The sequence below is a fragment of the Dromiciops gliroides genome, chromosome 1 (assembly GCF_019393635.1).
Source record: "Dromiciops gliroides isolate mDroGli1 chromosome 1, mDroGli1.pri, whole genome shotgun sequence".
NCBI classification, from domain to species: domain Eukaryota; kingdom Metazoa; phylum Chordata; class Mammalia; order Microbiotheria; family Microbiotheriidae; genus Dromiciops; species Dromiciops gliroides.
The window spans coordinates 313,333,523-313,405,611 of NC_057861.1; positions in this window are offsets into that span (position 1 = coordinate 313,333,523).

Here is a 72,089-nt window from a genome sequence, read left to right on the forward strand (position 1 = left end):
AAAGACTGGCTGTTTCAGAAAACTTAACTAGACCAAGTAACTAAGTGATGAGGGTTGAAAAAAAACATTACTTGAAGTGTACTTTAAATGTCTCTATTGTGCTAAGAGAATTGTGGTGACCTTGAGATTTTTTAAAATGGACAGATTAAGATGATGCTGGAAGAACAACTCTGAATAGAGGCTTTCTTGCTTGTGTTTTCTTTAGGAATTATTTCAAGTGTAAATGGAGCTACAAAGAGTAGAAGGAGGTAGACTAATGTCAGAGGGGCAATCAAAGGATGGAGAAAAAAGTATTTGACCACAGATATCACAGTTCAAGTAGTAAGCCACATGATCAGACTGTAAGAGAGGAGAAACCCTCAATCTAACAGCCTCCCTGCTGAGATCTTCAAAACTTCTGAGCACTAAGCAAACCTTTGGCTCCTGTTTTCAATGATGTGTAGGAGGAAGGTGAAATGAGTAGTTCAGAGAAATAAGGAATGTTAGAGAAACACTGGTGAATAGAAAAAAAGAGCATTAGATGGTGAGACAGAAAGCATAAGTTCCAGTCCTAGGTCCGCTATTCAATCCATTGTGACCTTAGATAAATTAGTTTATCCACTTTGGCCTCAGTGTCCTCAACTGTAAAATAATATAGTTTGACTAGGTGGTCTCTAAACTTCTTTTTTGTTCTTAAGATACTATTACAGTGGGGCAGCTAGGTGGCTCAGTGGATAGAGCACCGGCTCTGGAGTCAGGAGTACCTGAGTTCAAATCCGGCCTCAGACACTTGACGCTTACTAGCTGTGTGACCCTGGGCAAGTCACTTAACCCCAATTGCCTCACTAAAAAAAAAGGTACTATTACAGTGAAATTTTAAAAAAGAAATAGGAAAGATAGAAAGTTTAGGACAATAATAATATTGAACATTAATTGCTGCTGGGCTTTCTGGTGTTTTATAGCTCAACATAGCTCCAAAGCTTATGTTAAGAAAATAAGGAGAAACAGATAGAGAAATATAGAGACAGAGATTAACTACTTACTATGTGCCAGGCACTGTGCTAAGTGCTGGGATGCAAATATAAGCAAGTAAGATGGTCCCTGCCCCAAAGAAGCTTACACTCCAGCAGGGGAAGGGGGGGAGAAAACAACATATAAATAGATTCTGGAAAAAAATGGGGAGGAGTGGTTCCTGAGCAGGTGCATAGTTAAGGAGACCACTAAGAAGTGGTGTGTTGGACTGGATCCCAGCAAGATAAGGCAGAGGCTTACCTTGATAGGTATCAGGATCCAGAAGTGGAGTCCAAGTCTCTGTCGGGATGGAAATGGACAGAGAATAAGACCATGACAAGGAGATGACCAGTAGGTGAAAAGATTTTTGCAAAGAAATCTGGCTACAAAGGCCATCAAGAATGGTAGAGAATGCAATTGTGTTCCATAAAAGAGGACTACAATAATTGACTTGAACTTAAGGGAAATTATGGATCTTCCAGAGGATGGAGATGTGAAGGTTCTTTGCTATGCTTGGGTCACAGAGATCATTGGTCCAGCCTTAATTTTATTTTTTTAATTTTTTTTCTGTATTTTCTCTTTAAAACAACTCAATGACATGCCATACCAGGTAAGGACACCATAAATGAATGAGACAAGCACCTGCATATGCAGAGTGAAGTGAGCAGAACCAGGAGAGGAGTTTCTAAAAGAACAGCACTGTTTTTTAAAAAATCAACTTTGAAAGATTTAAATACTCCTCTCCTTACAATGATCAACCAACCATGTCTCCAGAAGACTTGTGATGAAGCATGTTCCCCACTTCCTGACAAAAAGGTAACAATCTCAAGGTGTAGAAAGAGACATGCTTTCAGAAATAGCCACTGTGTGAATGTGTTTTGCTTGACTATATTTATTTGTTATAAGAGGTTTTTTCTTTTCTTTTTTTTTTCTAAAATACTTCATAGGTATTAGAGTGTGGCAGGAAGAAGATAACAATAACGATGACTAAAAAGGACATTTAAAAAGAGGGCGATTAAAATATTTTTTAATACACAGAAAAGTTGAAAAGGCAACACAATCAGGACAGCTTTGAAATTTCAAATTTATTATATAGAATATGTAACAAGCATATATTTGTTATAGGGCCTAGCACCCCAGAAGTTCTCTGGGGGACATCAAAGAACCTTCTCCTTGAGAAACTAAACCAAAGGACAGACACACCTAAAGAGATAAGTGGCACCAGATATAGGGACTGAGCTAGCTCCAGGACCACCACCTTTCATTCCAGTCTCCCCAAACCCTGGGGAGATAAGATTAGGTATGACTGCTGCCTTTGTGCCAAGAGGAGGAAAGAGATGGCTTGAGAGATCTATAGTGACCCCTCACCCAATTCCCCCAGCCACCACCATTGGGGGATGGTCCTCCCTCAATAAGGGAACTTTCCACAGTAAGATGATCACCCCCATTAGTCCTCTATAAAAGTACCTGCCTGTCTCCTGCTTGAGGAGATTGGTATCTCAGAGCCATGCTCTGTGCCATGCCTTCTCCCCATGAGAAGTCCAAGGATTTCTCTCTTGGTTTCCCTTCCCCAGCCCCTAAATAAACTATTATCTTATTCTATTGGATTTGTGTGCAAGAAAGTGTAATTCTTTAAAGAGGAATTCCTAAGGACCCCAAACCCCTACCCCTATCCCAAACCCCAAACCCCCACTCTATTTTCCCCATAACATAAGTGGCACCCAATGTTGAAGGGTATGGGAAATTTCCTCTTTCCTCTTGGTACACAAAACCTGGAGGTAGGAACCTCCCTTCAGGGTTTCTTTTCTCCCTCTCCTACCTGACTCAACCTCCTGTTTGAGTCATGGAGAGGTAGAGATAGTCAGCTTTTGCACATGACAGCAACAGGCAGCCTGGGTCTCCCTCCCTCGCCAAAAGCTCGGCCAGATGTCCAAACCATGCTTGGACCCTTGGACTCCATGTTTCTGGGCAAGAACTTTTGTGCTTGTATTTCTATCCCTTGCTGGCACTCAGCTCTTCCATGAGAAAGGCACCAGCATCTTCCTCCCTTGAGAAAGCTCATCCTAACATCTAAACCATGTTGAGACCATTCTCCTTAGACAGAAAAATATCTGGGTACAACCATGGGACAGAAAGGCAGTGTTCCAAAAGACTCACTGCTGGGGGGCATCCTAAGAGATTGGTATCTCAGAGCCATGCTCTGTGTCATGCCTTCTCCCCACGAGAAGAAGTCCAAGGATTTCTCTCTTGGTTTCCCTTCCCCAACCCCTAAATAAACTATTATCTTATTCTACTGGATTTGTGTGCAAGAAGGTGTAATTCTTTGAAGAGGAATTCCTAAGGACCCCAACCACTACCCCTCCTACTACCACAAACCCCCTACCCTATATTTCCCCACAACATAACCTATAATATACGTAATATACTATATGTTATATTGCATAATATATATTCTATATTAAAGCAAGCTCTATGGAAGAGATTCATGATTTGATATTCAATCCTCGAGGGAAGGGATTATCCCTTTTCTCTTTTTGTATTCCCAGTGCTTGATTAGCACAGTGCTTGGCACACTGTAAGTGTTTAATAAATCTTTGTTGATTGATTCATGTTCATCTCTGTATACAGAAATGCTCATTTGTGTGTGCGTGTTAATTTCAGAATTGAAAAATTATTTAATTTTAAAAGAAAAAAGAAAAGGCAGGAAATTCTTGCTCTAGGACTAGCAAAGAAAAAAAAAAGAAAAAGGAAAAAAAACCTTTCCTGCTCTCCTTATTCTCTCAGAATCATGGTTACAGAGACTTCTCATCTCCCCAGGAGAAGATTATCAGCCCTGGAAACAAGTTCTTTAGGTAGTTCATTTGTTTGCATGTTTCCCCCCAGCAAACTGTGAGCTTCTTAATTGAGGAGCCTTTCTCTGTAGCCACAGTGCTTAGCATAGTGCCTGGTACATGCCTAATAAATGTTTACTGAATGACTTTTGGACAAAACTCAGGGTGTTTCCAGATAGCGAATGCCTTTATATTTAAGTTTTTTCCTTTGGCCTCCTCTTTCTGATTTAAGGATCTGACTCTCTCTGTCAGAGACCTCACCCTAACACAGGATGAGTATTCCAACAAATGTCCCAATTTGTGATCTCTGAAGGCTAAACTTTTTTTTTTAAGTTTTGATGACTTTTTGTTGTGAATTTAATCATTAACAAACACAAGTATTTCAAGATAAAAAGATGAAAAGGGGAAAGGGAAAGGATTATATAATACACTGTGAAATTCTGGCACATGCATTTTTTTAAAAAGTAAATTACCTTTTTTCCCCTTCTGTACTTCATTTTTATCTTCTGTATATTAAATTTTTTTATTGATGCCCTTGTTGTTCCTTTTTATTTATTATTTATTTTAGCATTTCCTTTTTAAATTTTGAGTTCCAAATTCTCAACATGATATAAATTATACACGTGAAATCATGTAAAAACACATTTTCATTTTAGTCATATCAAAAAAGAAAAAGAAAGTAAGAAAATTATACTTCAATTTGCACTGAGTTCATCAGTTCTCTCTCTGGATGTGGAGAGCATTTTTTCATCATGAGTCTTTTGGAATTGTCTTGGATCATTGTCTTGATCAGAGTAGCCAAGTCTTTCACAGTTGATCATCATATAATATTGCTGTTACTGTGCACAATGTCTCCTGGTTCTGCTTACTTTACTTTGTCCTTGGGATCTGTTTCCCTACCCATTAACACCCAAGTAAAAGCCCTCCCTTATAAGAAAGATATATAGTCAAACAAAACTAATGAATACATTGCCTATGTTTGATAATGTGGGTCTGATTCTTCACCTTTAGTCCATCATCTCTATGCCAAGAGGTGGGAAGCATGTTTCATCATCATTCTTTTGAAGTCACACATGGTCATTCCTTTGGTCAGAATTCTGTTTCTCTGTCATTTCAGACTCTTTGTGACCCCCTTTGGGGTTTCCTTGGCTAAGATACTGGAGGGGTTTGCCATTTCTTTCTCAAGCTCATTTGACAGATGAGGAAACTGAGGTAAACAGAAGTAAGTGACTTGCCCAGGGTCACACAGCTAGTAAGTGTCCGAAGCCAGATTTGATCTCAGAATTTGATCTCAGTTGTTTTCCTGACTTTTGACCTGGCACCCTATCTACTGGACCACCTAGCTAGTCAGAGTTCTAAAGTCTGTCAAAGTTGTTTCCACTCACAGTTTTATTGTGGTTATCACATAATAGGTTCTTCTCCTGGTTCTTCTCATTTAAATCTGTATCAGGTCATAGAAGTCTTTACATATCTATCTGTATCCATCATACTCATAATTTCTTATGGTACAGGAATATTTCATTACATCCATAAACTATGATTTGTTTAACCATTTTCCAACCAATGATTATGTATTTTGTTTCCAGTTCTTTGCTACAACAAAAAAATAGTTACTATTAATATTGTTGCACTCATTAGTCCTTTCGCTCTATCTATCCTTGACCTTCTTAGGACATATTCCTTATAATAATATCACTGTATCAAAATGAGACACACATATATATTTGTATAGGCATACATGTGTATGTATATTATATATATATGCATATATGTACACACATACTTATTTAATACCATATAGCAATTAGGGGATTTGTTTTGCTTAATTAGGCACATTTTTACAAAGAATTTTGTGGGGTGAGTTCTATCTTTTTCCAGTGATGGGGAATTGTGATGGAGAAAAAATAAATTTCTGTTAATTTTCATCAAAAAAAAATTCAAAATAGAGAGGTGGGAGTTGTATAGATGTAGGATGTTGCATGCACTTTCAGTTGAGCTTAATTTTACTTAGTTAATTATCTTACTTTGTTAAAAGAATAAAAACAATCCATCAATAAAACCTATTAAAAATGTCTATAAAAGTGTTCCAACTCACAATAAGAGAAATGCAAATTAATATAATTTGGATATTGGCCTTCATACTCATCCAAATGGCCAGGATGATAAAAGTGAAAAATTGTAATTATTAGAAGCATTATTTACTGTTGGATCTGTAAGCTGGTTCAACCATTTTGGAAAATAGTTTGGAACTATACCCCCAAAGTCACTAAAGTGTACATAACCAAGGCTCAACTTTAAACTAGGTCATTGTTAGAATGTATGCCCTAAGTATTTTAGTGTTCTCCTAAGTAAATGAGTGAACAAAGAATCAGGAGGAAAGACAAGCTATTTAGGGTGAATGAGGTCCTTGCCTAGGTTAGCAGCCAAACCACATTTCTCTGCTTTCATATGCATAGTCTGATAAAGTCTGAAATACTCATTACTCTGGTAACAAAGAGTTAAGTAAAAACAAGCAACATTCCATCCTTATGGTCCTCTTCCTCTCTTCCTCTCTACAGGGACTGGAGAAATGTTTCATTATCTATTCCCCAGGAACATAATTGGTCTTTCAATTATAGCATGGCTTCCCTTTCATATTATTTTCCTTTAAAGTCTTATAATCATGTATATTGTTCTTATGGTAATGCTTAGTTAATTTTTCATCAGTTCCTACATGTCTTCCAGTAGTTCTCTGAATTCCTCACACTCATTATTTCTTATTCTACAATAATATTCCATTATATTCATGTGCCACAGTTTATTCAGCAGCTCTCCATTCAATAGGCATTCATTTTGTTTCCAGTTAGTTCTCTGCTACCAAGGGGATGGGGGTGAAGATTTTGGTTGATACATTGAATATTTCTTTGTGTTTTTAACTTCATATGGAGAATTTCTAGAAAGACATTGATAAGAATAGTAGTATGAGAGAAATTATTGTTTCTCTTTTGTATTAATAACTACTTAATTAATCAGTACCAGGGTTTTTCTACTTTCTCATCTAGAAATCAACCAGTGTGGGAAATCTTTTTCAAAGACTTACCCAGGCTAAGATCTAAAAGAAATTCCAAGTTCAGGCTAATGGGTGGATTCCTGCTTGTCATGTTTACCCAGATAGGTCTGGGAAAATGTGGGTTCTCCCTTTTGTCAGACAAGTGATTTGGAAATTGATGTCTCTTTAACCAAGATTTGGGTGCTCTGTCACATAGCTGAAAATGCTCATTGCAGTACAACCCACCTCTCATTGTAATATTAATTCTTTCTTCTTCTTTTTTTAATATTTTGGTTGTTTTTTCTTGACTGTCTTTTTTCTTTTTCTTTTTTCTTTTTTTTTGGGGGGGTGGGGGCATTCTTTCATTAATTATTAACTGTGAGGGAAAAATCTATCCTCTTCTCAATAATTCTCAGGAACTCAGCAGCAAAGTGACAAAGGGTTTATTTTCTTTTCATGAGAAGGAGGCACCCTAGTGTGCAGCTAGTAGGTGCCCAGAAAGGGGCCTCACAGACCCTGTTTTATACCCTAGTCCCTAATGTGAATGGTCCCTCCCCTTTTTCATCACTGGTGGGGTTACAATCTACACGCAAAAACTAGCTAATCGGAATGCAGTATTCCCACTCCTCTTCCTTGCATGGGCATAACTCAGGAGTGGACCTTATACTCCCTTATATGGACACAACTCTGGAACGGACCTTATTGAGACCAGGGCTCCTTGAACCATGTGACCTTGCTAACCTGAGGGGGAGGAGGGGATCTGAGACCTTTGTCCTACAAACAGGTCAGGGGGAGTATGACTGACTGTTATATCCACGTTGAGAGGAGACAACTACCCATTTCTCACATTAACCAATCAGAGCTGATTGCCACCCTCAGGAACACCTACTCTTCCAAGGGCATATAGACTGTGAGCCTACCACCATGAGAGGTCTTTGGCATTTGATAGTGCCACTGACTTTTATTAATAACATGCTAGCCTTATTCATAAAATGATTGTTACCCACAAATTATGTCTCTCAAACTTTGTAAACATTAAAGATGAGCCTCCATTAAGGAATTGTGATCTGAACTGCCAGATCCATCAAAAGATAAGGAAGAACAATTAAATAGAAGAGCAGGGATTCTTTGATGTTTATCTCTGTGTCCCTAGAGCCTAGTCCAGGGCCTTGCACATAGTAGAAATCTAAATGTTTGTCAAATTAAACTGAATAGGACAAATTTCAAATGTCATGAGAAGGCACTTCTTCTGGATGCCACTGCAGGAAAGAAGACTGGCAATGAGCCATAGAGAATGGCATGTCAGTGTAATAATAACTTTGTGTTTCATCACAAAGAAGATGGAAGGTGGCAACTGCTGGAGGGCAAGTTTCAAATTACACCTGAACATGTTGAAAGCTTGATTAGAAGGAATGAAGAAGAGGTTTCCAAAACAATGAAGGGCAAAAAAAAGGATGGTGGTACAAGAAAGATAAAAAGGGAAATGTGATACAATAATACTTCATTATATTTGTATGACACTTGACAGCTTACAAATGACTCATGTTGTATTATGTCATTTGATCTTCACCACTGCCTAATGAGGTAGTTACCATCATTTACATTTTACAAATGAGGGACTAAAGTGGTCTAGCAACTTGCCAACAGTTGAACAATCAGTAGGTTGAGATTAGGGAGAGGGGGTAAGGACTGAACCCATGATTTCATTTATATATGGAACCATCAGATGAGGGAAATCCTTCTATCAATGCAGATGGGCACCCTCTCTGAAATGTGTAGTCATATAAAATTATCTAGAACACGAGTAAATTACTTGCCCAAGGTCATGCAGGCAGTCTGGGTGAGAGGCAAGACTAAAACCCAGATCTTCCTAGTTCCAAGGTGATTTCTCTATCTACTACATCACATTGCCTTTCAGCAAATAGTGAAGCCAGGGCTAAAACCCAAATCATGAGATTATGGATTTAGTCCTGGAAACAACTTTGGATATCTTCTTGTCCAACCAAGGCCCAATGTGACTAAGTAACTTATCCAAGTTAACACAGACTCTAGGATTCAAACCCAGGTCCTCTGACTCTAGATACAGCCAACTTTCTACTGCCCCACACTGCCTCTCCATAAAAGTTCAATTCAATTCAATATTTATTTAAGTTCCCATGTAAGATGCTATCCATTAGAAAAACAAATACAAAAAATCCCTCCCTTCTGGGAGCTGACATTCTACTGGGGGACGATTTATATATTGATAAATGAATATAAAATATATAGAAAGAAAATAACAAAGAAGTTCATATTCTCCTGTACTGCTCTAGTTACTTGTGCTTTTTGTTGTTGTTTCCACTCATCTGAGAATGAGAGTATTTCATCTTTGGTCTTATTCACTTTAGCTGGTCTTCCCAATCTTCAGATCACCTACAGCTGAGTGGAAGGCAGTGCTTATGAGAGGTTGTCAATGTATTAATTGAGACCTAACTCTTCTCAATGAGAAACAGATAGATTCAAAGTGGAGGGCATTCCAAGGTTCTTTAAGAGGCCACGGGAATAACCCATATCAGATTGCTTGCTGTGTCGGGGAGGGGAGAGGGAAGGGAGGGAGGAACAAAAATTTGGAATTAGAAATCTTATAAAAACAAATGTTGAAAATTATCTCTAAATGTAACTGGAAAGTAATAAAATATTTATATGGGGGAAAAAAGAAGACTCAAGTGAAAGAAAAGTTAATGAAAGAAAGTGAGGAAAAAACTCCAAAAAACTAATACCAAATTCCAGGGCAGAAGAGATAGTTTCAAATCCTGTGAAGGGTATGTAGTCAGGTAGGCCCAACAATACTTTATCTCTGAGCTGAAGTAAAGACTTTGGGAAGCTTTTGGTAAAGCTTCAGCAACAAAGAAAGAGATCCTGAAGTCTTAAGAGAAGAAGAAGAGGAAAGAGGAAGATTGAAAGTTCATCATCAAGGAATAGACTGGCATATCAGAAACATGGATACCTATCAATGACTAAATGAATCAGGAGAACTGGCCAGAAGGACAACATGTTATGGAGAAGAAGAGGGTCCCACTACTAGAGTAAAGGAAAAACAAGAACAATTTGAGGATCATGCACAATGTGGATGGAAGTGTTGTTGGCTACACCAGTGGAAGAATTTTTAGTAGGCATGAAACACCATGGTACAGTGGGAAGAACACTGACCACGAGCTACAGGACCTGAGTTCACCACTACCTTTGTGATATAGTACAAGTTGTTTAACTTCTCTGGGGCTCAATTTCCTCATCTGTAAAAATGAAGACTAAATGACCTCTAAGATACCTTTCAGCTTTATACCTATGATTCTAAAATTCTCTGACCCTATGTGCTAAGCATTGCATCATGTGCATGCCAGGCTCCTGAGTATAGAAAGACAAAAATTAAACAGTCTCTCCCTTCCAGGAGCCATTGCTTTATCAGAGAAACAACAACAAAAAATCTAAAAGAAAAATATATACAAAAACAAATATAAGACCACTTGGGGGTGAAGGGAAGGGCCCTATCACCTCAGGGAATCAGGAAAGACTTCTTGTAGGAGGCAGCACTTGAACCGAACCTCAAATGGAAGTTAGGAATCCTTTGAGGCCAAAGTAAGGAAGGGGTATTTTCTAGACATTGGACACAGCTTGTACAAAGGCAGGAGATTAAAAAATGCTCTTCATGTGTTAGTAGTGGGAAGTAGACCAATTCAACTGGAACACAAGGGAATAATATGGAGTAAGTTTCAAAAATTGAGCTGAAGCCAGATCACAAAGGTCTTTAAATATCAAACAGGTGTTTATATTTGATCCTAGAGGTAATAGGGAGCCAAGGGAGTCTCTTGAACAGGGGATTGATATGGATCAGGTCTATGCTTTAAGAATATCAATTTGGTATCAGTGTGGAGGAGGTACTAAAGTCTGGAGAGAATTGAGGTAAGGAAACCAATGAAGAGGCTATAAAAACTGTCCAGCCAAGAGCTACCGATATACTAATTAGAGTAGTAGCTTTGTGATCAGAGAATAAAAGGGGAATGGATTCAACAAGTGTGAGACAGAAACTACATGGCTTGGTGACTGATATGGAAGTAGCAGTAAGTGAATAGTAAAGGATGACTGAGTTTCAAGTGCGGTTAACTGGAAAAATGGTGGTACCTTTGATAGAAAGTAGGAAAAGGAGTAGATTGGAGGGCAAAGGGAGGGGTAATGAATTCTGTTTTGGACATGTTGAGTTGGAGATGCCTATAGACCATTGAGTTGGAACTGTCTAATAGGCTCAAGTGAGGTCGTGCTTATAAAAGCTCTTTGAACAACATAAAGAGCTGTCTATACAATACAAGCTGCATTGCAAACATGAGATGGCAGTCATAATTCCTGAATAACAGATTGCAAAATTTGCCACTCTATCTCTAAGTGGTAATCAATCACATGTCATGTAGAGCTTTAATATCTACAAGTTTATAAATTTTCCAAGCAAAGTGCAGAGAGCAAATATAGATCTATTATTGTACTTCTGCAGCTCTCTTTAAATCTGAAGTCCCATGTTGCTTTACTACCCTCATCTATCACCAGAGAGACTTCTGACTGATGGGAGAGGGCGGCATTCACACGAGAGTGGGAGGCAGGGTGAGATCTTGTGCCACAGCTGTGTCAAGTTGATTTAACTTCTTCAGCCATCTGTGACGGTGAAAACAAGCTTCCCCTGCACACAGGCATAGCCGACAGATGGAGGATTTGGGATGGCAACTGTCCTTCAGGGAGATGCAGTGCCCGATGTCTTCTTTCAGAGCAACCTTTCAGAGAGGATAGCAGACTGTTCAAACACATCCTCCAGAAATCCTGTTAACTACTGGGTGGCCACAGCCATATGCAGTATGCCTGGCTGCCTTCAAAGGGATTGTGCCTGCCTGAGAAACACAATTCTTGTCTGGCATCCAGTGGCCAAATTCAGCATCTTGCTCAACATGGACAGAGAGCAGGGAGGGATAGCTGCCCCTCTCCTTATCTTGCTTTCTATCCAGACACTTGCCTCCTGCCTGTGCTCCTGACTCTTAGTCTCTTCTACCTCCCTGCCAATATTCTTATCCTGAAGAGGTTTCCACCCCTGTTGCCCCTCCTCTGATTGGTGAGATTCTGTCCAGGACTACTCTTTCATGAAAAATCCAGACCATACATGCTCACATCTCTCCAGAACTGTTTTTGACTTCTCAGTCTTTCCCACCTTGCCCTTGAATGGGGTACTCCCCAATCCATACTTCCCCCTCCCAATCCACACCTCCCTTCCCTGCCCCCTTTTCTGTGTTGTTTTCCCCCATTAGAATGTAAGCTCCCTAAGGGTAAGAACTGGGTTGGGGTGGGGGGTCCCCCAGATTTATATTCCCAATGCTTAGCACTGTGCCTGGCCCATAAAACACACATAATAAATACTTTAATCTAGCTATCTAGCTCTTTATCAGACAGCAAGTACCTCATACCAAAAGACGATCTTCAAATGTTTATAATGTAGAAAAGCTTTTATGTTGTACATTAGTCTTTTCAGTGATGCCCATGCACAGGGCTGGTTATTTGTTAAAAGCATCATCTATTAGAAGGACAATAAAATATGTATGGGCGAAGCTGGCCCTAGGAAAAATCATAAAGTAGGCAAAATTTGTTCAGTACCTCTATCACTCCTTTGTGTCCCCTCTTTCAGGTCCTCCTTTAATCCATGTTTTTAATCCTCCTAATATCCCAGTCCTTTTAGATAAAAGCGTCTTATAAAACTAATTCATACTGAGCTGTTAGTGGCTAAACTGTCTCACCCCACTGAGAATATTTATCCAGGTGGAATGTAGTGTTTCACAAAAAGGAATGAATATCTTTTGTTGAAATTTCAAGCATAGCAGGCAAACCAGTAGGGGAGGTATTTGGAAATAGGATTGGGTTCTTGCTGGTGATCCACAAAATATCATTTGAGTAAATTTAGCAACAAATATATTTATACATAGCATACATACATACATACACTTATGTATGTCAATGAATTGGCCATCAATGAATGAGTAAATAAGAGAATGTACCTCACCTTACTCTCAACATGATGCTCTCAACATGATGTACTGATTTGTTTGTTTTGCTAATAACTACTGTCCCATTATTGGGTTTCTAGTATAGCAGAAGGGTATTTTAAGGGGGAAAATGTGTTGGAGATAAAAGAATAAATGTAAGCATAATGTATCTGTCCCTCTAAACTTCCTGCAGATTCCCCCACTATGGTCTCACTCTCCGACAATCTCCATACCCACCCTGTCCACTCCCCAAAGAAGAGCCTCTTGCCTTGTCTTACTGGGAGCCAGACCTCCCTAAGATTTCCTGCAGTCTGCAGTTTCCTCAACATGCTCACATAGGGTTATGATCCCCTTTGTCAATATCCCTTCCTCTTTTAAAATGTAAGGTCCTCAAAGTTAAGGACTGACTTATTTCCTTGGATTTGTATCCCCAGCATTTATTTCAGTGCCTAGCACTGTACTAGTACACAGTAAATCCTTTAAAATCATGTAATCACGACTGACATGGTAGTATTTTGCATGACTACCCACATATAGCCTATGTCAAATTGCTTGCCTTCTCAATGGAGATAAGGGGAGAGAGGGAGGAAAAGAATTTGGAACTCAAAATTTTGAAAAAATGAATGTTGGAAATTGTTTTATATGTAATTGGGGGAAAATAAAATATCAAAATTTTTTAAAGTGTGTTCTCTATCTATCTAAACGGAATCTGCTTTCCAAGTTCCATATTTCTGTCAGATTTCATTGTCTGTCATTATTTTTTAAGGCGTTCAGGTTGAAAACCTGGATGGAGTCATCTGTCCTGCCTCCTCTCCCTTTGCATCTGTGGTCTTTTTGTTGTTCAAGTATGTCTGACTTGTAACCCCATTCAGGGTTTTCTTGGCAGAGATACTGCAATGTTTTACCATTTCCTTCTCCAGCTCATTTTACAGATGAGAAAACTGAGGTAAGCAGGGTTAAGTGACTTGCTCAGGGTCACACAGCTAGTAAGTGTCTGAGTCCAAGTTTGAATTCAAAAAGATGTCTTCTTCCTCACTCCAGGCCCAGCCCTCTATCTACTGCTCCATCACAATCCTTTACCTAGTTTTACTGATACTACTCTGACTCTACCATCTCCCCACTCCCACTTTCCATTCCTAGTACAATCAGTCTAGTTTAGACCCTCTTCACCTGGCACCTGAATTCCCCCTCTCTCTCCAAGTCTCCAAACCATGCTCTGTACCAGAGGTGTATCCACAACTGCCAAGCCAAGTTAAAGTGTAATTGGGAACACAATAGAACATGATGTTAAATATGTGGTTTTCTAAAACTAAGTTAAATAAGAGGTTTTCTAAGGGTGGTTTAATGGCCACTGCCATGCCAGTGGTGTCAAACTCAAATAGAAATGGATCTCTGCAGGTCAAATATTGACTTAGAAAAACACAAATTAACATTATCTTTGTTACATTGTATTTTTATTTATTTTGTTAAACATTTCCCAATTAAACTTTAATCTGGTTGGAGAACCAGATTGAATGGGAACAGGCTTTGCTGCTTCCTGTGATACCTCTGCTCTATACAACTGCCAGATTAATCTTCCTAAACCTTTGCTTTCATCATTCCATTTCCTACTCAAAAATTTTTAATGTCTCCCCCATTGCTTAAAAAATAAATTCCAGGGGTTGCTGGGTGGCGCAGTGGATAAGCACTGGCCCTGGATTCAGGAGTACCTGAGTTCAAATCCAGCCTCAGACACTTGACACTTACTAGCTGTGTGACCCTGGGCAAGTCACTTAACCCCCATTGCCCCGCAAAAATGAATGAATGAATGAATGAATAAGTTCCAAGCTGCTTAGCCTAGCAATCAATTACTAACCTGCCTTTCCAGTAATATCTCTCACTATTTGGCTATGCTAGAACTCTACTTCATCCAACCTGTCCTAGTCACAGTCTCCCCAAAATGAACATTATACCTTCCCATCTTCCTTACACTCTATTTCCACCTTCTCTCCTCTATACTAAGCTAAATTCTTCCAGGACCATCTGGAATCTAAACTTCTGAGAGAAACCTTTCCTAACTGGCCAGACAAAAAAAAACAATCTCTCCTTTCTTTGAATGGCCCCAGAATTTGTTCTCCCTAACACATTCTAAGCATTTATTTACAGCCTTGTATTGATAGCTAATTTGCTTCTAAGAACAGTGCCTGTCTCATTACCCTAACTAGTCTTTAATCTCCTAAAGCTTAAAGCTCCCTCTCTGATGTCAACTCCTGATTCTTTCCATAGCCCAGCAACCTTCTCTCCACCCCACCCCCAGAAGATCCCTATACTCCTCCAAGAACCTCCACATTAGGAGAAGTAGCCAGCATTGCCACATTCATTCCTTCATTACTCTGTGGGCCAGGCTTCTGACTGGACTTCTTTCTCTGTTCCTTTTATGTATTATATTCTCCAATTAGAATAGATTTTGGGGGGGGGCAGGAAGAGTTGCTTTAGTTTTGCTTGTATTTGTATTCCCCATACTTAGCACAGTGGCTAACATCTAATAAACCTTTTCTTTTCTTTCCTTTTTTTTTTGTGAGGGGTAATGAGGGTTGAATGACTTGCCCAGGGTCACACAGCTAGTAAGTGTCAGATGTCTGAGGCTGGATTTGAATTCAGGTCCTCCTGAATCCAGGGCTGGTGCTTTATCCACTGTGCCACCTAACTGCCCCTCTAATAAACCTTTAATGTATGCTTCTAGTCTTGATGGCAGGGACTGTGTCTCATGTCTTCCTTAGTCCCTAGCAAAATGTCTTGAATAGAATACATACTCAATATAAATTTGTTGGATTGATTAATTAGTTCATTAATTTGCCAGTTTACCAGACTCAACAAATACTGTTTTGCTATGCTAACAACCTTTAATGAAGATACCTATCATTTTGCCATTATATATATGTATACATATATATCTATTCATAAAAATATACAAATTTGTTTATATAAATGTATCTATTTGTACAAATAAAGATAGATATATTTATACAAGAATATATTTATGCAAGTATAACTATAGGAAGAAAAATATATGAAGTATAGACAAAGAAGCACCTTACTTATCTGTCATCATCAGGAAATGAGGTGTTCCATTCAACTGAGTTATTAAAATGACTGAAACTTACCACTTTAAAAGTAAAAAAAAAATTCTTTAATCATTTGGATAGAAATTCTCCTATAATGTTCTACTAACACCCCTGCCTCCACAAATATAATAAACTGAATATAATTTATTCTTTTATAATTCAGGATAATCATTATGAATAGCAATTATCATACTGAGTTTTCACTCAGGGATTTCTGAGTTGTATAAGATCATTCACTCATATATTAATAGCCCTAGAATGCTGTGCTTTTGCATTTGTGTCTGCTTTAAATAATTGTGCTATCCCCTCCTTCACTGTCTTCTCAAGCAACCAGTAGTACACTATTGTTGGTGCTCTCTAATAGTAACTGCCAATTCTAACCTGCTGTTTCTAAATTATTATATACTTAAAACAAGGATTCTTAACCTTAGGGTCCTTGAACTTTTAAAATAAGTTTTGATAACTATTTGAATGTAATTGCTTTCCTTTGTAATCCTGTCCTTCGTTTTATTTATTTTTTTAAAAAAACTATTATTCTAAGAAAGGATCCAGAGACTTCACTAGATTGTCAAAGGGGTTCATGATACTCACAAAAATCAGTCCCATAAAGAATTTTTCCTAAAATAAAATCATATCAGTGCTAATTCAAGCCCCAATGGATGGAATGGAAAGTGCACTAAACCATTACTCAATGGATATAAACAGGCAGTTTTCAAAAGAAGGAATAAAAACTGCAGAAAACTATATGGAAACAAAATAAGTACCCAATAACTGGGGAGTGACTGAATAAATTGTGGTATATGAATGACATAGAATATTGTTATGCTAAAAGAAAGTGAAATTCTTCCTTGAGAAACCTGCAAAATTTTGCATGAACTGATGCAGTTAAATGAGCCATCTTCAGGAAACCCTGCCAGATGGTGAGAAATACTAACTGCTGTCCTCCCTGAAATGTATGTGAGCATGCAGGTAACTGTAGGGATTCCTCCTGTCGGGCAGAGGATAACCTTGGTGTCTTCAATGTCTGACCAAGCTCCAAGTGCCGTATCACTCCCACTTTAGCCACCTTCATGTGCATTGGAACAAATTGTTCTCATCTGCCCATTTCACTGGGCAAAGTCTTCACATGCCTGCCATTACCCTCATCCTGGTTTAGCCCGTCTTATCAGGGTATGGCCTCTGTGCATGCTATAGCTTCTTGGAGCTACAGGTAAGAGTTGGGTGACAAGTGGACACAAAAGTGGGATGTTCGTGGAGCACTAGTTCCTCTAGTGTGAGGACTTGCTAAGCTTTTCAGTTCCAAATATCCCATTCTTTCAGACTTCCCTAAAATGATAAACAGGGGCAGGTATATGGTTCAGTGGATAGATCGCTGGCCCTGGAGTCAAGAGGACCTGAATTCAAATCTCACTTCAGACACTTACTAGCCTTGTGATCCTGGGCAAGTCACTTAACCCCAATTGCCTTAAACATCTGGGGCCATCTGCAGTTGTCCTGATATATATTTTGCCACTGGACCCAGATGACTCTGGAATAGAGAGTGAAGTTGATGACCTTGCACTGTCCTGCCTCACTTAAATCCAATTCACTGCAAGTCATGACATCACCCCAATGTCATGGTCCTCTTGGAGAACAAAGGACAATAAACAATAAAATGATGAACAGGCAGTTTTCAAAAGAAGGAATGAAAACTATAGACAACTATATGGAAACAAAACAAGTACCCAATAACTAGGGAGTGACTGAATAAATTATGGTACATGAATAGTATGGAATATTATTATGCTAAAAGAAATTTAAACCCTTCCTTGAAAAACCTGCAAAACTTGTATGAATTGATTTAGAGTTAAATGAGCAGAATCAGAATAATTTTTACAGTGATTTCAATAATGTAAAGGAAAATGGGGGAAGCTAGGTGGTGCAGTGGATAGAGTGCTGGTCCTGGATTCAGAAGGACCTGAGTTCAAATCTGGCCTCAGACACTTAACACTTAAGCTGTGTGACCCTGGGCAAGGCACTTGACCCTCATTGCAGAGAGAGAGAGAGAAGGGAAAAAAAGAAAATTACTGAAAAACTTCAGAATGCCACTCAACATAGTAACCAATCATGACTTTAGAAGAATGATGATTGAAGCATGTTTCTTACTACTTGGAAGAGAGGTGATAGACCAGAGGTGCAAAATGAGACATGTTTTCATGTGGAGCTAATGAGTACCAACAACATTTTCTTGGAGTTTGGATGAGAAAAAGAGTTGAGAAATGGAACAATAGATTGAGTGAATAGGCAGCTCTAGGGAAAGTTTTTTTCAGAATGAGTAAAATTTGGACATGTTGGAAGGCAACAAGGAAGGAACCTTCTACCTCCACTTTCATTTCATTCCTTTCACAATCTGGCTTTTGACCTCATCGCTCCACTGGAATTTCTCTCCAATTCTACCAATTATCCCTTAATTGTGAAATCTGATGGTCTTTTTTTTTTCAATCTTCACCCTTCTCAACCTATTTGCTGCATTTGACACTATTGATCAACCTGTTTACTCTCTTTCTCTGGGATTCTGTGATACTGTTCTCCCCAGCTTATCTTCTACCTCTCTAACCATTCCTTCTTGTTCTCCTTTGCTAGTTTATCATGCACACTATGCCAAGTGTGGGTATTCCTCAAGGTCCTATGCTGGGCATCCTACTCTTACCTCTTTAGGTCTCTCTCTTTTAATGACCTCATGACCTCCCATGGACTTTTCTTGACTGATGACTCTCATTTCTATATATCTAGCTTCAGTTTCTTATCAGAACTTCATTTCTGCATCATTAATTGCCTAGTGGATATTTTACAACCCCTTCTCTAATCACATACTTACCACCTTAATTTAGTGTGATAATTGGAATGGCACCCCTGCAGGAGAGATACTGTAGGGAAACTCCACCATGAGGAGAAAGCATGTGATTGATTGGTTGATTCATTCATTCATTCATTCATTTATTCATTTATTTATTTATTCATTCATTCATTTATTTTATTTATTTATTTTTGCAGGGCAATGAGGGTTTTAAGTGACTTGCCCAGGACCACAAAGCTAGTAAGTGCCAAGTGTCTGAAGCCTGCTTTGAACTCAGGTCCTCTTGAATCCACAGCTGGTGCTTTATCCACAGCACCACCTAGCTGCCCCCAAAATCATGTGATTTAGAGACCATGTGACTTAATGTCCAGAAGTTACATCTGTAGAACCACCTCTGGGACTTGTCAATCAGAGCTACCAGCCAATTAGCTTGGAACTCTGTGTGTGTGTGTGTGTGTGTGTGTGTGTGTGTGTGTGTGTGTGTGTGTGTGTGGATGGCCCTGTTTCCTGTTGGAGAGGAGGTTTTTGGGAGAGAGGAATGAGGAAGTGGAGACTCACTCATGGAAGAACTCTCTTTCTGGTGAGGAATGAGGGAGATGGCAGATGGAGAACAGGGGTGGGATACCCTCTTAGTTGTGCGGACACCGGCTTGGTGGTGAGATTTCACGTGGGCTGCTAAGAAAGGAAATTGCTTTCTTTCTCTCTGGCTATACCAAATTAGATCTGAGCTAGGATCTCCATGCTATAAGGAATTTGTTCTCAATCTCTCTCTCTCTCTCTCTCTCTCTCTCTCTCTCTCTCTCTCTCTCTCTCTCTCTCTCTCTCTCCACTAACTTATAATATATATTTTAATAAATCTTTAAAAGCCTAAAGTCTTGTTGAATTTATCAGTGATTTTAGCCAGCTTCCCCCCAAGAGTGGGGGAGGGGGCAGATTAGAAGCCACAATTTAGGTTTTAAACAACACATTAGACTATCCTGCCCTTTCACCTAAACTGTTGTAATAGCCTTCCAAATGGTCTCCCTCCCCCAAATTTCTTCCCACAATAGTGTAGCTAAAGCCACCAAGCCAATTTTTCCAAAACATAAGTTTACCTATTGCCTCAAGGTTTAGAAATAGGCCCCTATCTTTGGCATTTAATTGCATTTGTACAATGTCTTAAGATTTGCAAAGTACTTTACACATCTTGACTCATTTGATACTTAAAATGACCCTGTGAGGTAGATATTATTGCTATCTTCATTTTGTAGATGAGGATACTGAGGATGGAAGAACTGAAGAGTTCTGCCCAGGATATCATAGCTAGTAAATGTCTGAGAAAGAATTCACACTCAATTCTTCCTGACTCCAAGTCCAGCACTCTATGCACTGCACCTTACCCCTTCCTACCTTTCCAGTTTTCTCTCACTTTACTCCCTTCCAGACATTGTATATCCAGCAATACCTGTCTACATACTGCTCCTCAAACATGACATTCCATCTCCTATCTCTTTCCCTTTGTACTCACTATCTGTTCTCCATTTGTGGAATAAAATTGTCTAGGCCAGCAGTTTCGAACCATGTTGTTTATCCATCCTTATGAATAAAAAAGCTTTAAGCACTTATCCTCTTATACAAGCATGTTTATATATTTATGCATGATAAATATGTATTATACTAATAATGTTATTAACTACAAAAATCAAAATAAAAGAAGAGATAAATACAAGATAATATCTGATACTAGAGTCAGTATAGAGCCACTAAAATTTACTGAGTAAAGGAGTAACATGGTCACAACTATACTTTAGAGAAATTACCTTAGTGGCTCTAGGAAGGATTGATTGGAAAGCAAAAGGCTTGAAGGAGGGAGATGAATTAAGAATCTCTTGAATTAGTTCAGGCAAGAGACAATGAGGGCCTGAACTAGATGGTGACTAAATGGTTAGGTAGTAAGAAGGAGATGGATGTGAAAGATGCTGTAGAGAGAAATGACAAGTTTTAGCAATGAATCGAATATATGGGGTGAGAAAGAGTAGAGTCAAGGATAACAAAAATTGCTAGCCTAGGTGACAGAATGGTGATGCCTTGAATAGCAATAGGGACATTCACAATAAGGGTGCAGAGGTAATGTAATGGAAAACAATCCAACCTGGTTCATTCCTTTCTAAACTACTCTGTATTTCCCACTGGAAAAGGAAAGGAAAAGTTTTCTCACTCATGACTACCCTGAAGTTCGAAGCCATTGAGGGATAGAATGTATAAGGAAATTTGCCCATTCAGCTGCTACAGTGACTGGATTGGGTCAAGTTGTAACCTCCCTAAAGCTCAGGCCCTATGCCCAAGTCAGTTACAAGGGAGGCCAAAGGTAAGAGGGGGAAGAAAATATTGAAGGGGTCGGAATAAGCCAATTGGCTAGGAAAGTGGGGGCAGAGAAGATGGATTTGACCCATATTCCTGCCTTCTTGTTGTTTGATTACAAACTCCTTGGGGTCAAGCCATGACTCACTTGGACTAATTCCACAGCCCCTACTTTGGAGACCACTGGTCTAGACTACTAAATGGATGACCAATCCACCCAGTTAGTATACCAGTAAATATATGAAACAGGCACTGCTGATCAACAGTGAGCTGGTCTCAGAATTGATTAGGGGGGAAAGATTACATTAGGGAAATTACACAATGTTGTACCAGATGTTTTTGTTTAATTGCTTTTTTTTTGTTGTAAGGCAGGATTCTATTTTGATATGTGTGGGGGAAGGGTGTGTTTCTAGAAATAGCTATTTTGTAAAAACAAAAATAATCATCTCCCTCTCATATTTTCAGAGGTGGGAGACTGTGAGTGTGGAACATTGTTTACATTATCATACATGGTCCATGTTTTGATTGTTTTTGATGAACTGTTTTTTGTATTTTTTTTTACAAAGGGTGGCTCACTGGGTCAAGGAAAGGGAATGAACATATTAGGCAATAAAGGTGGTATTAAACAAAAAAATATAAGTAAAATAAGATGTAAAGCATCAATTAAAACATTTCAATAAAAACAAACAAGTAGCATTTCTGCAGAAGAAGGAGAAAATGCAGTGTTTTAATAGTTGCAAGATATTTCTCAGCATAAAAGTTCAGTTTTTAAACATATATATTCTTATAGGAATGCTAGCTAATTTCTATCTTAAAACACCAAAGTCTCCAAGTAATTAAAGTAGTAACCCAAAAAACAATGGAGATGTTCACAATGGATGGAAAAAAGAGGCTGCTTTTTATTTCCAATGATGACCTGTGTCCAAGAAGTTCTGTAAAGGATATTGTCAGGGATACGCCAGGACCAGCTCAAACTGGCCAAACTTATGAGAGCCAATTTTTTTAATTTTCAGTATAAGCATTTATACCTCAGAAACTGGCAAACACTATATATCAGTGCTTGACTTTTGTTTTTGGTATAGAACTAAGAAAGTGATAGGGGAAATGTGATGCATTAAATTTAAGAGTATACCTTGCTTATGGCACACCCCTGCATCATTGTGTGACAAGAGATAATGATAACAGATGGACATCACAAATGTTTCACAGGTATGCACAAAATGAAAAAAAGACCTAAATTAAGACCTCTGTCATGTTGGGTAGATGTTCTCTGATAAAGATTCAGAGGAACAAAGACAAGAATCACAAGGAATAAGGAGGAAGGGATGAGTTGTAACTTGAACCAATGGAGAAAATGCTCATACTTATCTGTGGAAGCATATAGGTTCTGAGAATCACAGATGTATAGACTCTAAGAGTTGGAAGGGACCTCAGTAATTATGTACTCTAACTTGTAACTAATCAAGAAATCCCTTTACAATGAAGCCTATAAAGTGACTTTCCTTATTATTAAGTGTATGTAAAATCAACCCTAGTTTCTTGTTGGTTTGCCCACCGACTTTTGTGTCTACATGTGCTCAGGCTTCAGAGTTCATTTTTTATAAGGGTCAGCCACTTATAAAACTTAAAACCTAGAGGGATCATTGACCCAGTATGTATACAGCAAAATCAATAACTATTTATTGAGTATCTACCATGTGTGAAGACACTACACTAGATTCTGTGGTGAATACAAATATATATTATAAGCTTTACCAACTCAATTTTTTTTAAAGTAATAGGCAGCAAACCAAAAGAACTCTCGCATTTTCTGTTGCTGTGGAGTATCCTCCTGTTATATCCTTTGCAGATGGGCTCTGTGGCCTAGCACCCCCTTCCCTTGAGCCAGATCACCCATGATGGTCTGCTGCAGCCCACTGCCGGACAGGGGCTGCTCGGGAGCTGCCACTAAGGTTGACATCAGTATAAGAAGAAACAAGCAACATGACAGCAATCCTGTCCAGTGGTTCACTCGTAGCAACGCATGACTACTACTGAAGATGCCTAGGTTCCACTTCCAGCAACAGCTCCTGTGGAAGTGCTGAGTACTCTGGGGAAGTGATCCTCCATCATCCTGGTCTTCCCAAATCAGACCCAAGCCACTGGTGGGCAAGCTTCTTCTTTGGGAAGTCGAGTCATCCATTCATGAAAACTGGATAGGAATCCTCAGAGAACTCAAGAACTTTCACCTGTGACCTGGCTCAGGAGGCCATGAGGAAGCGGCATGTTAGTGAACCCAGCAAAACCAACACTGGGCCTTCTGCATGAGCAGCAGCACCCTCTTTGCTGCTACCCGCTTCTGAAGTGTGCTAGGCATCAGAGCCCATTTCTCCCCCTCCCCTCCCCTGCCTCACCTTTCCTCTCCCATCTATTCCCTTAGAATAGACAGACTGCTTAAGTGTAGAAATAGTTGTGTTGTGTGTATTTTTTTAAAAAGGAAAACAAAAGCAAAACACCAAAAAACAAGTAAAAGAAACCACCCTGTTATCATTTGGGTTTGGTTTTTTTTTTACTATCCAAATCACCTATGTGCTTTCCGGCAGCCTCAGTAACTTTGTTTACTTTGTACTCAACAAAAACTAATAAACTTCGAGCAGCCTCTTAAAATAATTTTTTTTTAAAGAAAGAGGCAGGGGTCAGCTAGGTGGCACAGTGGATAAAGCACCGGCCTTGGATTCAAGAGGACCCGAGTTCAAATCTGACCTCAGACACTTGACAGTTACTAGCCGTGTGACCCTGGGCAAATCACTTAACCCTCATTGCCCTGCCCCTCCCCCAAAAGTAATAGGCAGGAGATAGGAAAAAAATCTGAGTAACAGAGAATAAAAATGAGAGCTTGGCACAGACCCATATAAAGAATGTGATTAACACTAATGATCTGAGTTGAAGATGGTAAGAAAAGCTAAGGACAGCAAAAAGAGGTTTGTTTTCTATCTATATATGGAGAAAAAAAGGAAGATAGGGATAGAACCTTTGGAGTGTATCAGCTAATGATAACTGATAAAAGAGAGAGAAACAGAGACAGAGAAGTAGAGAGAATACATCTGAAACCAAGAGCAAGCATTATCTTTAATGGGGCAAGCTAGAAGACTTTTTAGTAAGATCAAGAGTAAAACAAGGACATCCATTACCACCATTACTATTCAATGTTGTACTAGAAATGCTAGCTATAATAGTGAAAGAAGAAAAAGATATTGAAGGAATAAAGATAGGCAATGAGGAAACAAAACTATCACTCTCTACACATGATATGATTATTTACTTAGAGACTTAGTCAAATAAAAAACTAATCAACAGGGCAGCTAGGTGGTGCAGTGGATAAAGCACCAGCCCTGGATTCAGGAGGACCTGAATTCAAATCTGGCCTTGGACACTTAACACTTACTAGCTGTGTGACCCTGGGCAAGTCACTTAACCCCAATTGCCTCACCAAAATAAAAAAATAAATAAATTTTTAAAAAACTAATAAAGCAATTGACAACTTCAGCAAAGTAGCAAGGTACAAAATAAACCTGTACAAATCATCAGTATTTCTGTATATTACCTAAAAATAACAGCAGGAAGAGATAGAAACTCCATTTAAAATAATGAGAGTATAAAATACTTGAGAGTCAACCTTGCGCATATAGGTGGCACAGTGAATAAAGCACTGGCCCTGGATTCAGGAGGACCTGAGTTCAAATCTGGCCTCAGACACTTGATACTTATTAGTTGTGTGACCCTGGTCAAGTCACTTAACCTTCATTGCCCTGCAAAAAAAAAGAAAAGAAAAGAGAGTCAACCTTCCCACACACAGAGAAACTATATGAATATTATTACAAAATATTCTTTACAACAATAAAGGCAGTTCTATATAATGAAATATTCATTGCTCATGGGTCGGCTGAGCAAATGTAATAAAATGGAAATTCTACCTGAACTAATTTATACCAATCATACCAATCAAACTGCCAAAGAATTACTTTATAGAGCTAGAAAAAAATAATAACATCCATCTGGAGGAAAAAAAAGATCAAGAATATCTAAAGAATTAATTTAAAAACTAAGCATGAACTCACTATTCAACAAAAAGTGTTGGTAAAATCAGAAAATTGTCAGAATCTAAGTATAGACCAATATCTCCAAATGCATACATATGATTTAGACATAAAAACTAACATCATCAGCAAATTAGAAGAGCTTGGAAGAAATTTCCTGTCAGACCTATGGATCAGGAAGAATTCATGACTGAACAAGAGATAGAGTCTCATAGGAAGTAAAATGGATGATTTTATTACATAACTTCTTTTAAATGATGCACAAACAGAACCAATGCAGCCAAAATTAAAATAAAGGAAACTGGGGGTGGGTTGGGAAATTGCACCAAGTTTCTCTGATAAAGGTCTAATTTCTCAAATATATAAGAGAATCAAGCCAAATGTATAAAAATAAAAGCCATCCTCCAATTGATAAATGATCAAAGATAGACAGTTTTCTCAAGAAGAAATCAAAGTTATTAGCCATATGAAAAAATGTTCTTTTATTTGTTTTTTTTAGTGAGGCAATTGGGGTTAAGTGACTTGCCCAGGGTCACACAGCTAGTAAGTGTTAAGTGTCTGAGGCCAAATTTGAACTGAGGTACTCCTGAATCCAGGGCCGGTGCTCTATCAACTGTGCCACCTAGCTGCCCATGAAAAAATTATCTAAATCAATAATAATTAAAATGACTCTGACATGCCACTTCACACCCATCATATTAACTAAGTTGACAAAAAGGGGAAATTATAAATGCTATAGGGGCTATGGGGGAAAGGGTACTTTAAAACATTGTTGGTAGAGCTGTGAAATGGCCCAGAAATATTCTGAAAAACAATTTGGAATTTTACCCAAAGATCCACTGGTACCATTACTACTATGTCTATATGCCAAAAGGATTAAAGAAAGAGGAAAAGTACCTATATGTACAAAAATATTGATAGCAACTCTCTTTGTGGTATCAAAGTATTAGAAACTGAAGGGATGCCCATAAATTGCAAAATGGCTGAACAAATTATAGTACATGAATGTGATGGTGTTTTACTGTGCTGTAAGAAATGATATATATGGGATAGTTTCAAAAATATCTAGGAAGACTTTATAAAATGATGCAAAATGAAGTGAGCAGCACCAGGGAAGTAATTTGTACAATAACAATAATATTGTGAATATAATAAATATGGAAAAACTTAGCAACTCTGATCAACACAATGACCAACTATAATTCCAAAGGATTCATGATGAAATTTTGGGGGTGGAAGAAACATGGCTAATTCAGGAATTTGTTTTGGATGGCTCTATATATTTGTAATGGGTTTTGTTTTTCTGACCTTTTAAGTGAATTGGGAAGGGACACAGAAAATCAGAACTCAAAATAAAATTGAATTAAAATATAAAATTAAAATAATTTTTAAAAGAATGGGTTATACTCATGAGAAGTATTGTGCTGTGGCATCGACTTTTCGCAGGCTTATGCCTAAATAAACTAGATAACTGCTAAAAAAAAAATAAGAAAGAAAAAGAATGGGTTATACCAGATACTCCCTATTCCTATTTTTGGCAAGATTACTAAACTAGTAGAAAAGAGAAATGTTGCAGATATAGTTTACCTAGATTTTAAAGTTTAGATTTTTATAAAGGATCTCATACTGATCTTATGGAATGGAGAGATAAGAATTATATGAGAATACAATTAGATGGATTTGGAATTTTCTTAATGGAAGGACTCAATTAGTAGTTATTAATGATTCAGTGTCAACATGGCAGGATGTCTCTAGTAGAGGACCCCTGGGATCACTGAATGGCCCTGTTAACGATTATATCAATGACTTAAGTAAAAACATAAATGAACTGCTTATCAAATTTTCACATTATGCAAAGATGGGAGGGATAGCTAGCACAGTGGATGACAGAATCATAATCCAAAAAGATCTTGACATGCCAAAGTACTAGGCTGAATCTAATAAAATAAAATTTCAAACGGATACACTTGAGTACAAAAAAAAAAAAGTCAGCTTCACCAGTCCAAGATAAAGGAGGTATGATGTTCTTACAATGATATAAGGATAATATTGGACTTCAAGCTCATTATGAGTAGGCAATGGATGTAGCAGCCAAAAAAATTAATACAATCTTAGACTGCACTAACAGAAACATACTTCTAGGAATAAGGATGGTCCTGTTGTACTCTGCCTTTGTCAAACCTCAACTTTAGCACTATGTTCAGTTCTGGACGCTATAGTTTAAGGAGGATATAAATGATTTCCAGAGGAAAGCAACCTGATAGCGAAAGGCTTTGAGGACATTTCCCAATTGCAGAAACTGTATGTTTTTAGCCTGGAGAAGACTCATGGTGGATTTGGTATCTGTCTCCAATTATTTAAAGGGCTGTCATAAAGAGGAGATATTACATTTATTCTATTTGGATCCTGAGGACAGAACAAGGAACAATGGTTGGAATTTACAAAGAACACAATCTAGGCTTGATTTCAGAAAAAACTGCCTAAAGATATGTCCAAAAGTAGAATCAGTTGCCTTGAGATATCATGAATTTCCCCTTTCTTAGAAGTTTTCAAGGAGAGCTTGGATGATCATTTGTTGGGTATGTTACAGCAGGAATCACATTTGTGTATAAACTGTACTGGATGGTTGCCAATATCCTTTCCAACTGAAATTCTATGATTCTGTGAAGGTTCTATAATTGACCTCAAAAAGCTTATAATTTAGTTGGACAAGAAAAAAGCATACAGATTTAAATACAAGGAAACAGGTTTTTCACTGGATAAAACATAACACCAAACTAATTAGGCTCTGCTAAAAGATAGGTTTAAGATTGAGAAAGGATTCCAATACAATTGGAGCTCCAGGTAGCAAGTGATTCTCTAGCCCATGTTCATCACAGGGTAGACCCTTAGCACTGCATATGTATTAGAATATATCTAAGTATATCTAAATGTAATAGCATAGAAAATATACATTGTATATGTCATATGTGTGTATATTATATCTATGTTTGATATTGTATAAAAGTTAATCATATATCACAAATAAAATTTTAAAGGAAACATAACTTTTTTGTGAACATGACCAATGAAGAATTTTTTTGTTTGACCATTTTTCTTATAATGGTTTTGTTTTTCTTTCTTTTGTCAATTGGGAGAGGGCAGAGAAAGTAGATATTTGTTCATCAAAAAATAAAATTTCATTTAAAATTGTTTTAAAAAGAAAGAGGGGCTCTCTGAGCTCCCTTCTTAGGAAGGGGGTCTTCATTTAATCATGTTTCTTTCTTCTTGGGACAAAATAAATTGGTATTATGTTTAAAAAAAGATTAAGAAAGGAGTAGGACAAGCTTTACATTGTCATCTTGTTTATTTAACTCATATGCAGAGTACATCATGCAAGATGCCAAACCAGATGAATCAAAAGCTGGATTTAAGGTTGCTGGGAGAAATATCAACAATCTCAGATATGCAGATGATACCACTCTGATGGCAAAAAGAGAAGAGGAATTAAGAAGCCTCTTGATGAGGATAAAAGAAAAGAGTGTAAAAGCTGACTTGAAGCTTAACATCCAAAAAAACTAAGATCTTGGCAGCTGATCCAATCACTTCCTGGAAAATAGAGAAAAAAATGGAAGCAGTGTCAAATTTTATATTCTTAGTCTCAAAGATCACTGAAGATGGCAACTGCAGCCATGAAATTAAAAAGCACTTGCTACTTGAAAAGAAAGCTTTGGCAAATCTGGACAGCACACTAAAAAGCCTTGCCAACAAAGGTCCATATAGGCAAAACTATGGTTTTTCCAGTAGCAATGTATGGCTGTGAGAGTTGGACTATAAGAAAAGCTGAGCACAACAGAGCAAAACTGATGCTTGTGAATTGTGGTGCTGGAGACTTTTGAGAGTCCCTTGGACAGCAAGGAGATCAAATAAGTCAGCAATTAAAGAAATTGGGGGCAGCAAGGTGGTGCAGTGGATAAAGCACTGGCCCTGGATTCAGGAGGACCTGAATTCAAATCCAGGCTCAGACACTTGACACTAGCCATGGGACTCTGGGCAAGTCACTTAGCCCTCGTTGGCCTGCAAAAAAAAAAAAAGTTAAAGAAATTAATTGAGACTAGCAGAAGGACAAATACTGAAGATGAAGCTTAAATACTTTGGGTACATAATGAGAATACAGGACTCATTGGAAAAGACCCTGATGTTGAGAAAGACTGAAGGCAAAAGGAGTAGGGGATTGCAAAGGATGAGATGAATAGTGTTATGAAAGCAATTAACATGAGCTTGGAAAGACTTTTGGACAAAGTGGAAGATGAAGGATCTAGTGTACTATGGTCCATGGGGTCATGAAGAATCAGGCATGACTGAATGACTGAATAACAGGCATAAGAAAGACAAGAATATGGTCAAGGCAGATGGAAAATGATGATCTTGCCTCCTTAGCTTACCTTTTTGGTTTGGGCTTATATTTACTTCTTTATTAAGCCAGAGAAAATCTCTAGTGTATCTATCCCTAAATTATATAATTATCTATAAGAAAGGACTTTGATTTCTATCCAAACAAAAAGCAAAGATTATCTTAACCTGGGGTCATACTGTCTAGAGTTTGATTAGCTGGGTGTAGTAGTTAGGTCTGAAGAACTACCAATATCAACTTGTTCTTGTCATAGAAAGGTTTGCGCCACTATACTCTACCAGACTGGAGCTGAGATGGCCTAGGGGACCCTGAAGAGATAGTCCAAAAAATAGATGCATGGACAACACCCAAAGGAGACCATGTGCCCAGCAGCTAACAGAGGGCTGGTACCCACTCCATACCCAGCTAAAACAACTAGGGACCAGCATAGCAATGCTCCCAGTCACTACAGTGAGATCACTAGGGACTATCAGAGCCCTGTGAGAACATAGAGGCAGAGCTAGTCCTACAGAAAAGATCTAAGTTGTCTTTTATAATACAGCCAATATGCAATGGGGTTTCTTCCTCTGCCTTTACCCATTTACCCTCCCATCTCCCCAACATTACCCCAGCAATGTGGGTTAGGCCAGATTTTCCCTAAAAGCCAATAAAGTCAAGGTTTTATTAGCCTAGGGATGGGACAAAGCTCAGGCTGTACGTCAATGCTCTTCAGACTGGTTTAATATCCCTGTTCTGCTGACCTGATACATCTTCATATGGAGATGTCCATTAAATCTGAAGGGCACTGCATTATCCACTGCCCATAGGATTACTTTTTAAAGAGTGACTTTTTTCAGCATTCTGTTCTTGGTTCTATTTTGTTTTGTTTTCAGTTTCTCTCAATTCTTTTAATTACTTCACTAATTTTGTGAACTTTGCATTTGCAAGAGACTTTGGTGTCAGGCTACTGGGTGGTATGAGGTAATTATTTTCCCTGATTTGGGGGAGGGACAGGAGAAAGAAGGGATGCTATTATAGAAGTAAGCTGAATCTAGGCTCTTCATGTGATATCCTCTAACACATGCTGGGGTCTCATCTAGGATCTGTTTAAATCAACATGTCTTTTGCATATAATCAAGTCTAGAGAGTAACCCTTGCAAACATTAAAGCAGGCATGTGATCATTGCATTTTTGATTACTGTTTTGTGAGGATGACTAATAGAAATTATTTCTTTATTATCAGAGGACTGGTACAAAGGAATAAGGTTAAACATGCCCCAAAACATTCTTCCTTTGGTGAGTACCTATGGACTTCTACAAAAAGATACTTAAACCACTGAAAAAGATACTTTAAAAGATGCTTTAGAATCTCAGAGCAGGTGTAGAATGCTTAATAAGATGTTCTAGAAGGGGCAGCTAGGTGGCACAGTGGATAGAGCACTGGCCCTGGAGTCAGGAGTACCTGAGTTCAAATCCGACCTCAGACACTTAACACTTACCAGCTGTGTGACCCTGGGCAAGTCACTTAACCCCAATTGCCTCACTTTTAAAAAAACTGTTCCAGAAGGAGGAAAATGTGATTTCTACCCTGTGTAAGCTGATGATATGATGACTCCCAAGGTCCCTAGCAAGTTATATGGGGAGAGGATTGCTTGGAATTTGGTTACCTGGAAATCATGACCAGGAGCAAATCTTTGGTGCTGGTATGCATAGATTTCTCATCTTTGGAAAGGGATCCAGAGAACATGATCAACAATCAAATAGCAACTTATCACTTTACCTAGTATTTATAGGCCTACCCAAACCAGAATCAGAAGTCCTCCAATTAGGGAAAAAATTCTTCTTGGCCAAGATTATGAAAGCAGTTTACTCAGAGATGTACCTGACTTTGCAGTAAATAAGAAATGGAGAATCATACCTTACCACCACCAAGGAAATCTCTAACAAGAATGCCTCACTCATACTTTACCTACAATATTGAGGCCAGAAAAGAATTTTCAGTAGAGCTAGCTAGCATTTGTCATTCTGCACTTCTAACTGAGATTAATACCAGAGGATTCACTGTTTATTTGTTAATGTTTGAGCAGGAATCTCAATTGTCCTTTGATCTAAGCTTTAGAATGTCAAAGGATGGATAAGATCTGTTATTCTTATGATGAATATGTCAAATTACTAACAGAATAGTTAAGAAAGTCCAACTGCCTAGCCATATCTTTAGTAAAGAAAAGCACCAAGAACAAATAGAATTATAATGCACAAGTGGAAGGTCAAGACAGTTCTACTAGACCAACTTGGTATCAATAGAAAACACAAGACCAATATAGAGCCACATCAGAAAAAAAAAAACACCTAGGAAGCTTACCAGTCTACAAAATAGCACTGGTAATTGTCTAGGGTCTTACAAAGACAATGCATAACAAATACTTGCTGGTCATAAGAGAACAGGTAAGATCACCCAGCTAAATGGCACAGTGGATAGAGCCCCAGGCCTGGAGTCAGGAAGACATGAGTTCAAATCTGACCTTAGACACTTATTAGCTCTTTAACCCTGGGAAAATCACTTAGCCCCATTTGCCTCAGTTTTCTCATCTGTAAAATGAGCTGCCAAAAGAAATGGCAAACCCCTCCAGTATCTGCCAAGAAAACCCCAAATGGGGTCACAAAGAGTCAGACAGGACTGAAATGACTGAACAGCAAAGTCAAGGTCAAGGTCAAAAGCCCAAGAAAAATAGGACAGTCAAGCAGGTTCAACAAAGGGCTAATATAATGTTCATAGCCAAACAGCCAGATCCAGAGAGAAATCTAGTATGGAGAAGGCCTAGTCCAGGACTCTGATGAAGGTAAAACTAAATATGGGCACATCATTATGGAATTTTGAATGATACCAGGAATACCTTGACTTGTAAGAAACAGCTGCATTGGCAGAAGAAAAAAGCTAAATAGAGCTGATTTCATGCCTGCCACATGCCCATTAAAAGCCTCAGGAAGACAGAGGTCGCATATGGTACATCCACACTCAGGAGCATCAAACTACTCTGATAGGCCTCAGGAGTCCAATGGCCAAGAAAATGGCCAACTGGCCAATGTGCCCTCAAACAGTTTTTCCCATAAATAATAGAGCATCCAGAAGCGGCAATAAGTCAGAGCATGCCTGGAATACCCAGCCAAGCACTAGGCAAATACAGAATGCCCCAGGGGTAATTGGGAACAGTATGGTTCAGAGAAAGGGTCACTGAATGAATCTGGAGTCACAGGGGCTGGGCTGACATCCTAACTCTGACACTTACAATCTGTTTGATATTCAGAAAATCATTTAATTTCTATGGGTCTCAGTTCTTTCATCTATAAAATGAAGGCATTGGACTATTTGACCTTGTGGTCCCTTTAAACTCTAGATCTGTGATTCTAATGTGCAAGAATGTCATCTACCCACTGACACTGGTTCTCCCCTAAATTCTCCCCTCAATTCTGGGGAGAATTGTAATCAAATGATGAAGTGCATACAGTATAAGATTTACTCTATTTGAATTTACAATGAATGAATATTATATATTATTATGTTCTATATGTAAATAATGCATATGGTATCTGGTATAATGTGCAGACACTGCAAATTGTTGGACAGGGAGGAGATATTCAGCTAGCACTCACATAAGGAAGATAAACTCTAAAGGGTATCACAATCCGATAAGAATTGTGTTAAGGAGCACTAAGGCCCAGAAGGAGCTGATCCTGACTTTAAATGTAAAGTGCAATAAAAAGGGGTCTGGGCTTGGAGTTTTTTAAGGTGTGTTGAAAACAAGAGAAGGATCAAAGAATGGATGGATCCACTGCTCAAAGTGAATGAGAAATGATAATGGACAGGGCTGAAGCTTTGCTTCTGCATTATCTCTCAAGAAAAATAATCTTAGTACTGGGAAGAAGAAAACAAATAATTGTTAAGGACAGAAACCCCAAATAGGTGAGCAAATGCCTTCATTACATTCCACAGACCACAATCAATGGTACTGAAAGAATGAACATATGTTTGTGGTGAACCATTGACAATAACCCATGAAAGATCATAGAGTGGGGAGAAAAAAATATCATGGAGGATGGGAGAGTTATACCAGGAGAAGAGAAAGGCTAATACCCCAATTTTCAAAAAGGGGAAGAAGGTAGAGTCAGCAAACTACAAAGTAGGGGACGACTTAAATTCCTTGCAAAATTCTAGGACACAAAGTTAAGAAAATGATTGGCAAACATTTAGAAAAGTAAGCAGTGATTAATAAAAGTCAGCATGGATTCATCAGAAATAATCTGTCCGTCTAAAGTTATTTATTTTTCTGATAAGACAAGTATGCTAGTAAATCAGAGGAATGCGAGATATAGCTCATTTAGATTTTAGCAAAGGATTAGGCACAGTCTTGCTTGCCTCCTGAACAAGGTTGGGAGAACTAGGCTCAATGATAAATTTGTTGTATTTGGCACTGGTTAAAGGACCAGACACAATGAGCAGTCATTAATGGGTCACTGTCAATTTGTAAAGAAGTGTCTAGTGGATTACCATGGGGCTCTCTCCTTGACCCTGTGATATTCTTCACTTTTATCAGTTACTTTGAGGAGGCCAAAGATAACATGCCTGGGAAATTTTCAGAAAGCATGAAGCTCAGATAGCTAATAAGTTGTCTCACAGAGTCAAGATCCCAGAAAGACCAAATCTATAAAGATGAAATTTTATAGGAACAAAAGTGAAGTTTTACTTGAAGTTCCAAAAGAATTAACCCTGTAAATACAGAATAAGGGGAGATGTAGGTATACAATAATTATTGTGAAAAAAATATGAGTTTTTATTGAACTGCAAGGGCAATAAGTATCAACAGTGTAACAGGACAACCAAAGAAGTTAATCTTCTCCTAGGCTGTATCCGGAGGCACAGTGTCCAGAACAAGGGAGTTGTTAGTTCCTCTAACCTTTGCCTTGGTGAAGCTATATCTGAAGTATCATATCTGCTCTGAGCACCCCATTTCAAAAAGGCTAAGATGATTCTCCTCCAATGGCAATGACTCATCTCCATTACTATATCTATTCACCACTCTTTACATCACCCATACTTAGTACCCTGGTTCCATTTAACCAATTAACATCAATTGGATTTTGCAAAGGGATATTGCCTATGAAGATATATTTAAAATAGAATTTTCTGACTCTGAATGGAGTCAGAAACAGCAACAGCAATGATCACTTGCTACTGAAGGTTTGTATGTCTCATGACCTTTTCATCCCCAACACTATCTTCCACTTATCTAAAGGCAATAAAATCTCGTGGATGTACCCTCACAGCCCAATATCTAGGGGCACACTCTGCCTTAGCTGGTGGTTGTCCTTTGTTCTCAAAGAGGACCAAAATGACATCACTGTGTTGGGGTCAAGACTGTGGCTGATCAACTCTTCCATAGGTCAGGCACAAATAGTCCATATGAACATTTGGAATGGTTGTAAAAGTTTTTGTATATGTTTTATCCTTTGGCCACAGAGTAGGATTCCCTACTTGCAGAGGTAATTAGGTCAGGGTTATATTGAAACAGACAATTTTAGGGTACCTTTTCTAGCCCCTTCCTTACACCAGGAGGTAAGCAGTGTGGTCTTTCAAAAAGGCTGCTCAGACACCCGGGCGGCTGCCAAATCTCACTGCTGCTTCAATTCATTGAGAAGACGACCCTGTGGTCTGGGCCACCTATGTGCAAGGTTGTAACTACAGCTCCCAATGTATCCATACCCGTTGCTTCATCACTTGCCTGATGCCACAGGACTTTGAGGTAGGTAAAAATGGTGAAATGGTATAGGCAATGTCTTTTGACATAAAGTCTATTTAAATCAGACAGAGTTGTGTGAAGTCATTGGCCTTTCTCTCTCTTTCAGAGTCATTGAAGTCCAGTTGCAAGCAAAAGTTAAGATGACTGACAATAACCCAGGATATAGTAAATGACCTTGGCATCTTTGATGTCTAACCATGCTCTAAGTGCTCCACAGTGCCTGCTTCAGCCGCCTTCATGGCTATTGGAACAAATTGTTTTCATCCACCCATTCCACCAGGGAAAGTCTTGATAGGCTTGGGGTAGACATTGCCCAAACTCACCGATGGCTTTGAGACTACTTGGTTACCCTCAAACTGGTTTAGCCTGTCTGCTGAAAGGGCTTACTAGGGTGTGGCTGTTTCACAGACTACAGCTTTTTGGAGCCACAGGTGAGAGTTAAGTGGATGAGGTAGACATCAGAGGTGGAAAGCAGCCCTCACACCAGATGTGCTAGTCTTCCCTGAACACTCTACACTCTTAAAAAGCATGAATGTATAATAGAAGGTCCTCGATCCCTAATTTGGAGCATACACAGGTATTTTTAACTGGTTCTGGTCTGCTAACCATGTGGTGGAAACAGGCTGTTGTTTGGCTACAAGGTGGGAACTTAGGTGCTGACAGGCAAGTGATGAAGCAGCAGGTACAAATACACTGGGAGTTATAGTAGCAACACTACAGATAGTTGGCCCAGGCCATAGGATTGTTTTCTCATTGGATTGAAATAGCAGTGGGATTCAGCAGCCTTCTGGATGTCTAAGCAGTCTTTTTTTTTTTTTGCAGGGCAATGAGTGTTAAGTGACTTGCCCAGGGTCCCACAGCTAGTAAGTTTCAAGTGTCTGAGGCTGAATTTGAATTCAGGTCCTCCTAAATCCAGGGCCGATGCTTTATCCACTATGCCACCTAGCTGCCCCTAATCAGTCTTTTGAGGGACCGCATTGTTTAGCTCCTGGAATTAAGGAAGGGCTAGAAAAGGTACCCTAAAAATTGTCTGCTACACCCAACCCTGGCCAGTTTGTCAAAGCAGGCAGACATTCCACCCTGTGGTTGAAGCACTAAAAAAATTTTGCAAAAATTCTTTCACTCACCATCAGTACACTGAATGTGCACATGCTCATAGACAACACAACATCCAATAGACCTCAAAGACAAATTGTTCCTGTTGCAAGAGAACTCAGCAGGTATTGCATCCAAATAGCAGCCATGAGTGAAACAAGGCTGGCAAATGAAGGACAACTTGCCAAAGTTAGAACTGTATGAAGAACTGGAGACCTTCATCAATGTGGCGAAAGAGGACAAGCTTATAATTCTGCATGACTTTATTGCTAGACGAAACAAAGACCATAGACATCGCAGGGAGTCCAAAGGAGGAATGGAGTCAGAAACAGCAACAGCAAAGATCACTTGCTACTGAAGGTTCGTGTGTCTCACCTTCTCATCCCCAACACTGTCTTCCACTTATCTAAAGGCAATAAAACCTCATGGATGTACCCTCACAGCAAACATTGGCATTTATTAGACTATGTCATTGTAAGGAGAAGAGACAGACAGGATGTGAGAATGAGAAAGGTGATGTGTGGTGCAGAGTGCTGGACTGATCATAACCTTATTCTCTCTAAGCAAAATATTTGCATTCAACAAAAGCAGTGACCCCAAGGTAAAATGACTACCAGAAGACTTAATGTCAACATTTTAGACTGCCTCTCCCTGCTGAACAGTCTGCTACTAACTTGGAAGAAAAGCTAAGTCAACACATAGTTGGCAACAGTGAAACAAAAAAGGAGTGAGCAGCTTTCAGAGACATGGTGTACAGCACTATATTCACTCCTCCAGTCCAAAACATTCACAAACATCTAAATTGGTTTGATGAAAATGATGCAAAAATTCACAAGCTGCTAAGTGAAAAACAAGAACTCCACAGGGTTTATGAGCAGGATAGTTCATCCATCTCTAAGGAGGCAACATTTAACTCCATCAAAAGTAAAGTGCAAGTGAAGTTTAGAGAGATGCAGGATTCTTGGTTACATTAGTTACAAGTACAACTAGAAAGCAATTGAATATATCTTCTACAGAGGAACTCTCTATATAGATGTTTTGAAATATATTAAAGAGTTTATGTCAACCATTTTCCTGGAGTTCATATGGTAAGATAGTCCTTCTACCTTAAACAAAATAGTCCTGAACATAAAATATACTGTGGTCTATGTTTGTGGGACCCAAACAGATGCCATAGATAAAAGATTCTTTAATCACTCCTACTTCACCTAAGACTAAGACATTGGAAACAGTGGAATTATTGAAAGTACATTTCTCACCAGCACAATCTTTCCCTTTTATGCAAAGAAAAAAATTTCTAAAAAAATAATTTAAAATAATTTCTAAAAAAGTGTTAAATAAAAAAAAGAAAAAAGAGAAAAATTCACAAATAGAATCAGGAGCCTAGCTAAGGCTTTCATTGTAGGTGTGTGTCATCTGCCTCAACAATGCAATTTGGGGAATTTCTTGTATCTCATGTTAGGGACAACCTTTTATATGAAATTCATGATGAAGCATCTGCAAAATCCTCTTGATTAGGTATTTGTGATTGCCTAAGACAAAGTGTTACCAATTATACTGTAATATTGCCTCAGGAAAAAAAAATGATCTCTTCTTTGGAATTCTATTTAAAATAGTGCCTCTTGTTTCCCATAATCTGCTTTAGAGACTCGTTGGAATTTACAGTTGAAAGGAACTTTAGAACTAACTCATCTAGTCCAATCCTTTCATTTTACAGCCGAGGAAACAAAGGCTGAGAAAGATTGTGACTTTTCCAAGGTCATACAGGTAGTAGTTATACATCACAGAAACTCTTGGCTTTTTATTCCATGCTGGCTATAAAACTCAAAGCATACTCACAGGTCAGTAAAATATAAGCTATGCATGCTTCACAATATTTACAAACCCTACAAGCTCCTTCTCAGACTGTGAAGTGTAAGATCAACATTGCTCACAAAGGGACAGCTAGGTGGCACAGTGGATAAAGCACCGGCCCTGGATTCAGGAGTTCCTGAGTTTAAATCCGGCCTCAGCCACTTGACACTTACTGGCTGTGTGACCCTGGGCAAGTCACTTAACCCCCATTGCACAGCAAAAAAAAAAAAAAAAAAAAACATTGCTCACAGATGCAAGCATGTAGAGTCCAGAAAAACTAGAAATTCACATGGTAGTTCACATCATCTGGAATTTTCCAGGTGATTTTGACTATTCAAGTAATTAGTAAGACCCCAGAGTTTGATCATATTCAGAGTTAACAGGATGACACAAGATAATACATCATTTGCAAAAGTCCTCACTAGTGACCAGGAGTGAAACTCTAGTGTATCACATAATATTTTCTCATAAGATCGATTGCCAAAACTGATGAGACACCCATGAGTCTTTCATAATTACAGTCATGTCCCAGGGCATGGATATAGCATGTAGCTGAAAGAACACTTTACCCAGAGACCAGGTACCTGGATTCAAATTCTGTCTCTAATACTTCCTCACTTCTGAACCAGGGACAAGCAGTCTGGCATCTCAAATTCCCAGTTTCTTCCTTATCTGTAAAATGTGGTTTATAATACTGATCAGTATCTCATAGGGTCATTGTCGGGGAAAGCACTTAAAGCCCTATATAAACAGGAGCTGTTAATATTATTACTCAGTTGGTGTTGCTGGGAGCTCTGTTATATAATACGGCTCCCCTTCATGGGAAAGGTCTTTTTCAATATTTCCAGAAAAAAATGTAAAAGCCTCTGAGAGGAAACTAGTTCATAACAACAGCAAGAAATGCCTAAGCCTTTATATGACTGAAGAAGAGAATCACCAACAGGTTTCCTAGGGACTCTCAAAGAAACTGGGAAGCCTCATAAGGAGAAATCAGTGTCATCCCATCCAGAAAGAGCCACCATGCTAATATACGGGAAAGCCAAAAATGTGCCTTTTGTTCTAAGGGGAAATAGTGAAAAGCTTGAGCATCTAACTAAAGTGCCCTTGAGGCAATTACACCTACCCAGCAGGCTACATCTAGTGTTAATGTGAGACTGTATAAACTGAAAAGGCATTCTCAATAAATACTTGAGTAGGACTAAATGTGAGTATTTTTCCCAACAGCACAGCTCCATATCTTCTCATCCAATTTAGCTCTTGCTTATGTCCTCCGATAAATCCTTCACAGGGGAATCTACCCATCACCATGCTAGAAGCCTTTCTCTAAGTATTACATGTCCCATTCTAGGATGTGGACTCACCATCTGTTATCCTTTATTCTCTCTACATGACCAGCCCATCTCCTTTTCCAAATATACATTTCTTTGTAACTACTTTTTGGATTAGGGTTAGGGTTAGGGTTAGAGTGCAGCCTATTTATGTCTACCACTCCTCTCTTTGTTGACCTTTGGGTGACCTATAATTTGGATTTTTTGGAGATTGTGATGACCCATAATTCTCAATGATAGAACATTATTGGAAGACCATTTGTGTTAAAAGCAAAGGGCTTTGTTACAAAGAGGAGACTAGCTGGGATCAGGAGGACCTAAGTTCAAATCCAGCTTCAGACACCAGCTATGTGACCCCAGGCAAGTCCCTTAACCCTGATTGCCTCCAAAAGAAAAAAAAGGAGACTAGGATTGTGACAGCACTGCAAAATTTCCCAAGTGCAATTCAGCCTGATAGAGTCTTTGTATTCAACTCTGGACTCTGTCTATGATCTATATGCAGTAAATGTCCTGTATAGATGTGCTAAAGAACCAACTGGATGGCCTGTCCATCCAACTGGACATCATTGTATGAACAATTGACATTTTTTATATCCTTGTCTTTTCCTTTGTGGATTGTTGGGAGAAAGTCTTTTGAGTGATTGTGAATTTCATTTGGAATCCTCTGCTTGATGCAATTGATACAATTTTTTTTTAGTTTACACACAAGAGCATCCAGCAGATCTTACCATCTCTAGAGAATCCTTCAATTTGTAATCTTCTCTAGATAGCTTTTGAGTGACTTTTAGTAAGCATATTCTGCCTTTCTCTTTTATGCTTTGCTTTATCTTTGTTGTGGTATCCATCAAGTAATCTTATATGCTCTTAGTAATGCATGGCTGTTAGAAGACAACCTTGAAGGATCTCCTTCTGGATAACTGGCGTGGTCCAACTACTTGTACCATATTTGTTATCTTTAAAGGCATTTCTACTTCTTCATACAGAACATCTGGGACTGTGATATTAAAATCCAAATAGCTCTGTGGTCATCGATGAAGAAAAGAGTTTGTTATATTCAGTTCACTAAAAGTATGAAATTCTTGAATATCTCTAAAGAGAACTGTCCAAAATCAAATTGTCTGTCTCGGAAGTACTGGGTTCCCCAGGCAAAGACTGGATTCCTTATATGTGAATATATCATCATAGGGATTGGAAAGAGATCTTGAATGAGTTTTTTTTTTATTTAATTGAGGCAATCGGGGTTAAGTGACTTGCCCAGGGTCACACAGCTAGTAAGTGCTAAGTGTCTGAGGCCGGATTTGAACTCAGGTACTCCTGACTTCAGGGCCAGTGCTCTATCCACTGCACCACCTAGCTGCCCCTTGAATGAGCTTTTGACATTTTTTTTTACCTGTAGATTTACATGCTGTATATTTTAGTACCATATTGGTACAACCTTATAATTGGTATTACTTTCTAGTAAATGCAGAAGTGTATTGGCAAATGTTTAACAACCAGCTCTCAAAAATGTACATAGGATACACTTTTAACTTTAATCTGCATTATTAGAATTTTCTCCATCACTTTCTTAAGTCTAGACAATCAAAGAAGCAATAAATCAAGCCCTGATTTGTAGTGTTTGATAACTTCCTCAGTATAAATAAATTCCACACTGAAAATTTAACACTCAGCTCTCATCAGCCTGTCAAGCTGGCTCCACTATACCCTTGAGTTTGTGCCTATACAACATCAGAGTCAGGAAGACCTGGGTTCAAGTTCCACCTCTGACACATACTGGTTGTATGATCCTAGGCAATTCACTTAACATCTCAGTTCTACCACCTAAATATTTCAGAAATTGAGTGAGAGTTAAAAGAGTTTGGTAAAGATCCATTTACTAAAGAAAATACACATCCCCACAAATAAACATATAAATAAATTTGGGCTATTATTATCACAGAAATAGGTAGCACAGTGGATAAAGCACCAGCCCTGGGTTCAGGAGGACCTGAGTTCAAATCTAGATTCAGACACTTGACACTTACTAGCTGTGTGACCTTGGGCAAGTCACTTAACCCTCATTGCCCCACCAAAACAAAACAAAACAAAAAAAGGTCATCCCCTTGATGGTTAAAAGATTATGTTAACTGAGGAGGGAAGTACATGTGGGTTTGTGTGCATGGATACCATGAAGTACTATGGTTCAATGCTAAGGTCTTTTTAATTTTATTTTTGAGTTTCTTTTAGTCTTTTGTCCCTTATGAATTCTTACACACAACAATGCTTTCTAGTAAGTGGATTTCACAGCATTATTTTGCAGCAATAAAAAACTGCCATGATGAAGACTTGTTTGTTCTTTGCCTTTTTTCCCTAACAAAACACAGTGCTTTCATTGTTTTTCTCTTTGGCTGTACCTAGCATTGGGCACTGCAAACAGTAAGCAGTCGGTGATTGGTCCTGTTTTGTTTGATCTGTTCAAAAAGGGAATTCTTAACTGGCAAGTAATGGCCTCAGTTGGAGCATGTTCTTGGAATCCTACATTTGAGGAGTACTGGAGGCAGCTCAAATAGGCTCCTCCTGAGATTGTTAAATGCTCAGTAAGCATTTGTATCTGGAAATCTGATTCTGATGTCATGCAAACATACACTCAAGGGCATGCTGGAGTCAGATGACAGGCTTAGGAGAGCCAACTGTCAAATTCTAATTTTCATTTACACCTCAGAATTCAGCAAATACTACAAATCAAGGTTTAGTGTGTTTTGTTGGTTGTCTAGATTTAAGAAAGTGATGAAGAGAATGTTGCTAATGCAGACTGAACTTTAAAAGGTGTCCTTAGTACATTTCTATTTTTCAGAGAGTTACTTGTTAAACAAAGGTGTCTCAGTGAACAGAGAAGTGGGTCTGGAGTCAAGAAGACCTGAGTTCAAATCAGATACTAGCTATGTTACCCTGGGCAAGTCACTTTATCCTCTCTGCCTCAGTTTCCTCATCTGTAAAATGAGCAGGAGAAGGAAATGACAAACCATCTAGTATCTTTGCCAAGAAAACCCCAAATGGGGTCACAAAGAGTGAGGCACAACTGAAAACTGTAAAAACAACCACCACCACAACAAAGCATAACCCTGCTCATGTTCAATTCCAACTCCTGCAAAAGAATTGATTTGTGACTCTTTAGTTCTAAGGAAATTGTTTTCCTCTTCTCTAAACTTAAGAGAAGAATTGCTTTCCCAGCTATAGAATGAAGCCCTAAATTGATTGGCTTATGCTAAAATAGTGTTTCTCAAGCTTCTTTTTTTCCCCCAAATTTATCTACATAAGAAGCTTCTTCAGAAATCCACAACATTCCAATAATGTTGTTGTGTTGAAAATAATTACCATAAATACCACTATTAGGTCTTTTTCCCAAAGAGATCATCAAAAAGGGAAAAGGACCCACATATACAAAAATATTTATAGCTGCTCTTTTTGTGGTGGCAAGGACTTGGAAATTGAGGGGTTGCCCATCAATTGGGGAATGGCTGAACAAGTTGTGGTATATGAATGTAATGGAATACTATTGTGTTGTAAGAAACGATGAGCAGGCAGATTTCAGAGAAACCTGGAAGAACTTGCATGAACTGATGATAAGTGAGATGAGCAGAACCAGGAGAACATTGTACATGGTATCAACAACATTGTGCGTTGATCAACTGTGACAGAGTGGATTCTTTTCAGCAATACAATGGTCCAAGACAGTTCCAAAGGACTCATGATGGAAAATGCTCTCCAAATCCAGAAAAAAAAGAACTGTTGAATCCAGATGCAGATCAAAACATACAATTTCTATTGTTTTTTGTTGTTGTTGTTTGTCTTTTTTGAGGTTTTTCCTTTTTGCTCTGATTCTTCTCTCATTACATGACTAATGCAGAAATATGTTTAATGTGATTGTACATATGTAACCTATATCAGATTACTTGATGTCTTGGGGAGGGGGAGGGAAGGGAGGGATGGAGAAAAATTTGAAACTAGAAATCTTATAAAAACAAATGTTGAAAATTATCTCTAAATGTAACTGGAAAGTAATAAAAATATTTGCATGGAAAAAAGAAAATAAAATAATCACTATAGACACAAAATTTTGGTAAGCATATATTAATTTATGAATATTATACCAGTAAAGGATTGACCAAATGTCTTTCTAACTTCTCATGGTCTCAGGCAACATGGTAGAGAAGTCAGGGAGAGAACTTCATCATGCCAGTCAGATCAAGGAGGAGAAAAGTCCCAAAGAAACACATGTGGTCTCCCAGAGAGATAGCATGTGGCCTCAAGAAACCTCAAGAGAGAGAGGGTGAGAGAGACAAAGACCATGTGGTCCCAGAAAGCCAAGGGAGAGAGAGCAAAAATGAGACCGAGACCAAGTGGTCTCAGAGAACCAAGAGAGAGACCTAGGAGACACCCCAGAAGCCCAGAAGACCTTGTGTGGCATTTTTCCAGAGGGTTTTTAATCCTTTTTTGATAGAGGTGGGTCATTGCACATTAATCAAAGCTAATTGGGGCATTATACATCAAACAAATCTAATTGGTTAGCATCATTCAACTCCATTTGTTGACATGATTTGAAGGTGGTTTACATTCAAATTAACTCTAGGGACATCAGGGAAAAGAATGTTAAAAAAAAAAAACCCTTCATTCAAGTTGCTCCAGATAGGATTTGATGAAGTCTCTCAAGAAAATTGGACTTTCTAGAGCAGGGGGAAGAAAGGACTGATCCCCGGGTCCCCCAAGAAATTGATTATTAATAATTATTTTCTCACAATGCTTTGGAATCATAGAGACTAGGTGGAAAGATGTTCCAAATTGGGAGACATTCCTGACTATCCTGGCCCAAGAAGCTGCAGCTCTGAAGAGTAGGAAAATATTTCTTTTTAAGGAAGTAAGAAATAAGGAATTCCTTTCCATGCTGTTGTTGTTGTTGTTGTTGTTGGTCCTTCATTCTTGAAGAGGACTATAACACCAGGAGGTGATATCATGACTTACAGTGAATTGGATTTAAGTGCAAGGTCAGCAACCTCTCTCTCTTCTCCAGAGTCATCTGGGTCCAGTATCAAGATATAAATCAAGACCACTGAGATGGCCCCAAATGTTTAAGGCAATTTGGGGTAAAGTGACTTGCCCAGGATCACACAGTTAGTAAGTATCTAAAGTCAGATTGAACTAAGGTCCCCTTGACTCTAGGGCCAGTGCTCTATCCAGCTGGGGCACCTAGGTGACCTAGTGGATAGAGCACTGGCCTTGAGGTTGGGTATGAGACATTAAGGACTGCACCATTCCTTTTGTGATAAAGACCTTTGATCTTTGTCTCCTGGCCAGGAAAGATGTTGCCCGATGCAAAATGCTCTGCATACTCCCTCTTTTGGGATAATAGGAGCAATATTCCTGTGGCTAGTAGCAGAGCCTTCCAGATCCTGAAAACACAGCCTTCCCTGGGGAGCAGTGCTATAGTCCAGCCCTAGTCAGGCAGTGAGGAGAAACCCTGGCTTTCAGACAGAATGGCTACACCCCAGTGGTGATGTTATCCCAGTGTTTCTGTTTCCACCAGACTGAGCACTGCAGTAATAACAGGGGCTTTGGTAAAAAGGCCCATTTATTAGGTGAGAAATGGCTTGGCTTGGGAAATGAATATTGGTACTTTTTTATGTTTTATTTTTCCCCCTAAAAAACAAAAATTTCTTTTAAGCTAATTATTCATTATCAGAGGCAATGTGGTATAGTGGATAAAGTGTGCTCAATATAAGAAGGACCTGGGTTCAAGTCCCAAGTCTGACAACATACCCTAGGACTTAGAACAGTGCCTGGCACATAGTAAGCATTTAATAAATGTTTCTTTTTCTTTCTTTCTTTCTTTTTTTTCAGGGCAATGATGACTAAGTGACTTGCCCAGGGTCACACAGCTAGTATCAAGTGTCTGAGGCTGGATTTGAACTCAGCTCCTCCTGAATCTAGGGCTGATGCTTTACCACTAGATGCCCCCAATAAATGTTTCTTGATTCATTGATCGACCATCTTTAGATATAGAAAAGGTAGAATATATAGCATTCTGTTTCTTTAACAAAAGGAGGGACACACTTTTATTTTAGTCTTAATCTTCTGGTAGTTTCCATTGCAGGTAGAAATAGTTGAAAATTATCAGTTGGGTTGCCAGAATAAAAATTATATTGCGCAATTTTATCTATGATAATTTGGGGATGAAGACATTGTTTAGAGGAGAGATAGTGACCTCTCTGGGAAAAAACCGGGAAGGGGGAAGATGTAGGAGAAAAAAAACACAATAAAATCTAACTAATTTGGATCTCACTAATGTGAAATTTGGAACTGCTAGGAGTGGCTGGACTAAAGCTTACTTTTGAGTTATCTGTTGTTCAAAAAAACACAACAATTTATACATGTTTACAAGAATAATCTTTATATTAGTTTGGCTGATGATTTGTGGAGTGTTAATTAATATCCAATTTGTAGCCAGATGCTAGGCACTAATTATAATAGCCATTAAAGTCAGTCCAGTAGAAAATCTTTTGTTGTCATTGTTCAGTCATTTTTTTCAGTAATGTCAGACTCTTTCATGACCCCATTTGGTGTTTTCTTGGCAAAGATACTGGGTTGGTTTGCTATTTCCTTCTCCAGATCATTTTATAGATAAGAAAAATGAAGCAAACAGGGTGAAGTGACTTACCCAGGGATACACAGCTAATGTCTGAAGCCAGATTTGAACTCAGAAAGATGTCTTCTTGATTCCAAGCCCAGTGTTCTCTCCATTTTACCACCTAAGCTGCTTTATAATATTTTATCTATTATTAGTTTGGGTTACCATATGGAATTGAATGCAATAAAATTGATTTCTTTAAAAATATCCATCTTCTCCTTGCTGTCAGGAATTATAGAAAGGATGGGGCACAGTAGGACTTGGGAACTGACCAGTTGTCAGAAGCTCCATTTGGATGCTCCCTCTGCTGTTTATAACAGCTAAAAGGAGTAAAAGAGGATGGCATGAGCAACAAGGGTACCAGATAATGGGAATGGGGATGAAGTTTGTGTATGCTGATATATACATGGTGATGAGAGCATTTCTTGAGAGCTAGTGGGCATGGCAATATGAAAGAGGTTTATGGTGAGATTGACTGAAAATAGGATGGCAAAGGAGAAGCCATTTGAGGCTGGGAAGTACTGCACAGCTATAATAATCTCAAGGTTTTATCTAGGATCTTCTCCTCTTTAAGTCATCACTTAGTGAGTACCATGAGTCTGCACTACTTAGTGGTCATAGTATGTGCTGCTCCAGAGTCCAAGCATGCACCAAGATTGAAGAGTAGGTAGTGGTAAAGTCTGTGGCTAGATCAGTCTAGTATAACTTCTCTGAAAGGTACCAGTGAGGCTTGCTCCCAATTTGTCATCCCTAGGGAATAGTGTCTAGCTTTGGGCATTGGGTACATATAAACCATGAGCCAAAATTGTCATGGAGCCGGCTCCTCCTTCTTCTGTCAAATGAGATGTATTGATACAGATCTTGGGGGTGCAGTTACAACAGACACAGGCTTTCCCTGTACAGGTTTGACTGATGGCCCTCCCATGTCAATTGCCCTATACAAAATTAAGGATAAATATGGCTTTTTCAGTGCAAAAAGAGATAATAGCTTTTAATAGATATTGCTAACTAAATCTTCAGACTCAGCCCAGTACTTTAAAAATACATGCACACACACACACACACACACACACACACACACACACACACACACAGTGAGTCAAAAGTCACGAAGGGGTCTGTTGTTTTAATAACTTGTTGAAAAATTCTTTTCTTTATTTTTCTCCATATGAGATTTAATTTTTCACACATAATATAAATTCATTTCCTATATATACTGCAAATGATGCTATGGTAAAATAAATTAAAAATTAAAAATAAGGGAGTTATTAATATTCATTACTTTTGGCTCACCCTGTATGTATAGATACTTATATCTTTTTTAATCTTTTCCCCCAGTTACATGTTTTGTTTTGTGTTGTTTTTGTGGGGCAATGAAGGTTAAGTGATTTGCCCAAGGTCCACACAGCTAGTAAGTGTCAAGAGTCTGAGGCCATATTGAATTCAGGTCCTCCTGAATCCAGGGCCAGTGCTTTATCCACTGAGCCCCTAGCTGTTCCCCTCCAATTACATGTTAAAACAATTTTTTAACATTTTTTAAAGTTTTAAGTTCTGAATTCTATCCCTTTCTCCCTTCCTTTCCTCCCCTCTCCTTGAGACAATAAGCAATCAGATATAGGTTATACATGTGAAATTATGCAAAACATTTCCATTAGTCCTTTTGTACACAAAGACACAAGCAAAAAAAAAAAAAGAATGGGAAGAAGAAAGTGAAAAATAGCATGCTTAAGTCTATATTCAAACAATTTAAGTTCTTTCTCTGGAGGCAGATAGTATGCTTTATCATAGTCCTTTTGAATTGTCTTGGATCATTATATTGCTGAAAAAAGCAAACTCATTCACAATTCATCATGCAATATTGCTGTTACTGTGGAGAGGGTTCTCTTGCTTCTGCTCACTTCACATTGCATCAATTCATATGTCTTTCTAGGTTCTTCTGAAATCAATCCTGCTTGTCATTTCTTATAGCACAATAATATTCTATCCCCAATCATATAGCACAGCTTGTTTAGCCATTGCCCAATTGGTGGGCATTTCTTTGATCTCCAGTTCTTAGCCATCACAAAAAGAGCTGCTGACATAGTTTTTGTATAAATAGATCCTTTTCTTTCTCTCCCTTTTTTTATGTCTTTGAAGCCCAGTACCTTTTTGCTTTAGACCAAGCACAGGTAGTAGAAGTAGTGGTGGCAGCAGCAGCAGCAGTAGCAATAACAATAGCTGGCATTTATTAGTACTTTAGGCTTGCAAAATGCTTTGCAAATATTCTCTCAATTTATCCTCACAACAACCCTGGGAGGTGGGTGCTATTATTATTCTCATTTTACAGATGAGAATTCTGAGATGTTAAGTGACTTACCCAGGGTCACACAGCTAGTCTGAGGGCATATCTAAACTAGGGTTTCCTACTCTAGGCCCAGTAATCTATTTACTATATCACCTAGTACCTAATTGGATTTTGTTACTAGGAAGTTGGGAGAGACTGTATTTGAATGGCTGGTGCCACCTGGGGATTATTAGAGTTTTGAGGCAGAGTTCCTGACCATGTCTTATTGAACAATAGGATGCATGACACATTAATTGAACAATAGGACAAATGACAATTTTTATCAATGATTTGAATAAAGGCATAGAGAACATGCTTATCAGATGGAAAGATGACACAAATCTGGGAAGGATGACTCAGAATTCAAAAAGACCTTGACAGGCTAAAATATTGTACCAAATCTAATAAGATGAAATTCATTAGGGAAAATGTAAAGTCTTACCATTAGGTTCTAAAAATTAGCTTCACAAGTACAAAATGTGAGGAGAGGGAAAAACAGCATGTCCCCACAGAAATCCATAAAAAATTTTTAAAAATAAAAATTTTAAAGATCCAGAACAACACAGACTGCAAGCTCAATATAAGTCAATAATAAATCACATGATGGTCAAAAAATACAATGCAGTCTTAGGTTGCATTAAGAGATTTGCAGCATGGGACAGCTAGGTAGTGCAGTGGATAAAGCACAGGCCTGGATTCAGGAGGACCTGAATTCAAATATGACCTTAGACACTTGACCCTTACTAAGCTGTGTGACTCTGGGCAAGTCACTTAACCCTCATTGGAGAGAGAAACAGAGAGAGAAGAGAGAGAGAGAGAGAGAGAGAGAGAGAGAGAGAGAGAGAGAGAGAGAGAGAGAGAGAGAGAGATTTGCAGCATGGTGGCGGCAGGGAGTGATAATCCCACTTTACTCTGCCCAGGTAACCCTCATCTAGAGCACCATAGTGGACCATAGTTAAGAAAGGACATTGATCATGTGGAAACTGTCCAGAAAAGAAAGAAAACCAAGATCAAGAAAGGCCTCAAGGGGGCAGCTAGGTGGTACAATGGATAAAGCACTGGCCTTGGATTCAGAGGACCTGAGTTCAAATCCAGCCTCAGACACTTGACACTAGCTGCCATGACCCTGAGCAAGTCACTTAACCCTCATTACCCCTCAAAAAATAATAATAATGTGAATTTCCCAGAAGAAAAAAACCTCAAGATCATGTTGGGGCCAGAATCCACTGGAAATGTTTAGCCTAGAAAAAAAAAAAAGACTCAGGCGGAGTTCCCTGGAGATCTCCCACAAAGACTGGAATGGCAGGTCACTGGTCAGGAATACTGTAGAAGAGATTCTCATTCAGGCAGTGGCTGCAGTGGATGGCCTCTAATGTCCCTTCCAGTCCTAAGATTGCTTGTTACTGTCCTTGCCTCCAATTATATGACTTGAATTAATGTGTAGTTATAATATCATCCAAGGATAAGCTAAAGAAGGAACGCGAAGAACTGTGGGAAAAGACAGGAAAATAAGAGTAAAAGGAAGTAAAAAGTAATAAGAAAAACATAAAGGTCGAGGGGAGAACTGAATTTGCAGAAAGGGAGAAATACTGAGAAAGAATCTCCCAAAGTGGCTCCTGGTATTGTCATTGTTCCATGAAGAATTGGAATTTCCACCAAAATTTTTTTTGACCTAAGTACAAACATATATACAGACATTTTCTAATCCAATTTTAGTTAATTCACTTAGGGTGAGGTAGAGGGGAAAGTGGTAGACCACTAGAAAACTAAGCAAGGCAACTCTCAGAGCTTTTCCAGGTGTACTAGTTCAAGGCCCAGCTCCACCAATCTGAAGGGAACCAGTGTATTAATCGAACAAAGCCAAGCCACCAGTGGACATAATTTCTCATTCATTACCATAATCACTACAGGCCACCAGCTCTCTATCTTGTCTTGCTCAGAGAAATGAATCATACAGACACTATTTTCCCCAGGAAGTAAGTACACCTCCCACCCAATCCCCATGGCCCAAAGATGTTAGGGATTGTTTTATTTTTATAATGATATAAACAAAGGGAGGTGCACACAGCCAAGAGCACCAGTGAGAGGTAGCAAAATTGCCACACCTGTGCAGGGATACCACTTTACATTAAAGTTGGGGGAAAGATACATTAGACTTAGTATAGCTTAATTTTACCTATAGACTAATTAATACTTAGTATAGTATAACTAATAGTCTTGATGAGTCCACCATGTGTAAGTTCCAGTCTAGACTAGAAGACATTCTGCTATAGATCTATCCCTCTATCTCCTGTTCCAAAGAGCAGGAATAGGGACTGAACCTAACTTTGCCTGTATCAGCTAGGCTTAGGAGACAGATTGCCAACTAACTATACCTAGCATATCAAGAATATTAAAGAATGTTTATTACTAACAATTGTCTTGATTGGCATTTCTTCATTTCCAGTGGGTCAGGGACTAAACTGTCTATTTTTTAATTTCTCCCTGGCCACACACACATACACACACATAGACACACACATACACACACAGAGTATTCTTATCACCCAATTCAGAAACCTGCTATGTGCAAGGAACTATGTTTATCTAATATGTATATAAATATGCTGTGTCTATCTACTATACAGTAAATAAATATGGTTCTTTGCACATAGTAGGCTTTTTAAATATGTTTATATACATATATGTTTGATTATCTAAATGATAGGGAATGTCCAATCAATTAAGGAATTATTGAACAAGTTATGGTATATTAATGTGATGGAAGGCTATTTTGCTGTAAAAAAAAAAATATTAGAGGGAATGGTCTCAGAAAAACCTTGGGAAGACTTGCATGAACTGATGCTAAGTGAAGTGAACAGAACCAGGAAACAATCTATAGAGTAACCACAATATAATAAACCAACTTTTGAAAGACTTAAGAACTCTGATCAAGAAAATGACCAACCAACATTCCCAGGGACTTAAAATGAAACATGACATCCACCACCAGAAAGGAAGCAGATAGACTCAGAGTACAAATTAAAACATATTATTTTTATCCTTCCTTCCTTCCTTCCTTCTGATATAGTGGGAAAATGGGTACGGGTTGGGGTTGGGGTTCTTGGGAATTCCTCTTTAAAGAATTACACCCTCTTGCACACAAAACGTAGTGAGAATAAGGTGATAGTTTATTTAGGAGCAAGGGAAGGGAAGGGTGGGGGGAGGGAAACCATGAAAGAAATCCTTAGACTTTTCATGGGGAGATTTGGCATAAAGCACATGGCTCAGAGGTACCAAATCTCCTCGAACAGGAGACCGGAAGGTACTTTTATAGATGACTGATGGGGGTGGACCATCTGCCCGTGAAAAGTTCCTTAGTGAGAAAGGACCATCCCCCACTGGTGGTAGCTGGGGGGAATTGGGTGAGCAGTGGAGACATCCCCACTGGTAGTGACTAAAGGAATTGGGTGAGGGGTGGCTATGGATCCCTCTTCAGGACACAAGGCCGAAGCCACACCCAAACTTATCTCCCCAGGATAAGGGAGACCGAATGAAGGGTAGGAATCCCAAGCTAGCTCAGTCTGATTTGGTTCCTCTAGGCGTTATCTGTCCTCTGGTTAGTTTCTCAAGGAGAAGATTCCTCGGTGTGCCCCAGAGAAATACTGGGGTGCTCTGCGCCCCATGACACTTCCTTCCTTCCTTCCTTCCTTCCTTCCTTCCTTCCTTCCTTCCTTCCTTCCTTCCTTCCTTCCTTCCTTCCTTCCTTCCTTCCTTCATTTCAGTTGTAGCTACTGAAGGAATTTATTGCACATGATTATACATCACTCTAATGGGTTTTATTTTCCTTGGCCTCAGGTAGGAGAGGGGGAGAGAGAAGGAAAGGGGATTTCAGATGGGAGGGGTGGGGAGGGAATTAATTTTTAAAAGAGAATGGGAAGAGGGGCAGCTAGGTGGCACAGTGGATAGAGCACCGGCCCTGGAATCAGGAGTACCTGAGTTCAAATCCGCCTCAGACACTTAACACTTACTAGCTGTTGACCCTGGGCAAGTCACTTAACCCCAATTGCCTCACTAAAAAAAAAAAGAGAGAGAGAGGAATGGGAAGATGGCGGAGAGGAAGCAGCAAGCTGCCTGAGCTCTCCATTCTGTTCCCTCAAAAAGAACATTAAATCAAGCCTCTGGATGGATTCTGAAACTACAGAACCTGGAAAAGGGACAGAGAGACACAGTCCTCCAACCAGAGATAATTTAGAAGACTTCAGGAAAAGGTCGGTCTGACTCGGGCAAAAGGGAGGCCCAGCGCAGGGCAGCAACCAGCGCTGAGGGGGTCAGGGCAAGTCAGCAGGAGCTGCGGGCCACAGCCGAACAACTGAGGCCCCTGGAACCTGGTTCAAAAATCTGGTGGCCAAGAAGGACAGTGGAAAAACCTACCTGCACTGGCCGAGAGGGCCACGAACAGGTCGGGCAGGATTAGTCGCTGGGGTCCGGCGCCTGGCTGGGCTGAGTGCAATCAGACAGGAAGTGCAGGGCGGCGGATCTCCACACACCATAAAGGCCTCAGAGTAAAAAGCCAGGTCACACAGCACCTATACCCCTGCACAAGAAGCCCAAAACAGGGACCCTGGTGCCCCGAGAGCAGACCTCAACTTAAAAAATAAATAAATAAGCTGCAATAATGAGTAAGAAGCAAAAAAGAGCCCTCTCCATTAAGAGCTTCTTGTATCATAGGGAAGAAGCCAACACAAACTCAGATGAGGACAATACCCTCAAATTGCCTACATATGAGCCTCACAAGGGAAGGTGAATTGGTCTCAGGAACAAAAAGCCTTCTTGGAAGAGCTCAAAAAGGATTTTAAAAATCAATTGAGAGAGGTAGAAGAAAAAATGGGGAGAGAAATGAAAGCAAAACAGAAAACTATGAAAAAGAATCAGCAGCTTGGAAAAGGAAGCACAAAGATTGACTGGCCAAATGGGAAAAAAATAGTGCATAATTTCACTGAAGAAAACAATGCCTTAAAAATTCAGTTGGCCAAATGGAAAAAAAGGGCATAACTCTCATTGAAGAAAAGAGTGCCTTAAAAAAATTCACTTGGCCAAAATGGAAAAAAAGGTGCATAATCTTACTGAAGAAAACATATGCTTTAAAATTAAAATTGGACAGTTGGAAGATAAGGAATCCATGAGACACCAGAATCTGTCAAGCAGAATCAAAAGAAATGAAAAAATAGAAGATAATGTGAAATACCTCATTGGAGAAGACAACTGATCTGAAAACAGTCCAGGAGAGAGCAATTTGAGAATCATTGGACTGCCTGAAAGCCATGATCAGAAAGAGTCTAGACCCATATTCCAGGAAATTATTAAGGAAAACTGCCCTGATATCATAGAATCAGAGGATAAAATCATCATTGAAAGAATCCACCGATCACCTCCTGAAAGAGACCCCAAAAGGAAACCCCAAGGAATATTGTAGTCAAATTCCAGAATTATCAGGTGAAGGAGAAAATACTCCAAGCAGCCAGAAAGAAGCAATTTAAATATCATGGAGTCACAGTCAGGATGCTCAGGACCTGTCAGCTTCACATTAAAGGACCGCAAGGCTTGGAATATGATATTCCGGAAGGCAAAAGAGCTTGGATTGCAGCCAAGAATCTATTACCCAGCAAAAATGTGCAGTTTCTTTCAGGGGAAAAGATGACATTTAATGACATTGGGGACTTTCAATCTTTCCTGGTAAAAAGACCAGAACTGAATAGAAAATTTGATCTCAACATACAAGACTCAAGAGAAGTTTAAAAAGGTAAACAGAGGGGAGAAAAAAAAGGTTACCCTATTAGGTTAAACTGTTTATATCCCTACATGGGAAGATAATACTCATAACTCTTAAGAATGTAAATGTATTTGGGCAGAGAGAAGGACTTTACACAAAGGTATAAATATAAATTGTCTTTGATGTGATGATACAAAAAAAATTTTAAGGGGTTTAAAGGAAGTCTCTGGGAGGAGAGGAAAGGGGAGGTGGAAGGGGATGAATTATATCACATGAAGAGTGTGAAAAAAAAACCAATTATATAGAGGGAAAGAAAGGAGGGTGAACATTGCTTCAACCCTTATCTCATTAGATTGATTCAAAGCGGGAATAACATATACGTTCATTGGGATAAAGAAACTTAACTCATTCTTTAGGGAAGCAAAGTGAAGGAAAGGGGGGGACTGGGTAGAAGGGAGGACAAAAGCAAGGGAGAAAAGGGTAAAGAAAAGAGAGGGGGGGTAAAAAAAGGGAGGGCAGATTGGGGGGAGGCAGGGGTAAGAAGTAAAACGTCGGTGAGGAGGAATAGGGTGAAAGAAGGGGGGTAAAGTACAAAGGGGTAAATAGAATGGAGGGTATAGACAGTCAGTAATAATAACTGTGAATGTGAATGGGATGAACTCTGCTATAAAACGGAAGCGAATTGCAGAGTGGATTAAAAACCAGAATCCTACAATATGCTGTTTACAAGAAACACATCTGAAGCAGAGAGATACACACAGAGTAAAGGTAAAAAGGCTGGAGTAGAATATATTATGCTTCAGCTAAAGTAAAAAAAAGCAGGGGTAGCAATCCTTATCTCAGACAAAGTGCAGCAAAAATAGATCTCATTAAAAGAGGTAAGAAGGAAATTACATCTTGCTTAAAGGTACTATAGAAAATGAAGTAATATAAATATTGAATATGTATGCACCAAGCGGTATAGCATCCAAGTTCTTAAAGGAGAAGTTAAATGAGTTACAAGAGGAAATAGACAGTATTACTATACTAGTGGGGGATCTGAATCTCCCCCTCTCAGAATTAGATAAATCTAGCCAAAAAATAAATAAGAAAGAAGTGAAAGAGGTGAATAGATTACTAGAAAAGTTAGACATGATAGATGTCTGGAGAATATTGAATGGGAATAGAAAGGATTATACCTTTTTCTCAGCAGTACATGAACATTTTCAAAAATTGACCATGTATTAGGGCACAAAAACATCATAGTTAATGTAGAAAGGCAGAAATAGTAAATGCATCCTTTTCAGATCATGATGCAAATAAAAATTACATGTAAGAAAGAGCTAGGGAAAAGTAGAATGAAAATCAATTGAAACTAAATAATTTCATTCTAAAGAATGAATGGGCCAAACAAGAAATCATAGAAACAATCAATAACTATATCCAAGAAAATGACAATAATGAGACAACATACAAAATCTATGGATGCAGCCAAAGCAGTGCTTAGGGGAAAATTTATAGCTCTAAATGCTTACATGAATAAAAAAGAGAAAGAGGAGATTAATGAATTGGGCAGGCAACTTAAAAAGCTAGAAAAAGAACAAATTAGAATCCCCAATTAGATACTAAATTAGAGATCCTGAAAATCAAAGGAGAATTAATAAGATTGAAAGCAAAAAAACTATAGAATTAATCAATAAAACTAAAACCTGGTTTTATAAAAAACCAATAAATAGATAAAACATTGGTTAATTTGATTAAAAAAAAAAGAAGAAAACCAAATTACCAGTATCAAAAATGAAAAAGGGGATGTTACCACCAATGAAGTGGAAATTAAATCAAGAATTAGGAATTATTTTGCCCAACTGTATGCCAATAAATTTGACAATCTAAATGAAATGGATGAATATTACAAAAATACAAACTGCCCAGGTAACTGAAGAAGAAATAAAATCCTTAAATAAACCATTTTAGGGGCGGCTAGTGGGCGCAGTGGATAAAGCACCGGCCCTGGACTCAGAGTTCCTGATTCAAATCCGGCCTCAGACACTTGACACTTACTAGCCGTGTGACCTTGGCAAGTCACTTAACCCCAATTGCCCTGCACAAAAAAAAATAATAATAATAAATTAAACCCATATTAGAAAAAGAAATTGAACAAGCCATTAATGAACTCCCTAAGAAAAAATCCCCAGGGCCAGATGGGTTTACGGGTGAATTTACCAAACATTTAAAGAACAATTAATTCCAATATTGTACAAATTATTTGGAAAAATAGGTGAAGAAGGAATTCTAACCAAATTCATTTTATGACACAAAATATGGTGGTGATACCAAAACCAGACAAAGCAAGAACAGAGAAAGAAAATTATAGACCAATTTCCCTAATGAATATTGATGCTAAAATCGTAAATAAGAAATTAGGCAAGGAGATTACAGCAAGTGATCACCAGGATAATACACTATGACCAGGTGGGATTTATACCAGAATGCAGGCTGGTTCAACATTAGGAAAACTATAACATAATCAACCACATCAATAAGAAAACCAACCAAAAAGCATATGATTATCTCAATAGATGCAGAGAAAGCTTTTGACAAAATGCAACACCCATTCCTAATAAAAACACTGGAGAGTTTAGGAATAGGGGGAGCTTTCCTTAGAAAAATAAACAGTATCTACCTAAAGCCATCAGCAAGTATTATATGCAATGGAGATAAATTAGAGGCCTTCCCAATAGATCAGAGGTGAAACAGGAAGTCATTATCACCCCTATTATTTAATATTGTCCCTAGAAAAGTTAGCTTTAGCAATCAGAGAAGAAGAAAGGAATTAAAGGAATTAGAATAGGCAAGGAGGGAAACAAAACTATCACTCTTTGCAGATGATATGATGGTATACTTAAGGAATCCTCGAGAATCAACTCAAAAATTACTTGAAACAATTAATAACTTAGCAAAGTAGCAGTATATAAAATAAATCCACATAAATCATCAGCATTTCTATACATGACCAACAAAGCCCAGCAGCAAGAGAGAGAAAGAGAAATTCCATTTGAAGTAACCGTAGATAATATAAAATACTTGGGAGTCTACTTGCCAAGACAAACCCAGGAACTCTATGAACACAACTACCAAACACTCTTCATACAAATCAAATCAGATCTAAATAATTGGAAAGATATCAATAGCTCAGGGATAGGCAGAGCTAATATAGTAAAAAACGACAATACTGCCTAAATTAATTTACTTATTCAGTGCCATACCAATCAGACTACCTAAAAATTATTTTATAGAGCTAGAAAGAAATATAACAAAATTCATCTGGAAAAACAAAAAATCAAGAATATCCAGGGAAATAATGAAAAAAAATTCACAGAAAGGTGGGTTAGCGGTACCAACCTGGAGCTCTACTATAAAGCAGCAGTCATCAAAACCATCTGGTACTGGCTAAAAAATAGAGTGGTAGATCAATGGAATAGGCTAGGCTCAGGAAATGCAGTAGTAAATGACACTAGTAAATGTAGTGTATTGATAAACCCAAAGACTCCAGCTTCTGGATAGGAACTCAGTATTGACAAAAACTGTTGGGAAAACTGGAAGATAGTATGGCAGAAATTAGGCATAGACCAACATCTTACACCTTATAACTAAAATAAGGTCATAATGGAAACACGATTTAGACATAAGAGGTGATACATAGGTAAATTAGGAGAGAAAGGAATAGTCTACCTATCAGATCTTTGGAAAGGAAAACAGTTTTGACCAAACAAGAGATAGAGTATATTAAAAAATGCAAAGTGGATGATTTTGATTACATTAAATTAAAAAATTTTTGTACAAACAGAAGCAATGCATCGAAAATTAGAAGGGAGGCAGAAAGCTGGGAAACAATTTTTATGGCCAGTACTTCTGATAAAGGCCTCATCTCTAAAATATATAGGGAACCAAAATCAAATTTATAAGAACCCAAGTCATTCCCCAATTGAGAATGGTCAAAGGATATGAACAGGCAGTTTTCTGATGAAGAAACCAAAGCTATCTATTCCCATATGAAAATATCTCTAAATCTCTAATGATTAGAGAGATGCAACTTAAAACAACTCTGAGGGTACCACCTGACACCTATCAGATTGGCTAAAATGACAAAAAAGGAAATAATAAATGTTTGGAGAAAGCTGTGGAAAATTGGAACACTAATGCATTGTTGGTGGAGCTGTGAACTGATCCAACCATTCTGGAGAGCAATTTGGAATTATGCCCAAAGGGCGATAAAGCTGTGCATACCCTTTGACCCAGCAATACCACTTTTGGGTCTTTTTCCCAAAGAGATCATGGAAGGGGGAAAGGGACCCACATGTACTAAAATCTTATAGCTGCTCTTTACGTGGTGGGCAAAGAATTGGAAGTTGAGGGGGTGCCCATCAATTGGGGAATGGCTGGACAAGTTGTGGTATATGAATACAATGGAATACTATTGTGCTATAAGAAACGATGAGCAGAAGGAGTTCAGAGAAACCTGGAGGGTCTTGCATGGGCTGATGAGAGTGAGATGAGCAGAACTAGAAGAACATTGTACACAGTAACATCAACATTGAGTGTTGATCACTGTGATGGACTATATCTTCTCACCAATGCAATGGCACAGAAGCGTTCCAAGGAACTCGTGATGGAAGAGGATCTCCAAATCCAGAGAAGAAAAAAAAAAAGAACTGCGGAGTATAGATGCTAAATGAACCATACTAATTCTTTTGGTTTTGATGCTGTTGGGTTTTTTTCTATTTTGAGGTTTTCCATCATTGCTCTGATTTTTTTTCTCTTATAACATGACTAAGGCAGAAATAGGATTAATGTTATTATGTGTATATATATAGATATAATATATATATATATATATAAATATATAACCTATATCAGATTGCCTGCTGTCCTAGGGGAGGGGGGGAGGGAGGGGAGGAGGGAGAAAAATCTGAAATTGTAAAGCTTGTATAAACAAAGGTTGAGAACTATCTTTACATGTAATGGAAAAAAAATAAAAATCAAATCCAGCCTCAGACACCTTAATACTTACTAGCTGTGTAACCCTGGCAAGTCACTTAACCTCAACTGCCTCACTAAAAAAAAAGAAATTGGTGAAGTAAAAAGTGGAGTATGGATGATAGTGATGAATATGTGTATTTTGGGAATGAATTATATAGAAAAAATAGTTGAACCCATGGAAACTAACGAAATCACTACTGTACTTTTCCCACACACACTCACCCCATTCACATTTAGCCACATTCTTTTCATCCCTTGAAAGGTTCTCACCTTCTCATCCTCCAAGCTACAGGAGAATTATAGAAACTCCCTTCTCCCAGCTCCTTCATATCCATGCCCCAGAAGATCTATAGGGACAGCTGAAAAGCTCCTCTCCTAGTTGACTTCCCAAGGGTGTGGGGACCCAGGCAGCACTCCTTAGCAATTGCAAGAAGTTCCAGGTGTCCCACATATTTTCCCTTAATGCCAGTGGTAACAAGTTCTGGGAAAGTAGTTTCTACTGATCTCTCGACTTGGTCACACAAGTCCTCCATTCTAACTAAACTCTCCTACTCCTCATCCCTCAAATTCACCTCCTGTTTTTCTACTGTCTTTTATGTTCTTTACATGAATGTCCCCACACTCCCTCCCCAAATTTACCACCTGTCAGAATTCTTCCAGCTTTGCACATCCAGCTCAAATGTCACTTCCATCAAGAAGATTTTTCAGATGCCACTCAGTCTCATGCTACCTTCTCTTGTAACCTTTACTGTCTGTATTGCCCCAAGTGGCACACATTATTTAGTCAATTGGTCAGGTCAATTAAAAGTATTGTCTACCCATATGCCAGGTGATATGCTAAGCACTGGGGATACAAAAGAGTCAAAAATAGTACCTGCCCTCAGGAGCTCACATTCTATGAGGGAGACAACAAGCAAACAAATATGTGCAAGTTATGTACAGGATAAATAGGAAATAATTACTAGAAGGAATTATTTGCCTTGCTTTTTAGGTATTAGAGTTCTGGACTTTCTCTCTATCAACACCAACCCCCCCCCCCCAATAACCTCTTGGTTATGGCCCTATTTACCAAATCTTGGAAACTTGATAGAGCTTGGTTGGGGGGGGTTATACTATTGTCCTTAGAGCCAGCTCTCAAAAAAATTCTTTAAAATTGGAATGCATGTTGGTGGAGCTTTGAACTAATCCAACCATTCTGGAGAACAAGTTGGAACTATGCCAAAGGGCTATAAAACTGTACATACCCATTGACCCAGAAATACCTCTATTAGGTCTTTATCCAAAAAAAAAATCATAAAAATGGGGAAAAGGACCCACAAGACAAAAATATTATAGCTGCTCTTTTTGTGGTGGCAAAGAATTGGAAATCAAGGAGATGCCCATCAACTGGAGAATGCTAAACAGTTGTGGTATATGAATGTAATGGGAATATGCTGTAAGAAATGATGACAGGTGGATTTCAGAAAAACCTGGAAAGACATACATGAACTGATGCTGAGTGAAATGAGCAGAACCGGAGAACAGTGTACATAGTATCACAATATTGTTTGAGGATCAACTGTGATAGACTTAACTCTTCTCAACAATACAATGATTCCAAGATATTCCAAAGGACTCATGATGAAAAATGCTCTCCACATACAAAGAGAACTGTGGCATATGGATGCAGATTGAACCATACTGTTCTACTTTTATTGTTTTTCTTTTTGTGGTTTTCCCCTTTTGGATCTGATTTCTTCTTTCAAACATGATAATGCAGAAATATGCTTAATGTGATTGTACATATATAACCTATATTGATTGTTTGCTATCTTGGGGAGAGGGGAGAGAAGGGAGGAAGGGAGAAAAAAATTGGAACTAGAACAAACATTGAAAACTATATCTAGGGGCAGCTAGGTGGTGCAGTGGAGTACCTGAGTTCAAATCCGGCCTCAGACACTTAACAACTTACTAGTTGTGTGACCCTGGGCAACTCACTTAACCCCAATTGCCTCACTAAAAAAAAACCTATATCTACAATTTAACTAGAAAATAATAAAATACTTTTATGATAAAAAATTAAAATTTGGAATGCCGCACTTATCTTCCAAATTGGGGCATCAATTAATATTTCTAAAACTAGGATTATACACTGACCACTCCTACCACCTACCACATGTCTGTACACAGACACACTTACATATACATCCTTTGGCTAGAGCTGACATCTCTAAAATAAGACAGAGAAGGTAGACAAGCAGAGTGGCTGTTCTTTGTCACTTATACTCTTTCCCTATATGCAAAGCTCTCCTTAACTATAAAATGAGGGGGTTAGACTAGATAACTTCTAAGGTCTTCTGTCTGTAAATCTTGGCTCTTCAATGGAAGCTCTCAAAATTTACCATTTCACCAAAACCCTGCCACTATTATACCCAGACCTCTTTTTATACCACCATATCCTCAGACCCCATAAGGGAAGGCCTATAAATATTCTCTCATGAACAGGCAAAAGACAAAAGCAAAGGCTGGAGGCTCTCTGGCTAAGATTACTTTCTATTGGTACTATTCATAACTCCCTTCTGTCTCTCCAAAAAAACTGTTTACAGCAAAAATTTGGGGGTGTTGCTTTTTTAATATAATGTGGGTCAATAGATCAATCTCTCCTCCTGGTGCAACATATTCATAATGCACCAGAATTCCCTAAATGGCCAGCTTAAAGATACACAAGACCAAGGGAAACATAAGGAATGGAAATGTTCTGTTTAGGCCTATCATGTTTATGGAGCTGAAATTCAACTGTTCAGGAAACTAAATTAGCTTCTTCCAGGCAATATGGAGGCAACCCACCCGCCTGACACAGGCTCTGTGTCTGTAGCTGGCACACTTACAAAACACGTGCAAGGGAAAGGGCCAAATCCTATGTGGTCTGACCATGAAATGAAATTACACTCTGGGCAGGACTGCTATACTCCAAGACAAAGGACATAGAGCAGCTGGTTCTTTGTGACAATGTATCGTAGCTGGTTAATAGTACGCAGGACCTCTCAAAAAAGTCATGTTTTCCTGTAGCATCATTGTTGGTCCTGTACATCTCACTCATCCATCCCAGTCCTTGATTATCCTCCCTTTCCAGAAGAGACAACAGAGAGGGGTCACAACCTTAGGGGTATGTAAACTATTACTAGAACCTCCTCCTTCAGTGTTCTCTTCACTAATAAGCACCATACTGCCTTTATGTGATATATCCCCATCCTTCTGGTTACAAACTTCTGGGAGAATCAGCAAATTAGGAAGTAGTATCAGCTACCAGGATGTGTATCCAACCACTCTTTTCGAGTAGTATCCCTTCTACATTGCAACTTTCCCCAGTTGTTGGTATAAGGTATTAATAAGACTGCAAAAAATAATAATAATTCAGACTTCTTCTTTGGTATGAAGGGAGGGTCAAAAAATTTTACACAGATTTTCCAGATCATGGGGGCATGGCACCTCTAACCTCCTTCCTTGTTGTGGGAGGGATAATTGTAATATGAAATGTTGAATGTGGCTCTTTGTGCTAGTATAAAATTGCTGTGGGGATTGACTCTGAAGGCTACAGGATATTGTATAGGATGACCACCATTTTCAGAAAAAGAGGTAGGCAGGAAAAATTTGAAGATAAATTGGGATGACGGTTGGGACTGGAGGACTGAGAATGATAGTATGAATATTGAGAAAAACAAATGGGAACAGTTCAAAGTGCTAGAACTGCTGGAGACTGAGGTAGTTGTATAATCAGAAAAGGGGGTAAAATGACTGAAAAACAATTGATTTGGACAGATAAGAAAGAAAGCTATGAAGTAACTCATTTGGCCTGAGAGCTTGAAGTGAAAGTTATATTAAGGTCAGTGGATCAAGGCGCTCATCATCTAATGGGGGGGGGCGGGGACAACAAGAAAGCAAATATGTGCAAACAAGCTATGTGCAGGATGAATAGGAAATAATTAATGGGGGATTATTTATTACTTTGCTTTTTAGGTATTACAGTTTCTTTCCACCTTTCTCTCTACCACCAATACCCCCAACATACCTCTTGGTCATGACCCTATTTACTAAATCTTGGCTATTTGACATAGCCTAGCTTTTTTGGTAAGCCCTCACTAGAAAAGATCTGGGTGGGTTCCCAGTGTAACGATTGGAATAACGCCACCTGCTGGATACTAACTGTAGAAGAGTTCGCCCATGAAGCGAAGGTCTTTGAGGGAAAGACCAGGAGTCTTGTCTTTGGTATCAGGAAGTGACGCGGACTAGTGGGAGGAGGAAGGAAGAGACTGGCGCGAGTCTGGGGCTTTTCCTGAGGACGCTGGCGGAGAAGGGAGCTAGAAATGTGCTCTCCCTTTAATAGATAGGAATCTAGGCCTTTCTCTCTCTCTTTACCAAATTCTTATTCTCCTTAATAAATGCTTAAAAACCTAACTCTTGCTAAAGCTTATAATTTATTGGCGACCACTCATATATATTTTAGACAGACTAGCTAGAATTTTAAACCCTTAACAGATGGCGACCACGAAGGGATAAGCTGAACCTCACTTCTGATCTTCCGGTTGGGTAAGAAATTTCTCCTACCCTTTAAACTGCTAAGTACTGGCGCACTGGCTGTGTTTTCCCTTTAAATTTTTTCGAATGGACCTTTAAACTCCCTAATTACCCTATTTTTGATTTAGTCTGTTTAACCAGACAAATGGGAGATAAGATCATGTTAATGCTTTGTTTTTGTGGATTTTCTATTTTCTTTTTATTTTTGTTAAAAGAGCCAGCAACTTACTCACCAAGTAAATATCTCTCCCTCTCCCAAGCATGCTTTTTCAGAAAAACCTGAAGAGATTCCCGCAGCTTTTCCCAGTTCTAACAGTATTGTTGCTTTAATTTGCATGCCTGGAGGCAATGACGCACCCTCTAGAAGCTTTTAATCCCCTAGCACCTGGAGGCAAAGTGGGGGAAGAGGAATACAGGCCTGAGTTCAAAATCAAGTCTGATTCAAATTGCTCTGGTCCCTCCCCTCCTCTCCAGACCCCACCCTCTACTCCTATGGCCAAGCCCATAGCTTCCCCTGCCTGGGAAGTCCAGAGAACTGATGCGCATGCTCAACTTTCTCTAACTACATTTGCAGCTTCAGGCTCAGCCCTTCCCCGGCCTGGCTGTGCTTTTGAGACAATCTTAGAAAACTCTTTTAAATTCCAGATATGCTCGTTTTGTTCATAATTTTGCTAACCTGCTTTTGTCTTTAATTAGTAATCTTATAAAGCATTTGTATGGTGAAAAGGCTGACAGACAATATAGAGGGGTTAAAGAAGAAAAACTTAAGCTGAATAAGAATGACAATCAACATAGTTCAAGACTCTGCTTCTTTTGCCATGGAAGGGTATATATTTTACAGAAATGTAGAAGTAAGCAGCAAGGTATTGATATGAGTGTTGGGGATTTTAGATAGCGGAATCAAAAGTGTTCTAAATTCACTCAGATTATTAATAGTATCAGTTCAGAGGTTACATAGGATTTCTATGCTATTATATATACATTTTGAAATTAATGGTATGGGTTTATTTTCATAGAGATTTCATGCTTTTGAGATTGTGTTTTATACTTAGTTTTAAAACAAGGAGAATATTTGTAAAAGCTTTTTATAGTCATGTGATCAAGTTTATATTTATAATACTCTTATTAATATTAAGTTCATATTCATTTAGATTTTCCCTAGTTTGAATTTCATTGTCTTTTATTATTCCACGTGTATTTCTTCTATTCATTCATCTATCTAATTTTGAAACATGGTTTTGATTTCATAATACAATGTTAATTCTAGGAGTATTGTGCTCCCATATTCTGAGTTATTTGTTTTTGCTATTTTTTCTCAACTGATTATTTGATCAAACTCTTTAAAGCATTTCCCTGGCAAATTGGTTGCCATGGCAAGTGTAAATTGATTCTAGAAGTATTATTTTTGATAAGGCATATTCAAAAAAAAAAAGAGGGGAACAATTGTAAAAGTTTTCTTTTTTCAAAAAAAAAGTTTTCTTTGAGATTCTGTTGTGCTTTAACTTGTATTTAAATATGTTCAGATTTTTCAAAAAAGTAATTGTATACTAAGTTAAAAAAGGGGTATTATTTGAAATTGTTGCATAATTATATATTGTGTTCTGAGTCAAGATGTATTCACATTTTTTGCAATCATTTATTATCCTCAATTTTTAAATCCATAGAGACTTGGATTATGGGAACTTATCATTTAAGACATTAATTGCCTTATTCTGAGTTACTGTATGCCAGTTGGCCAAGATGCCATCCAATCACAAGAGGAATACATGCAAGAGCAGACACTGAACTGTCACATGAGGGGAGACATGCATGAAGTCAAGGTATGGCCGAGGGAACGGCTTTTGACAAATGTTGAGGTTGGATTCTCTTGGTTTAATATTTTTTTTTATTTTTCCCCACAATATTGTACAGATGGCTGAAGTATTGATCCCACCCATCTCACTTCTACACCTGGCTTCTATGCTCCCTCCTATATGCCTGATGCCATGGACATCTCAATCCCATGCATCTGATTAAGTCTGACTCAGTTTCTTCCAATATGTTCGGTGGCATGGACATATATTCCATCCACCTCTTTTAAGCCTGGCATACTGTATGGGCAGTACATACTGCTCAAGTGTGGGAATGCTCATATCCCATCATTTCTCTGTCTTTTATGGTAACCCCCATAATTATCTCAGGGTGTCATGATAAATACAGTGTTGAATTTGGCTTGACACCTGTTACCAATTATATTAGATTTTTTAATTTCTCATAATGGCATGAGGATAATTAGGCAGATGATGCAAAAAGTGATGAAACAAAGATAAAAAATTATTTTTAATAATTAATATCGCAGCAATTGTCTTCTCAATTACCCTCCATAAGGGGGGGGACTATAGTAATATTATAATTTTAAAGAATGTTTCATTTTTGTTTTATTATATGTTTCATGTGTAACAACTAAGATTCTGAATTCCCTTAGACATGTTTTTGAGAACTTTCATTGTTTGATTTGATTATTGACAAAGCTATTTTAAAGTTGTGTTAAGCTCAATTTTGTAGGAAATTTCCTGGCTGATTACCAGTATCCACACATCAACCCCTGAAAAGACTTCCATTCCACGACTACACCTAGAGGACATCTAAGAAAAGACTTTCAGAGACTTTAAATGAACAGTTTTGATTTGTTGTTTTTGTTTTTGTTTTCTCTTTCTGTTATAATATACACCATCTGTAATATGTATTCTCTGCAGAGGCCCTCCCTTTGCAAGACTAATGTCAAAGCGTCAGTTCATGAGGACAAAAAAAAATCGCCCCTCTGGACAAAACTTTCCTCCCTTCCTTTTCTATATTGTTGTTCACATATTATTAATTATCAATAGTTATTATATTCTTTTTACTGTTCCGTCAAGGAAACATTTTGTTTCTTGAGGAACAACAGGGGGGACTGTAACGATTGGAATAACGCCACCTGCTGGATACTAACTGTAGAAGAGTTCTGCCCATGAAGCGAAGGTCTTTGAGGGAAAGACCAGGAGTCTTGTCTTTGGTATCAGGAAGTGATGCGGACTAGTGGGAGGAGGAAGGAAGAGACTGGCGCGGAGTCTGGGGCTTTTTCCTGAGGACGCTGGCGGAGAAGGGAGCTAGAAATGTGCTCTCCCTTTAATAGATAGGAATCTAGGCCTTTCTCTCTCTCTTTACCAAATTCTTATTCTCCTTAATAAATGCTTAAAAACCTAACTCTTGCTAAAGCTTATAATTATTGGCGACCACTCATTAGATATTTTAGACAGACTAGCTAGAATTTAACCCTTAACACCAGTCTATAGAATCCTACATTTAGAGCTACAAAGAACCATAGAGGGGCAGAGGAAAGGCAGTAAGCCCGTGGAACTCCTGACAGAATCACTCAAAAAAACTCCAGATAATGCCATAGACAATTCCTGGAGAAGCAGAACCCACAATAGGACGGGATGAGACCATTTTCCAGCCAAAGACAGCTTAGAAGTTTGGCAGAGGGGTCTGCTGTATGGGAGTGGGAGTGGAGCTCAACTCCAGTGGCTGAGGCTGACACAGATCTAGCCCCAGGCTACACTAGAGATAGAGATTTCTGGAGCTGCCAGTTGCAGCTATACCTAACTCAGCTCACAGTCTGGTGAGAGGGTTGAGTGGTTGGCTGGGGGAGATTATAGGGGTCTCTTCTGACACTGAAGTGGAACTCTGATGTTTTGCCAGGGAGGGACAGGACACAGTCCTGGGTAGTAGTCCTCCAGGTGGAGGAGGGGCACAGGCATGCCCACACTTGCAACCAAAGTGAACCAGATTTATTTCTGAGTTAAAGAGCAAGCAGCTTGTGGTTATTTACAGACCACAACACAGGCCAGATGACATGAGAATGTGCCTCTCCTTAAATCTTACCACCTGAGACCCCCTGAAACTTGGGATGGTGTGTCCTGGAGGCAGTACCCCACTTTAAGAAGGAATCAATCCACCTTGAACCCCTGAAGCTCAGGACAGGGCATCCAGGAAGCAGTGCCCCCAGTCAAGAGATGGGCTGGCAAAATGAGCAGGCAGAAAAAGGTGCAGACCACAGAAAGATTTTGGTGACAAGGAAGATTGAGATATACCCTCACAAGAGGATAGCAACATCAGGGCTCCTACATCAAAAGCTTCCAAGAAAAATATGAATTGGTCTCAGGCCATAGAAGCACTCAAAAAGGACTTTGAAGATAAAGTAAGAGAGGTAGTGGAAAAAGTGAGAGTGATGCAGGAAAGTCATGAAAAAAAGTCAACAGGTTGAAAAGCCAAATGGAAAAGCTCTCTGAAGAAAATAATTACCTAAGAATTAGGATTGAACACATGGAAGCTAGTGACTTTATAAGAAACCAACACACAATAAAGCAAATCCAAATGAATAAAAAAATAGAGGGCAATGTAAAATATCTTCTTAGAAAAATAGCTGACCTGGAAAATAGATCCAGGAGAGATAATTTGAAAATTATTGGACTACCTGAAAACCATGATCCAAAAAAAAAAAAAAAAAAGAACTTAGACATCATCTTCCAAAAGATTGTCAGGGAAAATTTCCTGATATTCTATAAACAGTAGGTAAAATAGAAATTGAAAGAATCTACCAATCACCTCCTGAAAGAGATCCAAAAATGAAAACTTCCAGAAATATTATAGCCAAATTCCAGAGCTCCCAAGTCAAAGAGAAAATATTGCAAGCAGCCAGAAAGAAACAATTCAAGTACTGTGGAGCCATAGTCAGGATAGCACAAGATCTATCAGTTTCTACATTAAAGGATCAGAGGGAATGAAATATGATATTTCAGAGGGCAAAAGAATTGGGATTACAACCAAAAATCACCTATCTAGCAAAACTGAGTATAATCTTTCAGGGGAAAAAATTGGACTTCAAATTAAAAAAGAGGACTTTCGGGTATTTGTGATAAAAAGACCTAAACTGAATAGAAAAATTGACTTTCAAATACAAGACCCTAGTGAAACATAAAAAGGTAAACAAGTAAGGGCATCTAGGTGGTGCAGTGGATAAAGCACCAGCCCTGGATTCAGGAGGACCTGAGTTCAAATCCAGTCTCAAACACTTGACAATTACTAGCTGTATGACCCTTGACAAGTCACTTAACCCCCAATGCTCTGATAAAAAAAAAATTTTAAAGGTAAACAGGAAAAAGAAATCATGAGGGATATTAAAATGTTAAACTGTTTACATTCCTACATGGGGAGATGTTACATCTAACTCATAAGAACTTTCTCAGTATTAGAGCAGATGATAGGAATAAATTTAGACAGAGGGCACAGGTGGGAATTGATTATGAAGGAAGATATCTGTAAAGCATTTATTTTTTGTTTATCATTTTTTGTGGGGTGGTCAGGGTTGGGTGACATGTCTGGGGTCGAAGAGTTCGTGAGTCTTGTGTTTGAGGCCAGATTTGGGCTTGGGTCTTTCTGTGTCCAGGTGGGTGCATTGTCCACTGTGTCACCTAGATGTCCCATGATGACATCTTTGGGGTAAAATTGAGGGGGAAAACGATTGCACTGGGAGAGGGTAAAGGGAGAGGTAGAATGGGGGTGAAATCTTCACATAAAAGAAACAGGAAAAGGTTTATGCAGTGGGAAGGAGAGATGGAGAAGGAGTGGGGCAGTGAATGAGCCTTACACTCATCAGAATTGGCTCAAAGACCTTACTCTCATCAGTGTTGGTTCAAGGATGGAATAACATGCACACTCAATTGGGTGAAGTAATCTATCTAACCCTGCAGGAAAGTAAGAGGGGAAGGGGATAAGGAGGGAGGGATGAAAGAAGGGAGGGCAGAGTGGGGAAGGGGGAAGTCAGAAGCAAAACACTTTTAGGGAGGGAGAGGATAAAAGAAGATAGAAAATAGAGTAAATATTATGGGGAGGGAATAGGATGGAGGGAAACAGTTAACAATAGTAACTGTGAAAAAATTTGAAGCAGAGGCAAGATGAATGCAAGATGATGATGATGATTTATGGATGGATAGATTGATAATGATTGGAGGAAGATTAGGATTGATTGATGATGATAACAAAACAAAACTTTGCTGTGCTATTGTGAAGAAAATTATTTGTCAGGGATAAGGTACTATATAAATGTTACCTATTACTGTTGTTGCAATAATCAACCTCATGGGTTTATTGTAAGGTAATCTCTCTTTAAAGTACTATATAAATGTAGTTTACTATAAAAATAATGAGCAGGATGCTATCAGAAAAACTTGGAAGGACCTGCATGAGCTGATGCAAAGTAAATGTAATGTATACAAAATAACAGCAATATTGTGAGATGATCTGCTGTGAATGACTTGGTATTTTCAGCAATGCAATGATCCAAGGACAACTCTGAAGCCTTATGAAAAATGCAATCCATCTACAGAGAACTGCTGGTATCTGAATACATCATTTTAATGGTTAGTTCCTTTATTTGAAGTTTTGTTTTCATCTGTTTTCTTTCACAATCTGGCTAATGTGGAAATGTTTTGCATGACTGCTCATGTATAGCTTATATTGAATTGTTTGAGTTCTTGGAGTGGGGAGGGAAGGAAAAGGAGAATTTGGAACACAAAGTTTTTTCTTTTTTAATTGATGTCAAGGGGCAGCTAGGTGGCGCAGTGGATAAAGCACTGGCCTTGGATTCAGGAGTATCTGAGTTCAAATCTAGCCTCAGACACTTGACAGTTACTAGCTGTGTGACCCTGGGCAAGTCACTTAACCTTCATTGCCCCTCCAAAAAAAAATTGATGTCAAAATTTGTATTCTACATGTAATTTGGAAAAATAAAATTCTAAATATATAAAAAAGAACCATAGGGGCTATGAAGTCCAGCTCACTTATTTTATAGATAAGGAACTGAGATTCAAAAAGATTATCCTGAATACAGGTCTTCCTGACTACCAGGCTATTGCTCTACTCATCATGCTGTGCTTCTTCTCTTCAAACTGGAAAAGCTTCTAGTTTGTGAGAATAGTCTTTCTCTATCTGACAATTTGTATCTATGTTAACTATGTCCTCTCCCTCATATTGGGATACCCTCCTTTCCACAGTTTTCCATCCCTTTTCTAGAACTCCCCTTCCATCTAAAATCTTCATTCATGAAATCTTCCAGGAATAACACTTCTAGATCCTAGCAAATTGTCCTCCCACCTTCAACTGTGATGTCAGGGTAGGACACTGATTAGATGTTCCTAATTAGATCCAACCCCTGTCTCTCATCAACCTCCCAAAACATACCAAGAAGCCCTACCCATCAAAGTGTTAAAAGATTGATAAAAGTCTTGCCAAGCCCTGGGAGCAGCTTATCTGCAAAACTATTAATGGGCTCCTCCTTTCCAGGCCCAAATAAGAGGCTGAGATTCTTTGGTGAGAGCCAAGGTATAGCCATCCCCACCTTTCCCTGTACTATATTGGAGGTGCCAGTTATGGCCCAAGTATGAGAGAAGTGACAGTTGCTGCTCCAGTATGGGGGATGGAGAATACCCTAGTATTTTACCTGCCTCCCACTCCTTGTTACCTTGGTAGCTCCAGTTAAGTCATGTGACCTTTCCTTATATATTCCTTTCTATCCCCATTCAGTTTTCTCCAGACATCCATCATATCTAACTTTTCTAACATTCTGTTCACCTCTTTAACTTCTTTCTTATTTATTTTGTGGCTGGATTTGTCTCATTCTAAAGAGGAAAAGATTCAGATCCCCACTAGTATAGTTTTGCTGTCTATTTCCTTAAAAGGGGTTTTCAGCATTAACTAGACTGCCTGATTTTTCTGCAATGCCCCTTTTAAGTTCTAGCAATGGAAATATTTTATTGCTCCAACAGGATGTCTTGTGCGGAACACAGGGACAGTAGCACAAGGCAAAAAAATACCTTAATTTTAAGAATCCATCTACAAAGGCAAAATCACCTATGAAAAAATTATCTTGGTGTTAGAAGTCTGGTGTTCAAATCCTCCTGAGTGACCTTAAGCAAGTCATTTAACTCACCTTTCCTCATCTATGATCACCCAGTTACTACTTAAAGATCTTCACTGAGGGGGAACCCACTATCTCCTTAGCAAGT